General features: G+C 39.6%; 1 protein-coding gene and 2 long non-coding RNA genes across 4 annotated transcripts; 1 reads left to right on the top strand and 2 right to left on the bottom strand.

Moving 5' to 3' along the window:
* Positions 1-15,610: 15,610 nt before the first annotated feature.
* On the bottom strand, positions 15,611-27,171 carry LOC122212358. Of its 2 annotated transcripts, none has more exons than XR_006199117.1 (3): positions 27,085-27,171; positions 26,424-26,558; positions 15,611-15,802 (listed from the first exon to the last, which is right to left on the bottom strand). It is a non-coding gene; the product is annotated as an uncharacterized LOC122212358 (long non-coding RNA). The 2 variants fall into 2 exon arrangements; XR_006199116.1 differs by lacking the exon at positions 27,085-27,171 and adding an exon at positions 26,824-26,901.
* Positions 26,531-48,457, top strand: LOC122212357. The gene is made up of 3 exons (XR_006199115.1): positions 26,531-26,554; positions 44,772-45,056; positions 48,207-48,457. It is a non-coding gene; the product is annotated as an uncharacterized LOC122212357 (long non-coding RNA).
* A 13,891-nt stretch (positions 48,458-62,348) lies between these two features.
* On the bottom strand, positions 62,349-67,267 carry ZNF648 (zinc finger protein 648). Its single transcript, XM_042926452.1, has 2 exons — positions 67,227-67,267; positions 62,349-64,142 (listed from the first exon to the last, which is right to left on the bottom strand). Exon 2 carries the CDS (start codon positions 64,079-64,081, stop codon positions 62,375-62,377), a length of 1,707 nt encoding a protein of 568 aa, XP_042782386.1. The 5' UTR covers positions 64,082-64,142; positions 67,227-67,267; the 3' UTR covers positions 62,349-62,374.
* Between the last annotated feature and the right edge of the window lie 4,822 nt (positions 67,268-72,089).

Raw genomic sequence — 72,089 nt, 5'->3', positions numbered from 1 at the left:
TGATGGAGGTGTTAGCTAACACGATGGTGGAAATCATTTTGCAATATATAAGTGCATCAAATCAACACATTGCTCCCCTTACACTTACAAAACTATAGGTCAATCCTATCTGAATAAAACTGGGGTAAATGTACATTTTAAATATATGGTTTTTAATATGTCAAAGATCTCACTGAAGTTTTTAAAAAAATTAAACAACTGCTTTTGGTCCACCCAAAACAGTCTCCTTATGGCTTCAATCCCCCTGGTGTCAGTCATCACAAGAAGCCTCAGACTCCCAGGTCACCTCTCATTTCCCATCTTTCATCCCTATATGATTCTGTAACTCCAGTTCTTTTCCCAGATCCCACTTTTTCCAAATTCCCCAAACTATCTGCTGTGCACTCTTAAACTCATGGCCTATCATCAGCGAAAAACCCCTATGTCCCCATCCTCTTCTCTAAGCAGTCCTATCACATGCTTCCTCTAAAGAAAGCTTGGCTCCCCCCCCCCCACCCCGCCCAACAAGGACAAACAAGTCCAGGAAAGGAGGGGCTGTGTTTCCTCCCACAGCCCTCAGACATCTGGACTTGAATGCGGGATAAGGTCCTCCTTGTTCTTCACTGCTACTTTCAGACCATTTTCCCCCTCTCCTCCCAAAATATTCCAGCTTGGAATCACATGTCATCAGACTAGATCACCCACTACCCCTCACGATAGCTATAACTTAATGACGTTGGGCTCCTTGTCATTTTCTACAGCGTTACTTTGGTCTTAATTTTTGCTGAGTTTAACACGCAAGAAAATGAAACTTCATGCATCCTGGCCACTCAGTTCACTAAATGCTTCTATTTTGATCATCTTGTCCTCCACCCTCCCTCAAGATCTCACTCCCATGTTATGTGTCAGTCACATAGCCTTGTCATAACAAATCATTGCAACAATTCCACCATACCAACCCCATGCCACCCTCTCCTTCAGCTAGCTCCCTCTAGAGCCCCAGATGCAAAAGCTCCTGTGATCCCACCTGGACCTGTAATCCGTGATTCTGCTATCTTTTAACTGCCCTCGTCCCTTCATGTCCCCACCCCCTTTCCTCCTTAGCCAGCTAGCATTCTATAGTCAATCCTTAGTAATTTCTGTGTGTGTGTGTGTGTGTGACTTCCTATACCCCTCATCTCATTGCACTTACTTGGCTAAACTCAAATTTGGTTATTTTGAAATGCCACACTGGCCTATGAACTCAGTGCAGCTGGAAGTGGCTAGAAACACACACACAAGGGTGTTGATTTATCTACATTAGATTTGTGCCCCTAACCGGGGGTCCTTCAGGCTTCCCAGCAGCCATCCTGGACTCCCCCAGTATGTTCCCCCTCCCACCCTATGAGAGGATTCAGTTCATACCTTCCCCTTTCTCCTCACATGTCCAACACCTCTGCCCCCATACTCACTCTCAAGAGAGGACCTTGCTTCTTACTTTCCTGACAAAATTTGGAGCAAATTAGAAGAGTTTCCACAAACTCACACTACCTCATCTACCCACCTTCAACCATCTGTACCCATACATGCTGCCTTCTTCCTGTTATGAAAGATGAACTCTCTGTGCTCTTCTCTACAGCTGGCCTCTTCCTTGTGTCTTGAAGAGTATCTGACTGGGGAAGGTGTGGGGGGAGGAGCTGTGCATGGGTGGGTGTGGGTGTATTGTGGGTGGAGGCAGGGGCTATTTTCACTTTCTTGTTGTTACAAATAAGACTGTCATGCAGCTCTTAATGATTCTTAAATTTTGGATTTTTCCTGAGGATGGATTCTCAAGAAGTGTAAGATGGAGACAGACTTTATATTTTTACAGTGATATACTATAGGGGGAAGGGAGGGAGGATGAATCAGGGAAATAAGCAGCTGATAGCTCACTGTTGGAAATGAGGAGGAAAACTAACCTGATGAAACAGGAACTTTAAAAGAACCAACAAAACATACAATAAAAACATGAGCAACACTTATGAAATATGTCTGAGGTTATACAGTCAATCCAAATAACTTTTATATCCATTTCCTTCTCCAAAAAAAAGTCCATTTTTTCATGTTTGCAGTTTCGCTTAGAGAAATAAGCAAAGAATAAAGCAATAAAAAGCTAAAATATTAATTTCTGCTTGTACTATTTGTGCCAATTTCCAGGAAACACTTCTGGAAAAAGGTTTCAGTGTAGTTTTTTTCATCAATAAATTTTTGTGAAATTGAATTACGAAACCTTAACATTCCAAGAACTGTACAAGCACCTACATAACCCTGAGATCTTGGAAGATATTGGAGGGAGAGAGGGAGTGTTGGCATTTCCCTTTCATTATTTCAGATTCTTCTGTTATAAAAGCAATATATCTCCATCTACTTAAACAAAAACTCTTCTGTCCCTTAACACAATAAAGTCATAGTGAAGGAATAAAAATATATAAATCCACAAGGAACAAGAGAACTTAGAAGGAAACTATAGATAATATGATTTGGCAGTTTTGGAAGAGATCATTTCTCCTGAGTCCAAATACCAGATGGAGTTGCAGCGACAGACTTTGCAGAGTGGAGTAAGTGCCAGCCCACATGCCTGCAGAGCAAAAGGTAACCTGCCTAGTAGGTTCCTAGAAAGGCTTAGCATTTGGAGACCCAGGCGTTACTAAAGATGAAGGTGAGGCAGAGGACTGAAAATAAGGGGCTGGGTTGGAAGCTATAGAAGGAGCAGTTGGATCCTCCCAGGTCCCCTTTCCAAAACTAGATAGCCAGATAACCAACCTCTGAGAGAGATCAGAAGTTGATGCTCTAGCAAAACTGAATAGGAGGGATTCCAAACATGGAAACCCCAGTCACTGAAAACAGGAAAATTTGGAGAAAGTTTGCATTTGAACAACGGGAGTCTCAATTTCCTTTCCTGGTCTTGCTTATAGAACACACACATGTGTACCATCCCACTTTCCAGACAAAATACTGGAAGATACTTCTATTGGGATATTGAATAGCCCCAAAGACTTTCATATATGGACACATGTGGTTCTCTCAATGCAGAGTTAGCTCCTAATTCTATCATGGTGAAATCCAACAGCCTATAAGACCTATACATGCATATAAAACTTCTTACCAAATTTTTAGTACCTTGTTTTAATTAATTTGTTTTTAAAATTTACATCCAAGTTAGTTAGCATATAGGGCAACAATGATTTCAGGAGTAGATTCCTTAATGCCTCTTACCCATTTAGCCCATTGCCCCTTCCGTAACCCCTCCAGCAACCCTCTGTTTGAATGGTCAAAAAATGATAAGGCATTTAAGAGAACTTCTAACATCAAAAAGAGGAACAACAAATGAGAAAAATGAGTCAGAAAAGGAAAAAACACTACAAAGAACAGAAGAATTATTTACAGTATCCTGAGAGAGGAGAAAAAAAGAGCACCCCTGCATTCATGAAACAAGACAGAGTACTGTGGGAAGGGAACTGTACTCGTTAAAATGCAGTAAGCTCTACTGTAGCAACACATGCTCAGTTTTCAAGGACTTAGGACAACCAAGTTTATCACTCACTTATTATACCAAGTCCAAAGCACTTAGAAGTTGTTGTTCTTTATCTGCAACTCAGAGATCCAGTCTCCCTTCATTTTATGGCACCACCATCATCGCATGTAGCTTATAAGAACACCACATCAGGAGGAGAGGGATAGACTGAGGCACAGTAGCTTTTAACTGCCTCAGTCTGGGAATGACCTATGATACCCTGCTCACACACCATTAGCCAGAACACTAGTTCAAGTCTAAGTGAAGCTGGGAAAGAGAAGCACGTGGAATATTTGTTGAGCCTAATATCCCTGCAACAGGAACTATCAAGAAAGAGCTTTTCAGAATAGGGTAGCTGAAATGAAAAATTCTAGATAATTTAGAGGATAAAGTTGAGGAACTCTATCATGAAATTATTTTTTTAAAGACCTAGATAAGCAGCACTTTCAACAATAGCCAAATTATGGAAAGAGCCTAAATGTCTATCAACGGACAAATGGATTCCATTATATATACAATGGAATACAACTTGGCAATGAGAAAGAATGAAATCTGGCCATTTGAAGCAACATGGATGGAACTGGAGAGTATTATGCTAAGTGAAATAAGTCAGGCAGAGAAAGACAGATACCATATGTTTTCACTCATATGTGGATCCTGAGAAACTTAGCAGAAGACCATGGGGGAGGGGAAGGGGGAAAAATTACAGACAGGGAAGGAGGCAAACCATAAGAGACTCTTAAATACTGAGAACAAACAGGGTTGATGGGGGTTGGGGAGAGGGGAAAGTGGGTGATGAGCATTGAGGAGGGCACCTGTTGGGATGAATTTAGAGAAAGTTGGGTGTTGTATGGAAACCAATTTGACAACAAATTATATATAATAAATTACGTACATACATAAATAAATAATAAAAGACATAGATAAAAAGTTTAAAATGTCCAAAACACTTATCCAATTATTATCCAACATACATCCAATTATTAGGAATGCCTTAAAAGGTACAAAGAAAAGCAATGGAATTTTTCTGTGAAGTAATAACAGAAATCATCCACAAACTAAAACCTGCTACTCTCCAGATTAAAAGAGCCCACTGACATGGGCATTTATCCTTTGTGCAAAAAGTTGTGGTCAGGAGTGCTGTAATATTCAACAATTTGCGGGCAAAATAAAAGCCCAAGGAGGCATGGCTGGCATTTGGTTTGACAGAAAGGAACAATATGACTGGCAAGCCCCTCAAAGAGCCTGCTTGGTTCATTATGCAATAACTCTATTTCCATGACACTGGATTATCTTCACAGCTACTACACTGAATGGTTACAAATATTCTACAGAACAGATACCATATCTTACTTAACTCTTTTACTATTGACTTTAATGTTGTTTCCAATCTTGTTATAAGACTCTTGTGAATATCTTAATGTCTAAATTTTAATTTAAATTTTGGATTATTTTCATAGGATGGATGTTTCCTTAAAATTATTTCCAAAACTGTAAAAATGGGACCAAACCTTAATTTATATGTTCAGGACTCTTAGTAGATTTTACAAAAACCGACTTCCACAATTACACCAATTTATATAATGCATCCAGATGTACATGCCCATACTTGTCTAGCCATAGTTCACTAGCATTACAGATTCCCATGGGTATTTTATTTTGCTAACTTAGAGGAAGTAAATGCCTTTGTATATAACTTTCCATATATTTGTTTACAATGATTTCATTTTAGTGAATTATCACTCCAAAAACCACTTATTTATCTAATGCTTAGTTCTTAATACTTTGCAGGACTTCTCTATATTAACCCTTTGATACTTGCCTTTTAGTTTATTTTTTAATATATCAAAGTTTAAAAAATCTTTATGCAATCAAATCTATTGACCTTTTCCTTATTAATCATAAGCACATCTTGATACAGAAAGTTGATAACCACCTAACTTCATGTTATTTTACTATGATTAATTTTTAGTAAGTCCATAATAAAATATGTTCAGTATTTATTTAACTAGTGCCTGTGTTGCAGCACTGGAGGGTCAAGATGTATAGAAGAGATCCCTGCCCTCCAACAGTTTAGTTGCTAATTCATCTCAGCACCCCTACCAATTGTTAGCCCATCTCAACACCACCACTATACAGAATGTGGTCTGCATATGGTCCACCAATGTCTCATATTTCACAAATTCTTATATGTAAATCTACCCTATCAAAATTCCAATGGAATTAGAACAATCCTAAAATTAGTATTGAACCCCAAAAGACCCCAAATAGATAAAGAAATCTTGAGAAAATAAAACAAAGCTGCAAGCATCATACTTTCTGATTTCAAGCTATATTACAAAACTACAGTAATCAAAACACTATGGTATTGTTAGCATAAAAACAGACACAGATCAATGGAATAAGGAACCCAGAAATAAACCCACACTTTCATGGTCAGTTAATTTACAACAAAGGAGCCAAGGATATACAAAGGGGTAATTAAAGACTCTTCAATAAAAGGTGATGAGAAAACTGGACAGCCACATGCACCACCATCTTACACTATACACAAAAATTAACTCAAAACGAAGACTTGAATGTAAGATCTAGAACCATAAAACTCCCAGAAGAAAACATAGGCAGTAAGTTCCTTGACCTCAGTCTTGCTGATGATTTTTTGGATTTGACACCCAAAGCAAAGGCAACAAAAGCAAAAATAGACAAGTGGGACTACGAAGTCAAAAGCTTCTGTACTGCAAAGGAAGCCATCAGCAAAATGAAAAGGCAACCTACAGAACTGGGGAAAATATTTTCAAATCACATAAACTATAAGAGGTTAATATAAAAACATGTATAGATAGTTTATATAATTCATAGCACAAGCAAAAAACAAAACTGAACAATCCAATTTTAAAAAATGGACAGAGAATATGTTTTTACTCATATGTGGATCCTGAAAAACTTAACAGAAGACCATGGGGGAGGGGAAGGGGGGAAAAGAAGTTACACAGAGGGAGGGAGGCAAACCATAAGAGACTCTTAAATACTGAGAATAAACGGAGGGTTGATGGGGGAGGGGAGAGGGGAAAGTAGGTGATGGGCACTGAGGAGGGCACCTGTTGGGATGAGCATGGGTGTTGTATGGAAACCAATTTGACAATACATTATATTTAATTAAAAAATGGGCAGAGGATCTCAATAGACATTTTTCTCATAAGGACATATAAATGGCCAACAGGTACATAGAAAGGTGCTCAACATCACTATTCATCAGGGAAATGCAAATCAAAATCACAATGAGATACCACTTCCCATCTGTTAGAATGGCTATCATCAAAAAGACAGAAGATAACAAGTGATGTTGAGGATGTAGAGAAAAAAGAATCCTTGTATACAGCAGATAAGAATGTATACTGGTGCGGCCACTATGATAAACAACAAAAGTTTCCTCAAAAATTAAAAATAAAACACCATCTTGATTCACCAATCCCTCTTCTGGATATATATTCAAAAGAAATGAAAGCAGGATATGAAAGATATTTGTACCCATGTTCATTTCAGCATTATTCACAATAGTCAAGGTATGGAAACAACCCAAGCATCCATTGGTAGATAAATTAATAAAGAAGATTCAGTGTGTGTATATACACACAACATACATACACAATGGAATATTATTCAGCCATGAGAAAGAAGGAAATCCTGCCACTTGAAACAATTATGTTTCCAACATAAATAGAACTTGAGGGTATTATGCTAAGTGAAATAAGGCAGAGAAAAAATGTCCAGTGGTATCAGTTAGGTATGGAGAAAAAAAAAAAAAAAGCAAACTCACTAAAACAGAGTAGAAAAGTTGTTGCTAGAAACTGGGGGGAAATAGGGAAAGGTTGGTAAAAGGGCACAAAATTTTAGCTATAAGACAAAGTCTAAGGATCTAATGTAAAACATGGTGACTATAGTTAATACCACTCTATTGCACAATTGGAAGGTGCAATTGTTTTATCTTCTTGATGAGTTGACCCCTTTATCATTATATAATGACCTTCTTTGCTTATTAGCATTTTTTACTTAAATTCTGTTTTTTCTGAAATAAGTACAGCCACCCCTTCTTTCTCTTAGTTTATACCTGCATGGAATATATTTTTCCATCCCTTCACTTTGAGCCTGCCTGTGTCCTTAAATCTGAAGTGAGTCTCTTATAGTCTCTGGCTACCATTGTGACCTTATGCTTATTATAGTCACCCTGGCTTCCAACAGTTAAGGGCTGCCATCTGGCCTCTGCTTTTTCCAGAATCTGATCCCATTGCTATGAGGGAGTCCAGATATGTGACCATCAGTTCTAACCTACAAAAGACAGCTACTACTGAGATTCTCAAATTTATTGACGTCCCCCTCACCAGTATATTCCTTATTGCCTCACTAAATGGAGTGACCTCTGGTCCCTCCTGAGAATTTGGGCAGCTAGGGGGTTTTCTGATCTTATATAGCAGATCCAAATCAACATACCCACCTTCTCTGAGCTTTCCAATTTTTCCTCCATCATTTGCTACAGCAGTTCTTACATTTTTACTACCCTTTGTGGAGGTCATTGCTTTTTCCAATCTTCTGAAAGATAACGCAACAATTTGGAGTCAACTTCTAGGCTCTTGATAGGGTATTGATTTATGGCTGTGATGAAGTGCTCCCATATCCACAAACTTTCCCTTAAGCAATTTTATATTCTGTTCCCCCTCGATCAAGCATCCTCAGGGTCCTCTCTTAGACACACTCTCCCAGCTTCTGCCAATAAATTTTCATTAGGTCCTGAGGCCCTTTCAATATATAATATCATCTCTCCCTTGGCTAGCCCAGCACTTTTCTGACCAAGCTATGCTGAGATTTGATGTTTGTTAGGAGTCTGATGTCCAGGAGGGTAATTGGGAGCATATCCTGAAAAGGACCCTGCACCATTTTATAAGGCCTTATTTGAAGTCTCTTTGTAGTCTTCAAGCAAAGTGGGGGTAGGAGGCTCTATCTTTGATAATGAGAAATAGGCCGCTTCTGCAGAATCAAAGTGTTTAGAAGAATCAAAGTTCAAAATCCATCTACGAGGACATCTCCCTCCCAAGTCTCAGGATTTCACTGTCTCCCCATTAAGTCCCCATTGTTGGCTTAAAAAACTTGCCGAGGCTGAAAACTCAGTCTTTTCAAAGTTTGCATTATTGCAATTAGGTCCTGTGCCCAATCTTCAGCTGTTTTTGCCCCAACTCCATCCCAACTACAGGAATTAAGGCCTTCTAACTCATGTTTTACTTTAAATTTTTGACCAATAAATCTGAGTCTGTAATTTCCTTTCTTCAACTACCCATCCAGTTCCAGAGACCTTATGGTCATTTTTTTCTCATGCCTCTCGAGGAGAGACATTGCACCAATTAGCACATCTCCTTCCACCTGAATCCCATCCCAGCTCATTACAGATGAAAATCTTAGCAATCACACTGTGTAGCATAACAGGGAAGATCAATTCTTCACCTACCTTCAGCTGTGGGGTGCTCATTGCCTTCCAGCCAGCAAGGGAGCCAACCCCAGAGTTCCATTCCTGGGGTTGGCTTCCTAAAACCATTTCTGATGTCACTTGTCTTCAGTTGGGTTCCCGAGTAGCCAGGACTGAGATGAAGTTTCTTTTAAGTGACTGGGAAAGTGCTCTCAGGATAAGAGGTGTAAAAGCATAGTAGGACAGAGGTAGAAAGCTTAAACAAGAGACTGGTACCTCTTGTTTGCTGAAGACTAGTTTCAGTTTAATTCTACAGAGGGACTGAAATTGCACCACAAAGTAATCCCACCTTGAGGCAAAGAGGCCAGCCTTTTATGCCATGAAGCCTGTTGCCATTGGCTGAGACCTGCCCTGGGCAGTAGGGGGTGTTGCCTCCTGGGCAAGAAGACTGCTGTTTGGCTGAGGAGGGCTATTTTCAGGAGTGGGGGCAGCTGTGAATTATTATCAGTCAACACAGGTGGCAGCTAGGGGGTGGGCACATTGCCTGTAAAGAGGATCCAGGTGGGGCACTAAAAGAATACATTACGCTGACATTTAATGAGTGTATATGGTATGCTAAGTCCTTTTTCATTTACAGTCTCATTTAAACTTCAGAATAACTGTAGAAAGGAGGTATTAAGATTGTCTCCATTTTACAGTTCGGAGAAATTCATCTTGAAAGGTTAAATGATTTTCTCATGGCCACAAAATGAGGGTCTGTGTTTTCAGGTGTAATAAACTTGTAGATAAAAAGGAATGCCACGGCTTACGTATTTCTAAAATGGATGCACACAGAACCCATTTATGTCCATATCTTTGGAAGTTTAAAGTAGGGTCTCTGGAGTTAGCCGATTGAATTCAAATTCTGCATTTTAAGTGCTTTGCAATACTGTTGCCTCTTGCATACAATTGTGAATCTTATTCCCTAAATATTCTAGGTCTTGTATGTTGAGTGTGTGTGTGTGTGTGTGTGTGTGTGTGTGTGTGCATCAACTCAGGTACTCATAATATTCAATCGCTTGAAACACCCCATTTTCCAACTCATTTGAGTAATAGGTGTTAAAAATTACGAAGAAATTCTCTGTTAAGTAATGGAAAAGCCAGAAAACAGTCTAGATATGTGATTGATAATCATATATTTAGCTTTTGGCTGTATGTTAAGCACTTTATAACCAATTTCTCATTATGAAGCAAGTACTGGTATCATATCCCATAATAAAGAAAGATAAGAAAACTGAGAATCTGGGAGATTTATTAACTTGCTTCAAATTATAGAAGTAGGAAGGGGTGGGTCTAGAACTGAACCAAAACCATCATCTGACTTCAAAACCACTATTGGATGTTAATGAGAAAATGGCACATCATAGATTCACATATAGAAAGACAATCAGTGATACAGACCTCAGTATGAGTAAAGGTAATTTTCCACCTTCTCAACTCTTTCACAAGAGCCAAATCTGAAAGCTATGAAGGAGACGGAAAATTTCAAAAAGCACTCATTCACCCAGCATATCACTGAGAAGAACACTTCTGAGACAAGAAAGAATAATCATTAATAATGACCTGCTAAAATAAAAAGTATTTTTCTAGAGGCAGTGCCCCGAGCTGACACAGGATTGAGTGGCTGACTCCACAGCTTGAGTGAAATCATCAAATCAGTTTCTCTGGCCAAGAGGAGATTGAGGTTTTGTGGCAGGGTTGGTACCTGTTACCATGGAAACCATGCCAGCCACTTGCCCTGCAAAGTGGCCTCTGCAGAATGCTTCTGAAGCTTTCTTTGTTTCCTCTCCCTATTCACACCTCCCACTTCCAATGAATAAATCACTTGCTGAGTCCCTCTATGCTCTGTTCCCTGGGATCACTCTAAAAAAAAAAAAAAAAAAAAAAAAAAAAAAAAAAAAAAAAAAAAAAACAAGAAAAACAAAGTTGTCCCACTGTGGGCAGAAGGCCATTTCTGTGGTCCTCTCACAAGTTACTTAGCTTTTCTAAGCATCAATTTCCTCATTTGTGAGATAAGAATGACCCCCTTCCTTGGATTGTTGTGTGGGGAAATATTCATTTTATAAATAAATACATTGTATGTGCACGTGTGTGGGGGTGGGGTGGGGATGTGTACCCATCAGCCTAGGATAAAAACATTTCTGAATAAGTTCAGGTACCTTCCCCACACCTCACCCTATTAAAATGATAAAGAACTGGGGTAAGTGAATATTACTTCCCTGTTCAAAACTCACACTGGCTTTCTAGGACCTGTGAGATGAAGAACAAACCCTGCCTTTTATTCAAAACCTTCCACAGTATGGCCCCAAAGTCCCTCTCAGCCACCTTTCCCATGATACTTCACCTCTCACTTGTCACTGAACATGATGTGTATTTGCTCACTTTTATGCTTTTCTCATGCTTCTGTCTCTATTCCTCCTGCTCCCTCTCAATTTTGCCAAAATCTCATCCATCACTTTAGTCTCAGAGAGCGTGCAAATTCTATGCAAAACAAATCTCAGGAAGTTACAGAAATTGTGTGTATTCCATTCCTTCAGTGTATCTTATCATTTGTTGTGGGTGGAACTCCAACTTAAAAATGTTCCTTAATGTTACAAACTATCTATTTTAAGTATACAACTTGATGGATTTTCATGAAGTACATACACCCAAGTAACTACTTCCCCAATCAAGAATTATTCTAGGAGTACCTGGGTGCCTCAGTTGGTTAAGTGTCACTTTGTTTCAGTTCATGTCATGAGCTCATGGTTTGTGGGTTCAAGCCCCACATCAGCTTCTGCACTGAAAGTGCAGAGCCTGGTTGGGATTCTCTCTCTCTCTCTCTCTCTCTCTCTCTCTCTCTCTCTCTCTCTCCCCGCACCCCCCTCGGTCCCTCCCCTGCTCATGTGCATTCTCTCCTCTCTCTCTCAAATAAACAACAAAAAAGATCCTTAAAAAGAAAGAAATATAATATTATAAATACTTAAGTAGCCTCCCTCACTCCCCTTCCTAATCTCTACCCTCTTCTTCAAAAGTAACTACTATCCTAATATCTAATATCATAAATGAACATTTTCCTTTTTCAAAACTTTATGAATGGAATCATACAGTATATATTCTTTTATATATATTCTTTTTGTATATGACTTCTGATCAATACCATGTTTGTAATGTTTATTCATATTGTCACATGCACAGTAGTTCATTCTTTGTCGTTAATAGAATTTAATCATGTATAGTTCACTATTTGTTTATCTACTCTATCCTTGATAGGTATTTGGGTAGTTTCTAGTGGGCTACACAGGATACATGCTGGAAAGGTATTCATCTGAGTCACATTCATCTCATCAATCTTTGGCCCAGACACCATGCAAGGTGACTGCAGAGTTGGGTACAGTGTACTGAGATGTGGGCATATACTCGTTTTTCTCCTTCACCCCCACTTTTCAGTGTTAACACAGCACAGTATGAGAACTTTCTTGAACTTGGAGCTGCAGAATTATGAGAGTCAGTAACAAAATGTCTTATGAAGTTATGTTAATGGGCCCTTAAAATAGCCAGATGGGCCCGTTAGGTTTTTTCCCCTCTAATCTTTAATAAGATGTTCAGAAATTATGAGTGCGTCCCACAAGGAGGAGAGACCTATTTCCTTATGTTTTTCTTAAACCATTGTGATTCACAAATTACATAATTCTAGAATGTTAGACCTGAAAGGGACTTTGAGCTTATCTATTTTAATGCCCAATTTTCAAATGATTAAAAAAAAAAAGAAGAAAAGAAAAGGCAGCGAGTTATCAGTGTGTTTTCTAAGGAAAAGTATGTTAGGGTCAGAATGAGGTCTAACACCCAACTAGAAGAGTCCTGTTCTCCACAAGATACCATCCCGAGCCACTCAGAAGATTTTATAACAATAACATGCCAACCTCACTTCTCTAGAAACATGCAAATCTCCCCACTGATCAGTGGACGAGTATCTACTTTCCTTCTAGGCTGAGGCGGGAGTTCCACTTTGGGTTCACTTCACATATCCCTTCACCAAACACCAGTGCCTCTTTACAGAAAAGCCACCAATAGAAAATCTGAATGTACTATGCTCCAAAACCTCAGTAGAGGATATCTCATGGGGATGTGGGAGCAGACACCATCCACCACTTTCTTGAGAAGTGTTGACAGGAAAAGGGCCTGTGCAGTTTACCCTGAAGGAACAGGGCAACAACAGCTAACCTAGACTGAGTGCTCATTATGTGCCAGCTACATCCTAATCTTTGTACGTCCATTAGGTCACTTAATTCTCACAGTTCTCAAGTAGGTACTCTTATCTCCCTTATACTGATGAAGAATCTATGGCTTAGGGAGGCTAAGTCACTTAGGTATGTTCCCACTAACTCTTATGAGGAAGACAACTTAATTTTCCCAGGGGAAAGTTGAGGGCACAAGAAACCTTCTGGAAGCTCACATGCTGTAGTTGTGAAGGGCAACAGCCACAGCTTCAGAAAGTATGTCCTCTGGTAGGGACAAAGGCTCTTGGCATAAACTCTGTATGTAGCTTTGCTATGTGTATATATATATAATGTATGTGTAGGTATATAATATACATATGTATATATGTATATAATATATGTAAGTGTATAATACATATAATAAATTTTATAAATATATGTATTTTTTGCATGTCAAGTAGCTTTTCCATATATATACATATATATATATATATATATATATATATATATATATTTTTTTTTTTTTTTTTTTTTAGAAATATACTTTTTTTTCTTTTTTGTCTGTGTGGCAAGTCTTCCATTGCCCAGACCAACTTCCTAAGAAGTGGCACACTTATTTGGTACACCCAGAGAGAAAGTGGCATGGTGAGTAAAAGTCCATGAAGCTTATAGGTAATGTTAACATTCCTTCATATCTTTTGGTAATTGAACCAATGGTGTGGGGTGTTGCTTCTGAAATACTCTGTTTTTTCATAGTATCCTATTTTCTGTAAACTGAAAGTAGGACATATGAATGACTAAGTTCATCTTGCTATAGAACCAGGGAGAGTCCCTCATAGGTATAGATTTTAGACAAAATGTTGGCTTTCTCACCCCAGCTCCTGAATGTCAGTATAGCCAACTGAATGGCTGTGGCCAGATGAGATTCCTCAAGACTGAGCCTAGAGTGGGCATTTCCTGTGGGAGGCAAAGGGGGAAGCTGGGAGCCAAAGGGATGAACTAGAAATTCAGAGTCAAGCTAGGACCAAATTATAAGATAGGATATATATACAGACAGGCCTACAGAGATAAAATAGAGGTCAAGGTGATTAAGTTGGGGTTGGACCTGGTGAAGAGTGCCAGAGGTCAGGAAATGCAAGGGCTGAGAATTCTCAGGCAATTCTCTTGAATTCAGGCTGGAATCTGCGGCTGACCCATATAAACTGACATGTGCATACTTAGGGTATGTACTGCAGCCTTCTAAGTGTTGACAATTACTACCCCACACTGCACCTGAGCATACTTCACACATTCCTCAAGCCTTGAAAGAGCCACAGAGATCCACCCTAATTCTTTACTTTCTGTCAGTGAAGAAGAACCAGTTAGGGGAAGGAGCCTACTCCTGGGAAGTCTCTTCTGTTCCCTGTGCTTCCTTGAGTAATGTAATGGGCGATCACATAAGACATTCCAGCTCTGGTCCCCCTTCCATCAAGCAGAATAATAATAATAATAAGAGCTTGAATAGATAAAATTGTTATATGCCAGGCTCATTCTGGGTGAACAAAAACATCTTCCTAGAAGCCTTCTGGACTCAGATCTTCAAACGTACTATAACTTCTGTGCTTGGGCATTGATTGAATTGATCATTCTACATCTTAGCTTCTAAGCCCTAACTTCCTGTTCATTTATTTCAGCAGTGACTGACCCTTGGGCTTTGTATTTACCTTGCTCTGTTGGGATCTCTCTCCTAGTGGTATTTGGTATTTATGACAGCTCTCCACCCCATTGCTTGCTTCATGAAATACAGTTTCAGCCATTTCTTTCTTAAGATCTCCTTTGTCCCGCACTCTCTCTTCTCTTTTTCCTCAGAATTCTTCCTGATATTTTACCTTTGTATTTCTATCTTGGTGCCAACAGAAGTAATCAGTGCAGAAAGAGCACAATTACAGTACCTGTAAGTATTTGGCACTGTGGTGAACTCAGAAGCAAATAAAGATGCCTCAAAGAACTGGCACCTAATGGAAGACGTAAGAAATGTGAAGTATATTATATCCCTGTGGTTGAAAAAATACAATCTAAGATGAGTGGTCATTGCTGGTAATGTTCTAAAACTCCACAAGATGAGGGGCACTGGGAGGCTTAGTCAGTTGAGTATCTAATTCTTGATTTCAGCTCAGGTCATGATCCCAGGGTCATGGGATCAAGCCTGGTGTTGGGCTCCACACTGAGCATGAAGCCTGCTTAAGATTCTCTCTACTCCCTCTGCCCCTCTCCCCTGCTCATGCTCTCCTCTCTCTCTCTCTCTCTAAAATAAAAAAATAATAAATATTAACATCCACAAGATGAAAGTAGCTTCTCAGAAAGTAGTGTCTCATTCCAAATTAAATTAAATTTAGCAAGCACATTTATTGATTATTTACTACATGAAAAGTATTCTTTCATGTAATACCTTTACATCAAAGTAATGTACAGGAAGCAAATGATCAGCAATCTGTGGATTCCATCCTCCAAGAGCTGGCCAATCATGGAAGGGACAGTCATCCATTCACACACTTCACATTCTAGACCAGTGCTTCCAGTAGGAGTTTAATGCAATCCACATATGAAACTTTAAATTTTCTAGTAGTCAGATCAAAAAAAGTAAAAAGAGGTATAAATTAATTTCAATAATGCTTTATTTATCTAATATATTTCTAATATTATCATTTCAATATGCAATCAATATGAAATTATTGAGTATTTTCCATTCCTTTTGTCATACTAAGTTTTTGAAATCTGATGTGTATTCTGCAGGTATACCACATCTCAATGCAGATGCAAAATTTTCCTCAGAAATAACTTGATCTGTGGTTGAGTTTCATAAAATTTACAATGGAAAAAGCAGATTTATATACCCAAGTTGTTCTATCCAGACATGTTGAAGAGTTTTGCAATAACTGAGTCAACTGTCAAAACATCAAATCCCTTTAATATCTCCATTCACATTTCTAAAACTGGTTCATCTTTTATAGAAGAATTTCTTTGACTTTAAAACAAATATATTTCAGGTTCAGAATCATGTTTGTCCAAGTTAAATAAACTCACTAACTCTTGTACGATTAGTATCAAATTCCAAAGGATTTTATATAAATTGAAAGTAACTCTAAATTTATAAATATTAAACTGTTATTCAAAATTTTCTTGCAGTTTATCCAGCTAATTTATGTAATACTGCCAATCATGAATAAAACCTTATACAATTTTGGTCCATATTAGAGAAAGTATACAAGTTTTAGGATTGATTTATATCACGAAAATGTTCAATTTCAACATAAATGCTTGCAGATTTATAGGTCTCATATAACTTCTCTCCCCCCCTTAGAGCTTCAAATTTAGGTGTTCCTTGAGAAACATGATAGTGAGAAATCATAAGTCAGTAACACACTGACATTTTCATCTTTGATCACTAAATATTTAGCAAGCATTACTTCTGTTTCCAAAAAATTTAGTTAATCGCACAATAAATCTTTGTAAAACTCTTCTACTATTCAACCAAAATGAAAAGAACACAAAGTTATTAAATTTATTGTCTCCTACTTCTTTCACCATTTCATAAACCAACAATGATTCATGTTCATTTGCACATATATACTGAAAAATTTTAACTGTATCCATGATACTTCATACTGTGCTTCTGAAAACTAGGCACAAGTATTTTCAATATATATTAAAAAGGAACAAAAAAATGAGTTTCTCATTAGCAATTTTTAAAATTTGAATCAGTTGATCTTTGATGTTGTTAGAAAGTTCTCGTATGCTATGAAAAATTATTTGGTGGCTTTAACTAGAGATATTTCGCTTTTTGTAAAATACATGTTTTAGTCTTTTCTTCATAATTTTCTAACAAGATTTCTAAAACACATAACTTTTTATACCATCTCTCCATCTAAAAGTGTTCATGTGTGCAGGTGCACACAAGAATTCAAGTTGTTTTATAGCTGAACAATGTTACAAACTCAGATCTTGCTAAAAATCATTTAAGAATGTTTTGTTGGTCATTTAATCATGGTTTTCAGGCAATTAACTTCATTGATCTTCTTTTGACTATTGATCAAATTTACTATTTATTTGTTGACCATGTCCATTTTCTTATCTTTAAAATGCTTTTTATGTGACAAATAGTTTTTTGGTTTTTTTGGGTTTTGTAACAGCAAATTGCAATTCAGTGTGAAATTTGCAGCTTTCCTTCTTTCGATCTATCTTTTTTCTTTACTTTTCTGGGCATAGCACTAGCGTTTGCATTTTCATTTGACTCTACATCAGTATTACGCCCTTGTTTTAAATTTAAAAATCCATCCATCCTTATTTTTTTAATCTGGAAAAATAATTGAATTGTATTATAATTACAATAATGTGTTTCAATTTAGTTACCAGTTATAATTTACATAGGTACCACTATAACCCAAACTGCCTGCATAAAATATTCAGATAAATGCATTACATTACATTGGTGCTTAGAAAAAATATCATTCAGGGGCGCCTGGGTGGCTCCGTCAGTTAATCATCTGACTTCGGCTCAGGTCACGATCTCGCGGTTCGTGGGTTCCAGCCTCGTGTCGGGCTCTGTGCTGACAGCTAGCTCAGAGCCTGGAACCTATCTTTGGATTCTGTGTCTCCCTCTCTCTCTCTCTCTCTGTCCCTCCTGTGCTTTCTCTCTCTCTTTCTCTCTCTCTCTCTCAAAAATAAATAAAACGTTAAAAAAAATTAGAAAAAATATCATTCAAATGGAATCAGTAGGTTGACACTGATTAGATCAGTGATGTGTTTATGTGTAATACTAGAAATGACACACAGGCCTAACACACACACTATACTATGGTAATAAAATCTGAGACAACACAGTGGTTAAAGTGAAATATGATCCTACCAAAACAATAAATCTGTGCTTAATGGAGAAATATTTTACACTACTGCAGTTTTAAAATTAAAATTAAGCAAGTTTAAAAATTCAATTCCTCAGTTGTATTAGCCACATCTCAAGTGCTTAACAGCCACATAACTAGGTGGAAGGCAACCTCCATCAGATTCTCTACCTTTGTCTCCTCTCTTCTATCACTTTTTTTTTTCCTTTCTCCCTTTCCCAGAGGAGAAAGAATTGTTAATCCAGTTGGGTTCCAAGTCATTGACTGAACCATATTTCCTAGTTGTTGTTTCTTCCATTTATTAGTGCCATGTAGATGGTTGGGTAAATTAAACCACAGTCAGCCTTCTGGTATCTCTAGTTCCTTCTTCTTTATAGCTAAGAATCTGCCTCTTCACAGCTGACTGGTCTTAACCTCTCTCTCTGTCTCTCTCTCTCCCCCTCCCTCCCTCCCACTCCTTCTATTCAACTAAGTGGGCACATTGACTGAAGGCTTCCCTATTGAAAATATGTCCTGTCATGTTGCATTATCTTCTGTCTTTGTCATTCATACTGATATAGACTGAATGTTCATGCTCCCTCCCCAAATACATATGTTGAAATCTAATTCCCAATGTAAGGGTATTTGGAAGTGAGGCCATTGGAAAGATCATGAGGGTGGACCCCTCATGAATGGGATTAGTGCTCTTAGAGACAACAGATAGCTCCCTTGTGACATGGGAGGACACAGTGAAAAAAGGCCATCTATAATCCAGGAAGCAGGTCTTCACCAGACATCAGATCTGCTGGCACCTTGATATTAGAACTTCCAACCTTCCCAAACTGTGAGAAATAAGTTTCTGCTGTCATTCAGTCTAGAGTATTCTGTTATAGCAGCCCCAAAACACTAAGACAGACATATTCCTAAGTGCATATCCTTGGCTTGGTGGCTTTGTCTCCAGCAACATGCCATTGACTAGAAGTTGGCAAGTCCCAAGATTTGGATTTAGGGAAAGGACAGATCTACAGTGGCCTTTAGGCTTGGCCACAGGACCCTACCTAGGTCATTAGGGCATGGCACTGGAGATAATTTTAGTCAGGACTCTCTGATGCAAATGAGCAAATCCAGTGGAAAGTAGCTTAGGGGAAGAAAAAGAATTTATTGCCTTATACAATCAAACTATGGAAGGGCAGGAATGTAGCTATTTTATCCTTGGGGGTGACTATAACTGGATAAATATGCCTTCTGGACTGTCTTTTGCCCCTGCTTTCCTCAGCAAATTGGCTTCTTTCTCTCAGACCAGCATCTTCTGTAAGCTAGAATCTGAACACCTGCATCTTTCAGCTTTCCCTCTGGAGAAAAAAAAAGAATCTCTTTCCTTAATTTGTATTAAAAAAAATCCCAAAAGGGCCCCAATGGCCTAATTTAGATAATCTGATCCCCTGGGAGAGTTGGAAGGGGAAGTAGTTCCCAAAAAAAACAGTAGGAGATGCTGTTAGGAGGAGAAGTGTGCCAGAGAGACAAAGAGATGTCTATTGCCAGGAATTACAAACACTAGCCCAATTTCTAATAAGTCCATTTGTATTTCTTCCCTCTGTTTAAATACTTTAGTAACTTTAGGAGGGCAATGTGATTGGGCAAAGTCAAGATCTTTTTTCTGGAATCTTGAAATTAATATCAATATTTCATCCATGCTTCTAGTACAGCTCAATAAATGAATTCAAACTTCAGAATGCTTATTTAGAATGCTTCAGGAATGTGTATTGATGCATATGATTTTTTAAAAAACACACTTTTTAAACACAATTAAAAAAAGGGGGGGGCGCCTGGGTGGCTCAGTTGGTTAGGTGACCAACTTTGGCTCAGGTCATGATCTCGTGGTCTGTGAGTTCGAGCCCCGTGTTGGACTCTGTGCTGACAGCTCAGAGCCTGGAGCCTGCTTTGGATTCTGTGTCTCCCCCTCTCTCTACCCCTCCCCTGCTCACACTCTGTGTCTTTCTGTCAATAATAAATAAACATTAAAAAAATTAATAAAAAAACATAAAATGAATATGATCTGATTATTAGTGATTGAAGTGATTGAAGCTCTTTGTGTTGTAAACTAAAAGACAAAAAAAATAAATCTGGCTTACAAAAAAAAAAAAAATTGTGAGCTCGTGTAATTGAAAAGTCCAGGAGTAGTTTTACATTAGACATGACTACCTCCAGAGGCTCAAACAATGTTCCCAGGCTTCAGTCTCCTTCTTCCATCTCATCTCTGCTTTGCTCTGTCTTGGCTCTTTTCACAGATGGATTCTACCCCCATGATGACAATAGTGCTGCCTGAAGCTCCAGACTTATATCCTATCTTCTTAGCAAGTCACAGTGGAAAGAACCTGCATCATTTCCAAAAGTTCCAATAAACTTCCTAGAATTGGCTCTAATTGCCTCTAATGACCTAATTGCCTCTAATGAGCCTGGCAGGGGGGGCATCAACCTCACTAAAACCACCTGAACTCAGAGAAGGAACTATCAATTCCCTAGGGAAAGTCAGGGCACTTTTACCAGAAAAGGGGCCAGTGGTTTCTGGGAAAACAAAAATGATCAATCTCTGATACATAGATAATTTGAAAACTAAAAATAGTAATCCTTAATTTCCCCATTCAAATATAACTATTGTTGCTATTTTGGCAAATTTACTCCCATTATTCCCATTATTTTTCATATATATATATATATATATATATATATATATATATATATATATTTCTATATAATTGTAATTATAATCTACTTAAAAATTTTTCTGCTTTTTCTCTCTTATCATTCTATAATACACATTTTCCATATCTTTCTATAATTTTCCTAACCATAATTTTAATGAATACATATAGATGAACTTGGATGTCAAGATTGCTTCCTTTGCTTCAAAAAATAAAAATAAACTTGCGATAAACATCATCATGCATATAGCTTTTTTCATGGTTGGATTATTTAGAACAGTTGAATTTCCAGAAGTTGGATTATTGGATCAAAAAGTATACATATATTTAAGTTCTTTGTAAATTTTGCCCGTTTCCCAAAAAGGAATGTAAGTATTCATAAAGCTATCAACAATGAATAAGTATTATACATATATAAAATGTTGTAAGTTCAAAGTACACTCCTAAAGATGCTGAAGGTAGCAGTTCCTTCAGGGGTAATAAAAATGCTTATGAAGAGGATTTTTTAACCTTTTATTCTATGTCAGTTTTTCATAAACCAGTCATATACTACTCAATTATGCAGTTGCACATTTGTTCTTTTTGGAAAAAAAAATTATGCTAATTGTACAAGAACACAAATTTAAAGGATATTATTTAAGAAAGTAATATCAGTAACATGGTATTGGATTATTAGACATTTGAACTACTTCTCATTTCACTAATACCTTCTGCACAATATAGTTAATTGAACATCTGGGCAAAAATTTGCCCACAAGAACATATATCACAATGTTGTTAATAACACCAACACAATGCAGAGTTTTAGGTGTCTTTTACGTGCCTCTTCTGAGTTTTAGGTGCCTTTCTCTACGAGTTTGCTAAACATCTCAAACCTGAATATTTTAAGGCATCTCAAACTTGTGCCCAAAATGGAAATCATTCAGGAAATATCTGTTTGGTGAGTGAATGAATGAATGTTGACCAGTAAATCTACTTCACTTCCTATCATCCATTATGCTGAATAGCTTCTCATCTACCCAGTTACCCAAACTAGAAACCCCGTCATCCTAGAGTCCATCTTCTTATGTACACTTTTACTTGATTAATCATGAAATTCTCTTGATTCTCTTCATCCTGTTGTCCCCACTCTCCAAGCCATTTCTATTGTCCTAGTTCACTCCATCATCATCTGTCACCTGGATTATTGATACAACCTCATCGGTCTCCTACCTCTAGTCTCAGCCTTTCTTCACCCTCCTAACGTAGTGAACTTTCTAGAATTCAGAGCCATCATGGTAGCCACTTTCCATGTCAAATTCCACAGTGGTGCACCATGCATACACAGGCTAAAACCTAATATCATCTGACCCTGGACTCTCTGCCTTTGGCCCACCACTTGCACTTCACACTGTAGCTCAACTAAACTGATTGCATCCCTCTCAATCGGCACTAATCTTTCATATCTTTTTATTTTTGCATATGATTTGCATCTGCCTGCTCAGAATACTCTCTCTCTCTACTTTGTGAGTCTGATAGCAAATTTTTCCTTTTTCTTCAAAACTCATGTTAAGAAAAAGTCCTTTGAAAATATTGAAGGGGAGGTCGGGTGAGGACAGGATCAGCTATATAATTCTGATGAACAGCTCTGAGTAAAGGTGTTGGTTGAAGCTATCGGAGTGGAAGAATTCTCAGGAAAGCATGAAATGAGAGACAAACAGTGCGGGCCGTGTTAGAAGGCAGAGGAAGAAGAAAATCAAGAGGAGCATAGGTGGATGCAATCTTCCATAAACCAAAAGAGGGAAGAGTTTTAAGCAGAATGAGATAGTAAAAACTTTAAATGCAGCAGAAAAATGGAGCAGGATAATGGCCTCAAAGCATGCATTGGCTTTGATATTTAAGAGGCTTTCATGTAGTCTTAGAGCACCTTCAGTGGAAGATGGGGGCAAAATATGACCAATGTGGGCTAGTTGAAGAAGAAATGGAGTCGAAACTGTAGACTACACATTCCTTTTAAGGGCTGGAAGAAATAGATTGAAAGAGAGCCATTTGGTGGTGACTTGAGGAGTGGACAGAATAAAGGAAGGACTTTTTTTTTTTAAGAATGACTATTAGTAAGCAGAGAGAAAGCAGCAGGGGAGGAGGGGGTGATTAAGATACAGATCTGAGACCCAGGAATATCCCTAAAGAGACTAAATGGGATGGGACCAATGGACCAGAGGGTGGGCCTCTCATACAGGAGAAAAGCACCTTAGTCTCTAAGAATGTAAGAGAAGAGAAAATGCTGGGTGTGTTTGTCAACTTCCAAGATACTGAACAAGGCCTTGCTAACGTTTGCCAAACAATCAAAAGATAAGGAGATCCCTGAGAGGATTTCTACATACTTCACAATATTAGTCCTGGCCAATTTAAGCAAGGAGCGACAAGGGTTTAGTGATATAAGTGAATATGGAAAATGAATCTTTGTGAAGGAAATGGGGAAAGGTAGTGTTAGTTTGGAAATAATGTCATGAAGATGGCGAGGGAAAGAGGGGAGAATAATACATGTGGCTAACATAAACTGAGGACAGTGTGGTCTTTGCAGCCTGCCAGACAGACCTGGGAGGAATGTTGGCTCTGCCACATACTAGCTTTGATCTGAAACTAGTTTCTTAACCTTCTCTGAGCCTGAATTTCTTCTTCCAAAAATAGAGTTAAAAATGCTTGCCTCTTGGGATTGGAATGGGGATTGGAGATAATATATTTTAGAAGGTGCAAAATATTTACTTTTTCTCACCTTCCATTTCCTCATTTCCCGGAAATATCACCTAGAGATATTTATTAACTATATAATAAAAATCTTCATTAAGGTATGTGCTGGAGAAGCTTTTTTAAAAGACATATACATAGATAAATTTCTTAAATGCACAAATAGATTAAGATGGTTTACTTAAACATAGTACAAAAAATTAATAGGGTGAGGCAAGAAGGGAGTGAAAAGTAGAACTTATAGCTTGTGATTATAAAAGTATTAGAAACATTCTTTTTAAAGATAGTGTTGGTAGAGAAATCAATCAGTAGATAGATGATGATGATAGATAGATAGATAGATAATGACAGACAGACAGATATCATCCAGAGGAAATAGTGTAGAGTGAGAAGAGAGAGCCACTGTTCTGGTGTATATCAACATTTTATGTTATATCATTTTATCATCATAAAGTAGGATCAAAAATTGATTCATCTCAGTATAAGCAAAAGAACATGGATTTGGGAAAAAGGCAACCATGGGTTTGAATATTCACTCTGTCTCAGACTATCTGGGTGATCTTGGACAAGTGAAAACTTCCTTAAAAGTCTCAGTATATTAGTTTCCTAGGCCATAAGAACGTACCAAAAATTGGCTGGCATAAAAAGAACAGAAATTTATTGTCTCATAATTCTGGAGGCTAGAAGTTCAAAACTAAGATTTCAGCAGGGTCAAGCTTTCCTGAAGGCCCCAAGGAAAGATCTGTTCCAAGCCTTCTTCTAACTTCTAGTAGCCCCAGGTGTCCCTTGGCTTGTAGAAGCATCATTCCAATTGTCTGTCTTCATGTGGCATTATCCTTGTCTCTGTGTCTTCACATAGTTGTCTTCTTATAAAGACATCAGTCATGTTGCATTAGGAGCCCACTCTACTCCAGTATGGCTTCAGCTTAACTTAAATCATTACAGCTGCAATAACCCTATTTCCAAATATAAAATTATATTCTAAGGTAACAAGGGTTAAGACTTCAACATATCATTGGGGGGGGGGGAGCATAATGCAAAGCATAGCATTTATTATCTTCATTCTTTAGGTGGGAATAAAAGTACCCTCCTTTCAAGGTTGTTATGATAATCCTGTGTGAATATATATATTAAAAAAACCTAGCACAATATCTGACACACAGTATATGAGAAAAATAAAGAAGAATAAAAGCCAGATATCAAAATGATAACTTTGGTTGTTACCATTTGATTCCTTGTTATTTGCCAAGAGCTTTTGGTGGAGAGGTCTTACCAGGTTCTGTGATTCTTTAATATTGCATTCGCAGGTGACCTTGATTCAATATTTACTAGACACTTACTATATATTTGGCATTGTACCAGGCACAAAGATACTTAGGGGGAGGGGACTTGAGGCCACTTCTGTGATTTTCTAAGGTTGTTTGTACTACAAAGCCAACTCCTTATCCCAAAGCAGCACTCAAATCTACAAATTATGATGTAGAAAAGGGGTCAGCAAACTATGAGCCATGGGCCCGAAATTTGAGCCCATGTGTTTGTAAATAAAGTTTTATTGAAAGACAGCCATGTCTATTTGTTTATGTATGGTCAATGGCTACTTTTGTGTTACTTAGGAGAGTTGAGTAGCTGTGACAGAGTTAGGCCCACAAAGCCTAAAATATTTAGTAATCTAATCCTTTATGTAAATGGTATATTTCTCAAAGTTCAGGCCTTGGCTGATACTCTTCTTGGTCCACAAGCCTATTAATTTTCAGAGCTTCAAGTTCATCTATAGTTTGGGCCCTGGCAACTTTGATTTTTCTGGTTTTGAGGCTCAAAACATTGAGTTCATTCATTCATTTGATCATTCAAATGGATCCTTTGTGATGCAGTCTAAGCAAAAGAAAACCTGAAAAAGATGGTGTCCATATCCTCAAGGAATTTATAATCTGGGAAGGCAATCAAGTCTCTACACAAATGAGAATCACTAAAGGGAGTAGATAATAGCTATAGATAATGGCTTTAAAAGCGGTGAAGGCATGGAGAAGAGAGAAAGAGATAACTTTTATGATCACTATCCATCTAGTTGCTGATGCCAGAAATCAGTCATCCTGGACTCTTCATCTTCAATTACCTGCCACTCCATCCAAGTTTTGTTAATTCTATGTCCAAAGTATCTCTCAAATCCATCTGTATCTCTTCATCCCCACTGCTACCATCCTAGTTCACATTACTGGATCAACACCAACCTACCAACTGATTTCCTTCCTTTAGTCTTGCCTTTCAATACATTCTCCACACCATCATCAGAGTGATCTTGGTAAATTTTAGATCTAATCATGACACTTTGCTACTTCAAAAACCTCTGATAGCTTTTTGTTAGGATAAAGTGTAGTCCGTGTCTTATAGAGTTCTCCAGAAACTGATTTCTGGTTTCCTGTCCACCTCCATTTTTTTCTTGCTGGACTATCCCATGTTCCACCCAAACTGGTGTTTGAGTGTTTGGAACTTATTGTGATCTCTCTCAACAGAAGCATTCCCTCATACTGTTTCTCTTACTGGAGCTCTGTCCCCTCTTCTCTCTCCTCAGTTCCTTACCTCCTTTTGCCCAGCTAGCTTCTTCATTCTTCAGGTCTCACATCAAATGATGGTTCCTACAGGAACCTTCCCTAACTTACTAGTCTAGCAAGATTGTAGTAGTCCCTCCTTATCTCTGCAGGATACGTTCCAAAACTCCTGGTGGATTCCTGAAGCCATAGGTAGTACTGGACCCTGTATATACTGTTTCCCCCCCCCCCATACATGCATACCTATTGTAAAGTTCAATTTATAAATTAGTCACAGTAAGAATTTAACAACTCATAATAAATTAGAATAATTATAATAATACACCGTAATAAAATATATGAATATTATTCTCACTCTCAAAATATTTTTTTGCACTCTACTCACCCTTCTTCCTGTGGTGATGCACAAAGTGAGGTGAATGAGGTAGGCATTGTGACCTAGCATTAAGCTACTATGCCCTTCTGATGATAGGTCAGAAAATGGATCATCTGCCTCTGGACTGTGGTTGAGAGCAGGTAACTGAAACCAAAAGTAAGGGGGGACTATTGTACTTGATATTTACTGAGAGCCTCCAGCACTTTCCTTATGTAACAGCTACTCCCTTGTTTACTTCTCTCCTCTTGCGCTAAGTACTGAAGTTGGGAAAAACATGTTCCCTCTACTCCTCACCCCATCTCCCCACACCCAACTCACACCCAACCCCCTCCCCTCTCAGACTTGGCATCAACAGGCGCTCAATAAATGTTCCTTGGATGAAAGGGCAGGTAACTTTCCACTAGCTCACTTTTCTCTGTTGCAGACTGTAGGTGGGTCTCAGTGCTGGGGCAAGAAGGGGAACGAGAGAGTGGGCGTGCCTTAGAGGAAGAAGATTCGAAGCCTGGTTGGCTGGGAGGCTTATCTGTCAGGACCAGGGGCGGGGCCAAGAACACTGTTTATTGGCTCCGTGGGGATGGGCGGAGTAGAAATGGCTGTCCTTGCTGGGCAGAGAGAGCCAGTGAGCTGGAATGAGAGAGGCACGGCCTGCAGGGGTGGGCAGGGGCTGCACCTGGAGCGTAGCTAAGTGACATCCTCCTTGGGTGGCTCAGGTGTCAGGTGCAGAATAAGTTGTTAATTGGGAAGCCGAATTCGTGGAGTCAATGCAGGGACAGGAGGGAGCAGGGAGCTCTTTCATGAGCAGGGAGAAAGAAACCTTTCAGAAGCCAGGACTCCATTATTACACTTAACTTTTCTTTCTCTGTTCCCTCATCCCACCCTGCCACATCATCTAGTCCTTGATTTATTCAGGAAACCTCCTGAACAACTTAGAAGCAGTCCACTGATGCCAAAGAATGATACACCACAGCTTGGATGTTAATGCTACCAGTTAGAGATGTATAGTTGATTATAATTTCTTCAAGTATTAGTTCGAACTAGGGTGATTTTTTTCACCCTTGCAGATGCACGAATACTGTTATTAATAAATACAAAGTATATAGAAGCAAAAGTTGTGGAAGAGGAAGAATTAGATGAGTATCTAACAATTACCCAGCATTTTATTTTCTTTGAAAGAACTAATGATACCTGCCTCCTCTTGCATTAGTTAGGTTGCTGTTTAAGATGCTTTTAAAATTGTCAAAATACATCTGAGATGAGGTCTCCACATCCTCAGTTGAAAATTGGGGAAACTAGAATAGTGTACCTTTGAAAAAAAGCACACCTAACCAAGATAATAAAATATGTAGGTGGATAGAAATCCAGCAGCTTTCTTCATAAGATTCTAAACCAGAACTGAAGAAAGACCATCTGCCATCTCATCTGTGTCCACCTTTTTAGAGTCATCTCTGATTTATTCATTCTGCATTCTAGCCAGGCCAAACTATACAGTTTCTCCAGACTCATCTCATTTTCTTCTATTTCCTATACTGCTTCTTCACTATTTTTGCCTCAAAATTCAGCAAATATATCACCTCACCTAGAAAATTCCAGTATCTCTTTTCTCCAAGTACGGGAGTTTCCTCTACCACCATAGTGCTCTGTGATACTTATGTCTGATGGTGCTTGTCACATTGTGATGTAATTTTTCTTACCAGTTTCTGTACCGGATTGCTAGGGCAGTATCTTTATCTTGGTATTCCTATGTCTGGCTCAGTATCAGTGGATATTGTGTAGATATTGGATGGACGAGTGGATGGACAGATGATGGATGGACGTACAGGTGAAGGGATAGCTAGAAGGATGGACATACATGTGGGAGTGAAGGGATAGATAAACAAATGAATAGATTGATGTTTGTACTAAGAGATATATAGGTGAGTAGATAGAAATAAAACTGGTTTAGAGACTGAATCTTGATGGATGCTCTGGTTGGGAAAGACTGAAAGGATCTTGATACCAGCTCAAGTAGATTGATGAAAAGGAAAGGGGAGGTAGTTGAGAATGGTTCAGTGAAATCATTCTTTCTATTGGAAAAAATATTGATAAAACATGTACTAAAGTTAATAAATGCCACATTGTAAGGAGCAGATAATACCAGTTTGATATCCTTAGTGTTTAAAATGCAAAATTCTAACATTTCCCTTCCCCTTTCATCTCCATTTCTTTTTTAATCTCTAGTGTAAATATTATTAAACAGTCAATTGGAATATCCAGTAAGGAAACCCACATTAGTGTGATTATTTTTGAAAGATATCTAAAGTCTTTTTTTTTTTTGTTGCTGTTGTTAACTAAACCAATTGACTTCTGTGCCTCTAATCCCTGAAAGCAATCATTTTAATAGCAACAACCCTTTTTCTCTAATAATGCCTGACACGCATAGAGCTTTATAAAATTTAGAAATATTTGTATGTACAATGTCATATCAATAACTCTGTGTGGTTACTTGAAATTGTTCATATTTTATAGATGAAGAAACTGAGACTCAAAGAAATTAGGTCTTATAGCCACATGGGCTAGTGTAATAGATGGAACTAACGTTCACAATTCTTTACTCCCTTCTGATTTTCCACTACAAAGTAACTTTGCAGTGTCTCCCAGAAAAATCAGTACAGTATTCATCTCTGACATACTGGCTTTGGTCTTGGCCATGTATTTGTTAGCCAATGGATTGTTAATGATCATGACATGAGCAGAGACCTTAAGTCTGTGTGGCTTACCTTGACCTCTTATGTTTCCGCTGTTGCCATAATAACATATTCTGGATAGCTGTTAATCCCAGAAAAAGATATCTGGAGGGGACCAATCCTATCCTAGCTTGGACCCAAACCTAACTGGACCCAGGTGAGTCCAGCTTGGCCCAACCACATACATGTAAGATCAACTAAACCCAAGCCAACCTGCAGATTTATGAGAAAAGAAAATAAATACTTAAACACAATCTTACCATATGATCCAGCGATCATTCTCATAGGTATTTACCCAAATGAGTTGAAAACTCATGTCTACAGAAATGTTTATAGCAGATTTATTCATAATTACCCCCAAACCAGCATCAAGCAAAATGTCCTTCAGTAAGTTAATTGATTAACAAACTCTGGTAATCAGTACAATGGAATATTATTCAGTGATAAAAGGAAATGAGCTATCAAGCCAAGAAAAGACATGGAGGAGCCTTAAAGACATACTGCTAGGGGCGCCTGGGTGGCTAGGTCGGTTAAGTGTCCGACTTCAGCTCAGGTCATGATGTCGAGGCTCCTGAGTTCCAGCCCCGCCTTGGGCTCTGTGCTGACAGCTCAGAGCCTGGAGCCGGATTCGGATGCTGTGTCTCCGTCTCTCTGTCCCTCCCCAGTTCGTGCTCTGTCTCTTTCTCTCTCTCAAAAATAAACAAACATTTAAAAAAATAAAAAAATGCATATTGCTAAGTGGAATAAGCCAATTTGAAAAAGCTACATAGATACTGTATGATTCCAACTGTATGATGTCTAGAAAAGGCAAAACTATAGAGACAGTAAAAATATTAGTGGTTGCCAGAGATTCAGGGGGAGGCGTCAGGGATGAATATATTGAGCCTGAGATTTTCAAGTCAATGAAACTATTCTGTATGATACTAAAGCCCTGGGTATACTATGACATTATGCATTTGTTAAAACCCATGAGACTGTACAACACAAAAAAATGAATGCTAATGTAACTATGGACCTCAGTTAATAATAATGTATCAATATTAGCTCAACACTTGTAACCAATGTGCCATGCTAGAATGCAAGATGATAATAATAATAAAGCATGTACTCCAGGCCCTGCTATCTTAGTCATTTACATTTTTTTCCTGGACCCTATAGAATGATTTGTGATTCTTTCATAAATTTTGAAAGACACAATACAGAAAAATTCATTCCTCAGCAAACATTTTTTGAACATGTTTCCTTAATTATAGAAGTGCTAGCACACAGAAGTTCAATAAATTTCTGATGAAACTTTAAACTTACATTACTTTGCAATAGACTGTATTTTTGCTCAAAATATTCATTGCCTCTTCCATGGGCCCCTGCCTATGGGAGGATGAAATGTCTGTGCTCATTGTAGCAGGTATGGCCATGTGACTTTCTTTGATCATTGAAATATAACTGGAAATGATAGTCCTGCTTCTGAATGGAAACTTTAATAGCCATTCCATAGTCAGTCACCACCAGTTTCTTTTTCCTTCTGACATGAGACTATTATGTTTCAAATGAGGGCTGCTTTTTCATCATGGGTTCTACATTGAAGAAGATATTGAATCAATCCTGACCCCACTATAGATGAAAAACAAACCTTTGTTATAAGCCACTAAGATTTTGAGATCATTATTGCCACATAGTCCGAACCAAGGGAAGAACCACTAATTATAGTTTCTTCACATTTTTTAGATTAAAAAACACTTAAAAGTTATTTTTCCTTTTTTTAATGTTTTTTATTTTTGAGACAGAGAGATAGAGTGTGAGCAGGGGAGGGGAAGAGGGAGAGGGAGACAATCTGAAGCAGGCTCCAGGCTCTGAGCTGTCAGCACAGAGCCCGATGTGGGGCTCGAACCCGCGAACCGCGAGATCATGACCTGAGCCAAAGTTGGACGCTCAACCAACTGAGCCACCCAGGCACCTCTTAAAAGTTATTTTTCTAACTTTAATATTATGGGCAGCATTTTACAAGTTAAGAGATAATCAAATTAGGGTCTATAAATAAATGTCATTTGTGCACTAAACAGTAAAGAAGTGTCCAAACTTCTAGTTGACAACTTAATATGTATTGTGTGGTTAATAAAATACTATTTGATTTAAACTGATGTGTACTATATGTTTTAACATTTTACAATACTTGCTTTTTAAATTTTTTTTAAATGTTTATTTTTGAGAAAGAGAGAGAGAGACAGAGCATGAGCAAGGGGAAGAAGAGGCAGAAAGAGAGGAATACACAGAATCTGAAGTAGCTACAGGCTCTGAACTGTCAGCACAGAGCTTGACACAGGGCTCAAACCTACAGACTGTGAGATCATGACCTGAGCCAAAGTCGGACACTCAACCTATGAGCCACCCAGACACCCCTACAATACTTGCTTTATTCATATATCTTAACCATGTATTCACCCAACAATCCACATGACTTTTTAAAGTATTTTAAAGTAAGCGGCAGGCATCAGTGCACTTCACCCCTAAACACTGCAGCATGTATATCACTAACTGGGGTTATATCTTCTTAAGATTTTTTTCTTTTGAAGTAAAATTTATATGTAATGTATAAATTGAAGTGTATCACTCAGTGATTTTTGTGAAACACATATTCCTATGCAATCCAAATATCAATCAAGACATAGAGCATGGCCATCACCCAACAAAGGTTTCACTGTTTATTTTCAGCCCACAGATTTGGTGTGTGTATGTGCTTTTGAATGTTGCATATATTTTTATTCTCAAGTATATGAACTTTATATATTTCAGGAGAGATTTAAACATATTCCTAGAACTCAAACCGATACGTCATGTTTACATAGCTCTTTAGGTCTTAGGAATGATATACTTTAAAAGGAACTGAGTTCTGAAACATAAAACTTTAAGCATCTGATAACTTGAGGATTTTTTTCTGGGCCCTTATTATTCTTTCTCTGCCTTTGCTTTCTGGATAATTTTGTTTCTGTAATGATCATCCGTCAGAGGGAATGTCCCTATCACATCAAGTAGTATCATCATCATTTGTACACAATTGAAACTTTGGCAATCTATGTTCTACAAAAGACATTGGTGGTGCTGGGATATATTTTTCTGATGCTAATCACAACACAGTTAGGTGGGTTTAGAGTGGCCGGGACTGAGACTGGTTAGTAAAAGAAGGATAACCACAAATAAGAGAGAAATATAATGGTTTATACTACATGCTTTGTGGCTGTACACACGTGACAGACTAAAATAATGAGCAGAAACAGCATCAGTAGATAAGCTGAGCCAGCATCAAAAGACAAGGGAAATATAAGAAAAAATATAGGGGTTTTTTTTTATTAAAAAAATTATTCTGGGGGGGGAGAGGAGCATAGGGAGAGAGAGAATCCTTTTTTTTTTTATTAAAAAAAGTTTTTAATGTTTATTTATTTTTGAGAGACAGAGAGATAGAGCACGAGCAGGTGAGGAGCAGAGAGGGAGACACAGAATCCGAAGCAGGCTCCAGGCCCCGAGCTGTCAGCACAGAGCCTGACGTGGGGCTCGAACTCATGGACTGCGAGATCATGACCCAAGCTGAAGTCGGACGCTTAACCAACTGAGCCATCCAGGCATCCCAGATAATCTTTCTTTTTTCTTTTTTTAATGTTTACTTATTTTTGAGAGAGAGGGAGCACAGAGCTCAAACTCATGAACCATGAGATCATGACCTGAGCTGAAGTAAGATGCTTAACCCCCTGAGCCACCCAGGCACCCCAAGAGAGAAAAATCTTAGGCAGGCTCCACACTCAGCAGCGAGCCCAACTTGGAGCTTTATCCCATGACTCTGGATCATGACCTGAGCCAAAACCAAGAGTTGGTCACTAAACTGATTGAGCCACCCAGGCATCCCAAATATAGGGTTATTTTTATGTGACCTGAAATGTGGCCTTAATTTCCTTCTACTGTTTCCCTGTCCCCATCCTTTATGTGGCCTTAGTAGCCTAAGATAACATATGCCCATGATGCAAAAATAAACATAGTGGAATAGTAGTCTGGTTATATCTTTATTATATAATATGGATGTAAAATGTTCATTCCTAAAATCTGGAGATTTGAGAGATTATTAATACTGTGTGCATACAAAGAGAGGTTGCTATTAATGGAAATTAGAACAGTGAAAAATGATTTCTACTTATTAAATTCACATAGAAATATCATTCCAGTTATCATTGTCAAGGCATTTATCTTTCAGGAATAGGCACCAAAATTTAAAATATTGAAATATTATTTTATAGAAATTATTAATTAATTGAACTAATACACATCCTTTTATCCAGGGGATTCTTTTAAAAGAATTTTTTTCTTAATGTTTTTATTTATTTTTGAAACAGAGAGAGACAGAGCATGAGCAGGGGAGGGGCAGAGAGAGAGGGAGACACAGAATCTGAAGCAGGCTCCAGGCTCTGAGCCATCAGCACAGAGCCCGATGCGGGGCTCGAACTCACAGAGTGTGAGATCATGACCTGAGCCAAAGTCGGACGCTCAACCGACTGAGCCACCCAGGCACCCCATCCAGGGGATTCTTAATAAAACCAAGTTTGGGTAGAATGGAATTGATAGGCAATGTATAAATCCTGCTTACCACAGAGAGAAGGAATTCATGACTGAATGAAGGTATCTCACCACATTTTATTCTTAATTACTTAATAACGATCTTCCTTACCTATAATTTAAAAGGTCAGAAATAGAAGAATTATGAACGAGGTTACAGGCAACATGGACAATTTATAAAATCATCTAATGGAGATTTAATGTATAGCATAGTGAATATAGTTAATACTGTATTGTATGCTTGAAAGTTGCTAAGAGAACAAATGTTAAAAGTTCTTACCACACACACCAAAAAAGGTAACTATTTGAGGTAATAGGTGGGTTAGTTAACCTTATTGTGGTAATAATTTGGCAATATATACATATATCAAATCATCACATCGTACACCGTAAACTTACTCAAAGTTATATGTCAACTATTTCTCAAATCTTGAAAATAATATGAAGAAGAATAAAAAAACAGAATCTGGGAAAACAAAGAAACAAATTATCTAAGACCTTTTTACTATATGTTCTCTGAAGCTTCCTTTCATCCCAACTGACTCTCTGTGTGCCTTGTTGCTGAAATATTCCTTGGACTTGGCATGTGAAGCTTAGCTTAGACACAAGTTACTAGAGGTTATAACTATAATAAAATTATTCTCTCCAGCCCCTACTTATCTCCAACCCCATCACTGAAAATTAACTGTATCCCTGGCATTTATTGAAATATAGAAATATGTTTGTTTTATAATTAGAAATGGATTTAGTGGAAACATGATTGTTCTCTTTAGATATCTGAAGAGTTGTCATTTCTAAGATGAATTTCTTATATCTCCTTGAGACAAAATTAAGAGTAGACATAACTGTAGGCCAATTTGGGGCTCACTCTAGGGAAAGCGTTTCTAATAACTAGAACAATCAGATGGTAGGATAGACTATCTAATGAATATGTGATATTTCTATCACTCAAACCATTTGAAATGTCTAGGAAGAAATTAGGTGAGCATGTATATGAGTTTCCTTCATTAAGTTGATTAAAGATGACTTCCAAGAGTTTTTTCTTTCATTTCTAAGAATCTATATACTAAAAAACAGTAGAATGACCCTTCATTAAAATTTTGACTTGAAAATACTTAAACCTAAGTACTTTAAGTCATATTTCATTGATCTAGCCAATTATCTACATATCTATTATATCAGCTTGGGTATCATCATCAAGAGTTTGCAGATGGTAGGTATATTTCTTACTGTGAATAAGCTTGCTCTGGGTTTATGAGATCAGATAATGATGGAATGAAATTACACTCTTTATCTCATTTATCAGTTGAATATCCATCAATGTATATCCCAGGCACTGATCTGAACATATGAGACAAGAGCCTCAAAATACTCACAATATCAGAGCAGGATGCTTTTGAGAATTAGAGAGACCACCACATTGCTAACAAGAAAACTTGTGTATGTGATGGCAAAATTCTACAAGTGGCCTTTAAGAAGTTCTCTCTTGGGCCATATTCATATTCTATGCTTTATTCAGTTTCATATTTCCTCTCTAGCAGGGTACTATAAAGAGCTTATAGGAAGACATTGTTATCCTTGCTGATATTATTTTAGGACAGCCAAGGGCATACGTTATCACACCCCTCTCTTTCCAATAATAAATAACTTCAAAAATAACATGGCTTAAGATCTCTGTTAAGAAAATTAAACTTTAAACTTTGAATTTCAGGAAAGTTTAATATACCTGCACTATATTTGTAATTCATGATGTTCCTAAGTTGAATTTGTGATTATTCCACTGAGTCTATATTACAATAATTCCCTGGTTGAATCTATTACGCTCATGAGATTTGGTGGCTTGTTATTAAACCTGTTAGAGTTAATTATATTTATTGCACTGATCTTCCCTGAAGGAAACTTGAGAATTGTCTTTCTCATCCTTAATTAGGAAATCATAAAATGCAATTCTGAGGACAGGGGAATTGTTTTCTTTGGCTCAATAAGACTGACCTACCAAAATCTCTCTTGATATCAGGTAAAAAAATTAACTTTACTACTAAGCTACAAAAGGATATTCTATTAAATAAAAGATTAGTTTGTTCATTTTACCTTTTTAAGGGAAGAAAGGTTTTCATCCTCTGCTTAAATCATACCTTTCATTTTAAATGACAAAATTGCCTTGTAAGTTATAATGTTCCATTAGTTTGCTAGGGCTGCCATAAGAAAATACCACAAATTGAGTGACTTAAATAACAGAAATTTATTTACCTAAAGTTCTGGAAGCTAGAAATCTATGATCAAAGTATCTGCAAGTTTCGTCCTTCTGAGAAATGTGAAAGAGAATCTGTTCCAGGTCTCTCTCAGTGGCTTGTAGATGGCCACCTTCTCCCTATACATGTATGACTCTGTGTTCAGATTTCCCCTTTTTATAAGGACAAATTTATGCCCAAATTTCCCCTTTTTATAAGGACAGCAATAGTATTGGATTAGGACCCATCCTAATAACTTCATTTTAACTTGGTTGACTATGTAAAGACCCTATCTCCAAGTAAGTTTATATTCTGCAGTACAGGGGATAGGAATCCAACATCATCTCTTTTGGGGAGACAAAACACAACCCACAATAAATGTCAGCAAGGAAAATGTCCTACAATGTGAATTATTTTTCCAGCAACATTTCTGATTTATTAAAAAGAACTGGAGTTACCTTTGCAGCAATTTTTCTTCTTTTATCCCCCCACCACATTTTAACTGGAGAAGATAATGTGGTCTAAAAATAGATAAAGTAAAAATGGTCAAAACCACAGAGAGGTAGACAAGTTCATAATTGTAGTGAGAGCTTTTTATATATACCTCTTTTAGTAATTTATAGAATAAGCAAACAAAAACTTAATGAGGATATAATACCAGAAAAGTATACTCAAGATATTTGACCAAATGAATAAATATAGGACACTCTACTCAAGCACTTAAGAATATACTTTCTTTTCAAGCACACATAAAATATCTACAAAAATTGACTACAAGCTGGACCAACAAAGCAATTCTCATCAAAGTTCAAATGAATGAAATTATACAGACTAGATAGAATACATTATTGACCCCAATATAGTTAAGCTATAAATCAGTAATAAAAGATAACCAGAAAATTCTCATATATTTGTAAATTTACTATATATCCTCATAACCCATAAACAAAGAAGAAATCCTAACAGAGTTAGAATATATTTGGAGTTGAACCATATGAAAATGTTAATTTCAAAATTTATACAATTTAGCCAAAGAAATCCTTACAATTTATAGCCTTGAAGGCATACAGTAGAAAAGAAGAAAGACCAAATATTAAATGAGAAAGCATTCCATTCATCTAGAGAAATTAGAAAAGGACTAGAAAATACAAGAAAAGTAGAAGAAATAAAATAACAAAAATAAGAGCAGAAACTAGTGAGAAAACACAAATCAACCAAACAAAAAAAATTAAGGACTAGTAAAACTGAGAAGACACTAGTGAGAGTTTTTAAGGAAAAAAAAAAGAGAGAGAGAGAGAAAACAAATGTCCAGTATAAGAAATGAAAAAAGAGACAACACTACAGATCCAGCATGCATTAAAAATATGGTAAAAGGAGAACCTAAGCAACTCCTTCAGATAGAAATTCTTAATGCCTTATTCTCTCTACACTCCAGCTTTTAGAGCTGCCAAAATTACTGCTTAAAATAAGTGGATCATTGGGTAGACCTTGGACACTTTTATCCTACAGGCTTTTTGGCAGTAGTAATATGGTAGCTATCTCCTTGTTATTAATGCAGATGAAGGCCACAGGAAGTTCCTACAATTAAATTTGGGGGGTAACCTCAAGTGCCTTTTAAATCAAAAGTGCTAGAGGCGCCTGGGTGGCTCAGTCAATTAGGCATCTGACTTTGGCTCAGGTCATGATCTCGCTGGTGGGTTTGAGCCCCGCATCGGGCTCTGTGCTGACAGCTCAGAGCCTGGAGCCTGCTTTGGATTCTGTGTCTCCTCCTCTCTCTGCCCCTCCCATGCTCATGCTTTGTCTCTCTCTGTCTCTTAATAATAAACGTTAAAAAAGATTTTAAAAATAAAAAAATTTAAATCAATAGTGCCAGTTTTTTTCTCACTCAAATATAACTAATGACCCAGACAAATAGTAAAATTTAAGACCAATTTTAAGCTTTATCATCTTTCTCTCTAGTGAAGGTGGAGTAGCATACAAAGTGCAAAACAAAAATGCCATTAGGAAGCCAAATGTTAGAGAAATCTGAATCAGTAAGTTCCTGAATAATTAAAGTTCTTTTATTATCTAACACAACTTAAAATATTAAACTAAGGGAGCCATTAGCAAGAACTTGGTAATTTTATGTAGAAGTTGTAATGGACTTTAACGTATGTAACTCGGCAATATGCAAATTTTGTGTTGTTAAAATACTTTTTAAACTTTGAGAGAATCTTCAGTTTTATCTCTGCATAAATCAAGATAATAACCGATGACTTATCACTGCAGAATATTTGGGTTCAAGAAGACATCACTTGTAGTTCTACATGCTCCTTACCATACTGACATTTCCATAAAATTAAGAGCATATATTATGAAAATAGGAAACATGAGTTTTCCATTGAGAAGTATTTCATTTAAGGGGCTCCAATTTAGAGTTGCTTTGGCATGAGTTGAAGAAATGAGTCTCATCTGTCAAAATCTTCATGTATGGGAATTGTAATCCACCAGAAAAATTAAAAACTTCAGGTTTGTTTTGCTTCTTTGAAAAAAACAAAAGATACAGAAAAGTTTAAAGAATAATAGACCAAAGACCTATGTATCTGCCACACAGAATTAACCAATATTAACAGTAATATTTTCTTTAGATTTCTTTATCTCATCTCTATGGGGGGGGTGGGAGATAAAGAAATAAAACTTTACAAATTACATTTTAACTCCATATAATCTCTTTTCTGATGCTGATGTCCTCTATTCTTTATTCCTCCCCAGAGGTAAGCGCTCCCTGAATTTGTTGTCTGGTCAGTGCTTTTGTTTTTCAAGGATAGATTTAAATACCTACGAACAGTACATAGTGTTTACAGTGTTACTTCCTTATTGCTCTGCAACTTGCTATTTTCACCCAACATTTTCTAAACTTATCCATGTTAATATTTAAAACTCTAGGGGCGCCTGGGTGGCTCAGTCGGTTAAGCGTCCGACTTCGGCTCAGGTCATGATCTCTCAGTCTGTGAGTTCAAGCCCCGCGTCAGGCTCTGTGCTGACAGCTCAGAGCCTGGAGCCTGTTTCAGATTCTGTGTCTCCCTCTCTCTGACCCTCCCCCGTTCATGCTCTGTCTCTGTCTCAAAAATAAATAAACGTTAAAAAAAAATAATAAATTTAAAAAAATAAAAATAAAAAAAACTCTTTCATTTATTTTTATCTGCTATTTAGTATCCCATCATATTATTAAACACAATTAATCTATCTTTTTTCTTACTGATGGGTATTTAGGATGTTTCCATATTTTTGCTATTACAAATCATGTAGCAGTTAATATTCTTTTTTAAAAAATATAGTTTTCTGTTTTTATTTTAGAGAGAGTGAGAGCAGGGAAGAGGGGCAGAGAGAGAGAAAGAAAATCTAAAGCAGGCTCTACGCTCAGTGCAGAGCCCAACCTGGGGCTGAATCCCATGACCCTGGGCTCATGACCTGAGCAGAAATCAACAGTCAGACACTCAACCAACTGAGCCACCCAGGTGCCCCAATATTCATACATATACACATATATATGTATATACGTACACACACATATATATGTGTATATATACATGTGTATATATACACATATGTATGTATATATATGTGTGTGTGTGTGTGTATATGCATATATATCCTCATTTATGTTAGGATTTCTTGAATGCAGTGGTCTCCCACTTTGCTGATCAGACTGCCCTACCAATAAGAATTTAACTGCCTAACCCCAGTATTTCTATATTATTTATAAATTATATAAATGCTCTATTACACAAATATATAACATCCATTATCAAATGTAAAATTTTTCTTAAAAGATGAAATGAATAAATACAAACTTCTATTATTTTCTTCCCACATTCCATTTGAATTGCTAGATTATAGGATATAGATATGTATAGTTTACTTACACTAGTATCATATTATCATATTATATTATCATATATCAATATAATGCCACATTATTATTGGTAGTAGTAGTATCCCAACAACTATACTAATTTGCATTTCTTCAGAATATGAAAATTTCCATTTTCCTACATCCTTACTAACACTTGATATAAACATATGTGTCAAACATTTTATTTTGATAAGATTTCAAACCAGCAGATAAGTTGCTAGAACGGTTTAACGACCTCCTATGTAAATTCCACATAGATTCACCAACTATTAATACTTTTGCTACATTTGCTTTCTTTCTCCATCCTTCTCTGCTTTCCTCTTTCCTTTCCTTTCCTTCGTATATATTTGTATTTTATTTACATATTTTTTTCCTGAATCATTTGAATATTGTAGATATTATGACTTGTCAGTCTTAAGTATTCCCATATGTAACTCCCCAAAACAAAGGCATTTTCTTTTGTAACCATGGTACAATTATCAAATTCAGGAAACTTAACATTGGTATAGAATTATAAAATTTCACCAATTTTCCCATCAAATCCTCTCTAGCAATTTTTTCTGATCCAGGACACGTGTTGAATTTAGTTGCCTTGTCCAAGTCTCCTTTAATCTGAAAAAGCTTCTGAGACTTTTTTTTCTTTTTCATGACATTGACGAATTTGAAGAGTATAGGCCAGTTATTTTGTTTCCTGTTCTAAATTTAGATTTGCCTAATGGTTTGTGCATGATGAGATTCGGTTATACATTTTTGGCGAGAATATGACATAAGTGAAGCTTTGTCCTCAGTGAATCACATCAGGAGATTGTCAATTCTTTTAAGTTTTCCAATCTAATGGACATGAAATGGAATTGCATTTTATTTTGCATTTTCTTGATGGATCATGACACTGAGCATATTTTCCTATGTTTACTGGCCATTTGAGTTTCTTCTTTTAGAATTGGTTTTTCATAATCTTTTGTCTATTTTTCTTTGATTCAGATGTTATTTGAGAGTAATGTGTCATAGATGTCCTTCCAAACTGTCATTTGTCTTTTATATTTAGTTATGCTTTGCTTTGCAGATCTTTAAAATTTTAATGTAGTCTAATTCTACCATGTTTTCCTTTACGATTCCTTTGGTGTCTTGTTAAAATAAATTCTCTCCTATTTTGTAAAGATCTCTTATGGTTACTTCTTATAGTTTTTAACATTTTATTAACATTTATGTCAAATATAATACAATATAATATAATAAATATATAATGACTTTATTACTCCAAAATTACTTATTGTATCACATGTCTTACTAACTAGTTAGGCTGCCCCTTTCTGTTTTTTTGTCCACCCCCCCAAAATTATTTTGATTGTTTGTGGGCCTTTAAAGTCTATAACATTCATATTGGGGTTTTAACTGGGAACCCATTGACTTTGTGAATTAAGTTACAGAGAATGCAATCTTTATGATATTGAGTTCTTCCAACTATGAACATGAATCTGATATATCTTGTTTTCAGTCAGGTTCTACATTATGTTGCTTGATAACATTTTATAATTTTCCCCATGAGTCCTGCTAATCTTTCATTGGATTTTATTCCTAGAGATCACAGTGGTTTTATTACTAATGTGAATGTTACCTATTTTTTGTTACATTTTAAATTGATTATTGCTTGTGTATAAAAATCTATTGATTTTGGAGGCGCCTGAGTGGTGCAATTGGGTAAGTGTCCCAACTTCAGCTCAGGTTATGATCTCACAGTTTATGAATTCAAACCCCTCCTTTGGGCTCTCTGCTCTCAGTGCAGATCCCATTTTGAATTTTCTGTCTCCCTTAAGTATTCTCTCTGCCCCTCCCCCACTCATTCACTCACACTCTGTCTCTAAAATAAATAAGCATTTAAAAAAAATTATTGATTTTTATAGGTTAATCTTGTGTTTAGTTCCAATGGTTTGTCAATTTTTTAGACTTTTTTGTAGACAGATATATCATCTGCAAATAAAGACAATTTGTCCCTTCTTTTCAAATTTTTGTACTTCTTTTTTTCTTTTTCTTTGACAGGATCAGATAGGGTCTTTGAAAGGATCAGATAGGTCCCAAGTACAGTGTTAAATAGTAGTAGTCATAGGAAGAGGCCTCCTTGTCTTGTTCCTGACTTTAGAGAGTTTCACCATTGTGATGTCAGTTGCAGGTTTTTGTTAGGTAGCTGTAGCAGACATTTTTGGTCTAGTATCACATCCCCTCCATCTCTAATTTTAGCTGCATCTATAATGAACATAGTTGACTTATTCTAACAGCATCTCACTTCAAGTGTACGCTGTGTGTCTCTGGTGACTTTTTTCCCCTTTATGGCCTCTCTGCAGGCCTTTCCAGAAACCACAGGAGCCCACTCAGTCCTTGTGGGCTGTACATTCTAGAAGTGCTGGGCTAGGAGTGTTAATGCTCCTAGGGTCGCCCCTCAATCAATTGTGAATGGGAGCTCATAGATAGATGCCCCAGCTCCTAGCCTTTCCTTTGTCTGATGGACCACTCCTTTCATGCTCCTCAGGGCCTCAGTGATATAAATATTGAGACCTTGCTGCTTATAACAGCAGTCTTTAAAACACACCCTTATATTGACTTACTTTCCTTGCTTGTGTCATTCTCCTGAAACCTCACCGCTGCTTCCTGGGGTCATCTCCCAAATAAAGCACTTAGTACTATGGTCCTTGTGTTAAGCTATTTTCAGGGAATTTCAAAGTATCTTTTTATTTCATAGTTTCTAAGAGCTTCTATCGTGAATTTCTAGTGTATTTTATTGAATATGCTTTCCATCATATCTGTTAAGATGATCCTACATTTCTTTCAGTTTAATCAGTTAATGTGGCTAATTACTTCAATAAAATGTCTTGATGTTGAAACATCTTTTTTGGGGGAGGGGTGGGTTAAGCCCTTCTCGGTCATGATGTGTTTTTTATTTTTTGGGTTTGGTTTCTGTGTGTGTGCGTGTGTGATTTTGTTGTATTTTTTTAAGTTTTATTTTAATTCCAGTTAGTTAACATACAGTGTTATACTAGTTTCGGGTGCACAATATAGTGATGTCACACTTCCATTCAACACTCTGAGCTGGTCACAACAAGTGCATCATCACTTGCCATCAGGGAAATACAAATCAAAACTACAATGAGATACCACCTAATACCTGTCAGAATGGCTAAAATCAAAAACACAAGAAACAACAGGCGTTGGCAAGGATGTGGAGAAAAAGGAAACTACGTGAACTATTGGTGGAAATGCAAACTGGTGCAGTCATTCTGGAAAACAGTGTGGAGATTCCTCAAAAAGCTAGAAATAGAACTACCCTGTGACCTAGCAATTGCACTATTTGGCATTTACCTAGAGAATACAAAAACACTCATTCAAAGGGATAAGTTCACCCCTATGTATATAGCAGCATTATTTACAATAGCCACGATACAGAAGCATCTCAGGTGTCCATCAACTGATGAATGGATAAAGAAGATATATAGATAGATAGATAGATAGATAGATATAATGAAATATTTTCAGCCATAAAAAAATAATGAAGTCATGCCACTTGCATGATGTATTTGGTTTTGATTGTTCATTTGTTGACTTTTGGATTTTCATTTTTCATGCTGGATTTGATATGCTAATATTTACTTGGGATTTTTGTATTTACATTTATAAGTGAGATATGGCCATAATTTTCTTTTTGTTGTCCTAATCCAGTCTTGTTATAAAGTTCCCTTCTCTCTTTGTTCTTCTCTAGGGTGGCTTATATTAGAAAAGGATTGTGTTCTTTGAAGATTCAGTGAATTTTGTTTATTTTTTAAATTTTTTAAAATATAATTTATTGTCAAGCTGGCTAACCTACAGTGTATACAGTGTGCTCTTGGTTTTGGGGGTAGATTCCCGTGATTCATCGCTTACATACAACACCCAGTGCTCATCCCAAGTGCCCTCCTTAATGCCCATCAGTGAATTTAGTTTAAAACCACATAAGCCTAAGGTTTGTGGTTTTTTGGTTTTTGGTTTTTTTTTAGGTTTAGAGGAAAAGAAGATTTTCAACAATAGATTTTTTTTTTTTACTGGTTATTGCCTTATTTAAACTTTTAGCTTTTTGATGCCACTTTGATGATGTATATATAGTCTTATGGAAAGTTTTCCATTTCATTTAAGTTTTTAAATTTGTGGGCAAATTTAATTTATTGAAATGTTTATCCTATTCTAGTTTTCAAGTTTTCTACTGTAAATACAATTTTGTCCTTTTAATTTCTAGTATTTTTGTGTTCTCCCTCCTTTTCCCTTTATCAGTTACTAGTGTTTTCTTTTTTTAATTAGTGTATTCAAAGGACCAGCTTCTGGTTGTGATTCTTTAGTCGTTTGTTTTCTATATTATTTATTTATTTCTATCTTGACTACATCCTTGTTGAGAGGCTGTATCTGGTTCTATCTGCTATTCTAGGTACGAAGCTTTAGATAAGCCATCTCACAGGTTGGGATCACATTTTCTTCCAGCCCGACTCCACTATTTACTTCACTTACACATAAGTTGAGAATTAGACTCCCAGCCACATCAGCCAATTCTCTGACCCAGAACCCAACAAGTGTACATTATTAGCCCCAATTTCTGCATTGTTTCTATTCAGTTATGGTCCATGCGGATTTTAATCTAGCTTCTGAGCACAGCTGTATTTTAATTGTTCTTCCTTTCTTATATTTTATTTATCATTGCGTTGCCATGTATTTTGGGAGTGGTGGTTAAATTGTAAATTCACAGAACCATCTTGACTGAAAGTCAGGCAATCATTTTTCTAATTCTTTGTAGAATTAGAAACTATTTTAACTGTTTAGAAAAACAGTAATAATTTTATAGTTCCAAGAGTAAATTTTAACTATTTCTGTGAATAAAAGTTATCCTTTTTTGCCTTAGAATTTTTAAAAGATAAAATGAAGCTCTATCAAATCTGTTCAGAAAGTATGTAAGACCAGAGGACCAGAATTTCAATAAAAAGCCAAGAATAGCTGCCCAGTGGCCCCAGGATGGGTATGGAGGTAGCATGGCAGTTAAGAGATGCCCAGGACACAGAGAAATCATATTCAGAGGAATACATCCTGAGCCAGCAGAAGATGCACCAGAAATCCAGCCTCCATCTGGAAGTTCAAGCAGAGTCTTTGCCACTTTCCAAGATTGGCTGTCTCTCTGTGGATCCCTCAGGTAGGCAAGGGCTTCTGGTGGAACTCAGGAAACTGATGAAACTGACTACCACTCACAAAGGGAAACCACTGTAGGAGCCTCTGTCACTTCTAGTTCCCAGTCTGACTTATAGCATGGGACATAGAACCACCATCCTCTGGGCACTCGGAAGAACTTCAGAAAATCCTGCGGAGGATGAAAATATTATCCATATTGATTCATCTGATGAAAACCTAGAACCAATCTCTGGAAAATATTGCTCTTAGCAACATAAGAACTGCAGGAAATCTTTTCAGGACTTTGGGAGCACATAAAGAATCATGTAGTAGAACATTCCTATTGCTGCCCCCTCTTGTAGCCAGGAACCCTCACGGGCTGCCAACCTACACCTGCACAAGTTGATTCATTCTAGGGACCAGCCTATAAGTGCCCTGAAGGTGATAAAGGTTTCATCTTCACAGCAGATGTGTGGAGGCAATGGTGTAATGTACACAACATGGCGTGTGCTAATATGGCTGTGGGAAATGGTGTCTTGAAAAAGTCCTGCTACACTGCATCAGAACCATCACAGTTCAGATGGGTGAAATACAGGAAAAGAGCACTCCAAATTATACATTTGTCCTGTTTGTTGCTGTGATTTTGCAAACCAAACCCTCTATCTAAACATATCTAAACCCTCTATCCAAACATGATCCATCGACAGGTCAAGCCATACAAGTGCCAAGAATGGCCTTTGTTCATTTGGTCAGGTTGAAAAGTCACCAACAGGAGCACCTGGGCAGCTCAGTCAGTTAAGTGTCCAACTCTTGATTTTGGTTCAGGTCATAATCTGACAGTTGAGATCAAGCCCCACGTCAGGCTCTGCACCGACAGTGTGGAGTCTGCTTGGGATTCTCTCTCTCCCTCTCTCTCTCTCTCTCCAAAAATCAATGAATAAACATTAAAAAAAAAAAAAAGGACACCAGCAAACACACTCTGGAGAGCACTCCCTCTACTGTGATGAGTGTGGAGGGACCTTCACGAGGCTGGCATACCTTCGGCCCCATCAGCGGATTCCTACTGGAGAGAAACCATATTCCTGTGCTTGTTGTGGCCGTTCTTTCACTGAGTCAGTGCTCTGAAGAGGCAGGAACAGCTTCCTAAGGTGGAGGAATCCTGGTGGCAGGGACAGATAAGTTTATTATCACCTTTTGTTTTTATCTCCATTAAGATCTATTAACTAAATCAAGGTTTCTAATATGGTCGCTAACTTAGGCCAGATTTTTTCCCCAGACTCTGTCCCTTCATGGATGGCTCAAAATAAATCTAAGAATGTGGTTTATTTTCCCCTTGGAAATGCTATGGTCATTTCTAGCAGGAGTAAAGTAGGTATTTTCAGGTGCAGAGAACACTGTTATTAATGACTGAGAATTGAGTTTTTACAGTTAGCAGACTCCTTATCAAGAAGCCTGGCCCTTTTCATAATTTGGTGTCTTGCTTGGTACTTTCAGGACTAGTCTTTATTGGAGTTTTCCATTATAGTAATCTCTCTGCTGTTTGCATGCTGTTTGGGATGCAAATGTAGTCTCTTTCCTTGAGTATCTTGGTAATTTGGTTTATTTTTGCCATTAATTGTTGCATTTTTTTTCCAAAATAAAATATTTTCTTAAAATTTTTGACAGCATTTATTTGGATGAACTTCAAACTACAGGTACAAATTTTATGTATTCCAGGAGTAATGTTACCTTTTGAGAGAGAATATGACCCATATTAGTAGTGAACTTCCCATATTAGTAAGTAGTGAATTCACTTATGTATTTTAAGAAATCCATTCACCCCTTAGGAGTATGTGTTGTCTTAAGTCATCTTCTGGTTTTTTTTTTTTTTTCCTTTTTAAAAATCATCAAAAAGAGAATATTTGGTTGAGCTTACTTTGTAAGTCTGTTATGGTCCTTTCCTATTGTAACTGACTTAAGCTCCTGGGTTAGGGTGCTGGGCACACATTTGGAAATGGAATCAATCTAATAAAGATTCTTAAATTCAAGCCAATTGTTGGGCTTTACAAAGTCTATGGTCTCCTGAAGTCCAAAGGAAAACATCAGTGATATGGATTATTTTGATAGGATTCATATCTTATTGGATTCTCAAGGAGCCTGTGATTCAAGAAAAGGTTCAGAACTACTTTACAAAATTTATGGAGTGACTTTCAGCCTCATTCACTCTGATTTCATCGTTGTCTTTTGTTCTTTATGAATTCTCTCAGAACTAATGTATCATTACGAAAGCACCATCTTTAATATTCCTCTAATGAATGTCTTCTTTTACATTTATGATTGTATTGACATTAACTTCTTTTGCATGATGTATGTTTTAAGATTTTTTGAAATTATGATGAAACTTGCATGCTAAAATTGCAAACTTGTTTTTGCTTTACATCTTTACACAGTTAATAACTGGTGATGGTAGAAAACAAGCTAAAATAAGCAATATGGTGATGGAACAACTTGAAAGCATAGGTAAATAGTTTCATTGAAATGGAAAGGGGAATTATGAATGGCTCTTAGAAGACAGAAATGGCTCTGAGTTGAGAATTTTAAATGTACTCTTAAAGCCATTTTATCAGGATAAAAAGAAAATATAAACATTTCCATTGTAATATCTGTTCTAAGCATTGTTTAAGTCTACCATAATTTCTGAAATTAATAGATCCCATTAAAGTGATGATCTTTAGTAAGTGTAACAGATAGAAATCAAATCACATAAAAATGAAAAAGAAGATCTAGTAGAATGGAAAGAGCTCTGGGCTGCCATTAGGGGCTGTGCAATTTCCAGCTTCCTCGCTTGCAAAATAGTGATTTCTAAGGTCCAGTGCAGTTCCAAAATTTCTTTGCTTAAGTCACAGGATGAATTCTATTTCCACTGTGCTTTCAGCTACCTGAAGTGACATAAGTGATTATCATTTAATATTCATGGTTGCAAGAGGGTCCAGATACTATTTGTTTCGCAGTAGTACGGTAAACTGAACAACAGCCACCGGCAGTGTCTGTAGATTGTACTCGCCGATGCTAATCCTTGGAACCTGTAAATGTTACCTGTTAAAAAAGGGGGCAGGTGGGTTGGCAGATGCAATAAAGGATTTTGAGATGGAGAGATTTCCCGGATTGTGTGGGTGAACTCTAAATGCCATCATAGTGTCCTTACAGGAGACAGGCACAGAGAGATTTGACACAGACAGAAAAGAAGACAGTACGAACATGGAGACAAGAGACTGGAGTGATACAGCCACAAGACAAGAGATGCTGGCAGCCACCAGAAGCCGGAAGAGAGAAGGAACCGAGTCTCCCCTAGAGCTTCTGGAGGGAGCTTGGCCCTGCCCACATCTTGATTTTAGCCCAGTGATACTGATTGCAGACTTCTGGCTTCCAAAACACTGAGAAAATAAATTTCTGTTGTTGTGAGATACTTAGGTTGTAGTACTTTGTTACATGGCCAGAGGAAACTAATACAAGTGGCTCACACACACATATGCAGACATCCAGGCGTTATGATTGTGGACCTAATTATATGGGGGAGGATAGATGCATACCGACTGCATTTCTGTGTTGTCTGTTTAGAGTTATACAAACCCCAGGCTGATGGAGAATTATTAAACATATGTCTCCAGATGTACGTCTTATGATTGCAGAAGTATCAGGGACGCGCCTCTCCCAACTATCCCCCTCCATTGATGCCTAAAGTCCCTTTTTTAGGATACACCTTTTGCAGTCTCAAAATGGAAAAACTAGGTATCTATGTATTTATTTCCTACCACTTTCCTTTCAGGAACGTGAATTGAGGAGGACCAAATAGGGGCTTCAGTTGCCTCACATATGCATCTACATTACCCTCTCATTCAACTCCTCTCCCTCATTGGCCCCCTTGGTCCTTAAAGACAGGAATTCAAAGGTGAGAGTCAAAAGGAGAAATGGGGAACTGCCAACTGCAGAAGGCTGAGGGCAGGGCGGTGGGAACAAACGGGGTTTAGGCGAAGAGACAGTATTTATAGCAGAAGGAGCACTAACTTCCCAGTGAGCCAAGGGAGGAAGCTGGGTTTGGCCTTAGTTCCACACTCTGCCCCCACTTTGAGGTGGAGGCAGTACAGCTAGGCAGATCTGAACAGATGTTCTGCTTCTATGCTTACTAGCTAGGGAATCTTGGATACATTGCTTATGCTTTCCACAACTTTGTTTTCTTATCTGAAAAGTGGGGATAACAACACTACTTTCCTAGGACTGTGTTGTAGATGCTACAGAATTAGAGATTTCTCCACTTACTAGGGAAGACCATGTTTTAGTTCATTTTTCTCCATGGATTAGGAATTGCAGTATTCCCCCAAAAAAGGTAATCAAAAGGGTTTCATTGTTTTGTGTGTCTCGCATCCATGAAATACAGCCAGACCAACACTAAACCATCCTACACACCTAGAAAACTGATTGGAGGATTAACACAACAATCTGCACAACCTGAACCACAGAATTCAGCAGGTAAACGGTGCGGAGAAGTGAACTTGGGGAATGAAAAGGAGCAGGAAGGGAGGTGTTTTTGCGAGCGGAGAGAGGACAGAGACTGGGGGCGGGGGAGAATACGGGAAAAACGCCCCTCCCCAAAAGCAACTGGAGAGAAAGTGGAAAATTGGAAACAGCCACAGGGACTAAGCTAAAAAGGGAGAAAGGAGAAAGGAGAGGGTTTAAATTCCAATAAGACTGTCAACAAGGGGAGCACAAAGTCTGCAGCTCGATACCTGGCGGTGCTCTGGTGGGAAGGGCGAATCCCCAGAAGCAGAGTGGGGTCCGGGAGGTTCTCAGGCCACACGGGGAAAAGCGGTTCCACTGCTGGAAGGACATTTGGTAGAGACTGTTGAAGCCACCTGGTCCCAGCAGACCCCAGAAAATGGCCACTTTCGTTGGTGCTGGAACAAGGTCATTAAGAGTGAACTCTGATGCCAGATGTGTGTTGTGATTTTCCATAATCCCTGAAACGCTGCTGCTACACTATCTTGTGAACGTTTTCTGGGGCGGGTGGCACCCGGCCGCAGTCTTGAGGCAGCAGCAGCAGCAGGGTCCAGCAAGCGTTCCTGGGTGCAGCCAGCATTTGGCCATTGCTCCGTGAGACCCTCCCGCAGAGGGGCGGAACAGGTCAAAGCCACAGTCCTTCAGAAGTAAGGGGCCGGGGAAAACAGCCGCATCTGAGACAGAATTCGGCAGAGAGGTGCTGCCTGGGGCCTGGTCACGGAGAGTGAAGAAACGGGGAATGGACGAGAGCTGAAGACCCAGGATGGGTGCGTGACTGCTGATCCGGGAGAACAGACTGGGTAACTGGCTGGTGCCATTTTCACCTCTCCTGCACAGGCGCATGTGCACTTACGAGTGCCACAACGATCCACCCCAGTAGGCTAGTAGTGCCATCTAGTGGGGAGCTGAGCTGTTACACTGAGCCCCGCCCAACTGGGCCAACCTCGTTCTTCAAAAACACAAGTCTCACCGCCTGCTTAGTTTATGGACCAAAAAGCCCTCCATAGTCTGACTTCTAGGGGAAAATGAAGTAATTTCAGTCCTACTTCAATCTGTTAGCAGGTCCATCTATTCAATTTTCTTTCTTTTTTTCCTTTTACACTTCTTTTCTTTTTCTTGAATACAGAAGGAGAAAAAATTCATTTTTATTTTCAATTTTTATTAAAAATATTTTCTTTAATTTGTATTACTGTATTCTTTACTTTTGTGTAAATTTTTTCAAATTCTATTTTACTTCCATCATTTTATTTTAGCCTACTTCAGCGTATTCCCCTTTTCAAATTTTCAAACGATTTCCTTTTTTTCTTTTTCTTTTTCTCTCTTTTTTGTTTCTTTTCTTTTTCTTGAATGCAGAAAGAGAAAAACTTCACTTTTACTTTCAACTATTAAAAACATTTTTCTTTATTTTTTTAGTATTTTTTTTTGCTTTTATGTAAATTTTTTCAAATTCTATTTTACTTCCATCATTTTATTTTAGTCTACTACAGTGTATTCACTTTTTAAAATTTTCAACCGATTTCCTTTTTTTCTTTTTTCTTTTTCTTTTTTCTCTTTTTCATTTCTTTTTTTCTTGAATACATAAAGAGAAAAAATTCATTTTTATTTTTAATTTTTATTAAAGATATTTTTCTTTAATTTTTTTCTACTATATTCTTTACTTTTGTGTATATTTTTTCAAATTCTATTTTACTCCCATCATCTCATTTTAGTCTGCTTCAGTGTATTCATTTTTTCAAATTCTCAAATGATTTCCTTTTTTTTTCTTTTCTCCCCCCCCCCCTTTTTTTTCTCTAATCTGTCAAACCACTTTCAACGCCCAGACCAAAACACAGCTAGGATTTAGCATCATTTATTTGATTTGTGTGTGTGTGTGTGTGTGTTTAATTTTTTTATTTTAATATTTTTTAATTTTATTTTTTTAATTTTAATTTTTCTGCCTCATTAATTCCTTTTCTCCCTTCAAAATGACAAAATGAAGGAATTCACCCCAAAAGAAAGAGCATGAAGAAACGACAGCCAGGGATTTAACCGACACAGATACAGCAAGATGTCTGAACCAGAATTTAGAACCACGATAATAAGAATACTAGCTGGAGTCAAAAATAGATTAGAATCCCTTTCTGCAGAGACAAAAGAAGTAAAAAATAGAATAAAATTAAAAATGCCATAACTAAGCTGCAATCACGGATGGATGCAGCAGGGGCAAGGATGGATGAGGCAGAACAGAGAATCAGCGATATAGAGGACAAACTTATAGAGAATAATGAAGCAGGAAAAAAGAGGGAGATTAAGGCAAAAGAGTACAATTTAAGAATTAGAGAAATCAGTGACTCATTAAAAAGGAAGAACATCAGAATCATAGGAGTCCCATAAGAGGAAGAGAGAGAAATAGGGGTAGAAGGGTTATGTGAGCAAATCATAGCGGAAAACTTTCCTAACCTGGGAAAGACACAGACATCAAAATCCAAGAAGCACAGAGGACCCCCATTTGATTCAACAAAAACTGACCGTCAACAAGGCATATCATAGTCAAATTCACAAAATACTCAGGCAAGGAGAGAATCATGAAAGCAGCAAGGGAAAAAAAGTCCCTAACTTACAAGGGAAGACAGATCAGGTTTGCAGCAGTTCTATCCACAGAAACTTGGCAGGCCAGAAAGGAGTGGCAGGATATATTCAGTGTGCTGAATCAGAAAAATATGCAGCCAAGAATTCTTTATCTAGCAAGGCTGTCATTCAAAATAGAAGGAGAGATAAAAAGTTTCCCAGACAAACAAAAGTTAAAGGAGTTTGTGACCACTAAACCAGCCCTGCAAGAAATTTTAAGGGGGACTCTCTGAGGGGAGAAAAGATGGAAAAATATATATATATTAAATATATATATTATATAAATTATATATATATTATATAAATTATATATATAAATTATATATTATAAATGATATATATATCAAAAGCAACAAAGATTAGAAAGGACCAGAGAATACCACCAGAAACTCCAACTCTACAAGCATCATAATGGCAATAAATTCATATCTTTCAGTACTCACTCTAAATGTCAATGGATTCAATGCTCCAATCAAAAGACATAGGGTAACTGAATGGATAAGAAAACAAGATCCATCTATATGCTGTTTACAAGAGACCCACTTTAGACCTAAAGACACCTTCAGATTGAAAATAAGGGGATGGGGAACCATCTATCATGCTAATGGTCAGCAAAAGAAAGCCGGAGTAGCCATACTTATATCAGACAGTTTAGACTTTAAAATAAAGACTGTATCAAGAGATACAGAAGGGCATTATATCATAGTCAAGGGGTCTATCCACCAAGAAGACCTAACAATTGTAAACATTCATGCACCAAATGTGACAGCACCCAAATATATAAATCAATTAATCACAAACATAAAGAAACTCATCGATAGTAATACCATAATAGTAGGAGACTTCAACACCCCGCTCACAGCAATGGACAGATCATCTAATCAAAAAATCAACAAGGAAACAATGGCTCTGAATGACACACTGGACCAGATGGACTTAAGAGATATATTCAGAACATTTTATCCTAAAGCAGCAGAATATACATTCTTCTCCAGTGCACATGGAACGTTCTCCAGAATAGACCATATACTGGGACACAAATCAGCCCTAAGTAAGTACAAAAGGATTGAGATCATACCATGCATATTTTCAGACCACAATGCCATGAAACTCAAAATCAACCACAAGAAAAAATTTGGAAAGGTAACAAACACTTGGAGACTGAAGAACATCCTACCAAAGAATGAATGGGATAACCAAGCAGTTAAAGAGGAAATTAAAAAGCGTATGGAAATCAGTAAAAATGATAACACCACAACCCAAAATCTCTGGGACGCAGCAAAGGCGGTCATAAGAGGAAAGTATATAGCAATCCAGGCCTTCCTAAAGAAGGAAGAAAAATCTCAGATACACAACCTAACCTCATGCCTTAAGGAGCTGGAAAAAGAACAGCAAATAAAACCCCAAACCAGCAGAAGAAAGGAAATAATAAAGATTAGAGCAGAAATTAATGCTATCAAAACCAAAAAAAAGTAGAACAGATCAATGAAACCAGAAGCTGGTTCTTTGAAATAATTAACAAAATTGATAAACCACTAGCCAGTTTGATCAAAAAGAAAAAGTAAAGGACCCACCTAAATAAAATCAAGAATGAAAGAGGAGAGATCACAGCCAACACAGCAGAAATAAAAACAACAATAAGAGATTATTATGAGCAATTAGCAATTATATGCCAATAAAATGGGCAATCTGGAAGAAATGGACAAATTCCTAGAAACATATACACTACCAAAACTGAAACAGGAAGGAATAGAAAGGTTGAACAGACCAATAACCAGTAAGGAAAACAAATTAGTAATCAAAAATCTGCCAAAAAAACAAGAGTCCAGAGCTAGATGGCTTTCCAGGGGAATTCTACCAAACATTTAAGGAAGAGTTAACACCTATTCTCTTGAAGCTGTCCCAAAAAATAGAAATGGAAGGAAAACTTCCAAACTGTTTCTATGAAGCCAGCATTACCTTGATTCCAAAACCAGACAGAGACCACATTAAAAGGAGAACTATAGACCAATTTCCCTGATGAACATGGATGCAAAAATCCTCAACAAGATATTAGCCAACTGGCTCTAACAATACATTAAAAAATTTATTCACCATGACCAAGTGGGATTTATACCTGGGATGCAGAGCTGGTTCAATATCCGCCAAACAATTAACATGATCCATCACATCAATAAAAGAAAGGACAAGAACCATATGATCCTCTCAATAGATGCAGAGAAAGCATTTGACAAAATACAGCATCCTTTCTTAATAAAAACCCTCAAGGAAGTAGGGATAGAAGGAGCATACCTTGAGATCATAAAAGCCATATATGAACGACCCAACGCTAATATCATCCTCAACGACGAAAAACTGAGAGCTTTCCCTCTAGGGTCAGGAAAAAGACAGGGATGTCCACTCTCGCCACTGTTATTCAGAATAGTATTGGAAGTCTTAGCCTCTGCAATCAGACAACACAAAAAAATAAAAGGCATCCAAATCAGCCAGGAGGAGGTCAAACATTCACTCCTCACAGATGACATGATACTCTATATGGAAAACCCAAAAGATTCCACCAAAAAAACTTCTAGAATTGATTCATGAATTCAGCAAAGTTGCAGGATATAAAATCAACGCACAGAAATCGGTCGCCTTCCTATACACCGACAATGAAGCAACAAAAAGAGAAATCAAGGAATCGATCCCATTTACAGTTGCACAAAAAAACATAAAATACCTAGGAATAAATCTAACCAAAGATGGGAAAATCTATATGCTGAAAACTATAGAAAGCTTATGAAAGAAATTGAAGAAGACACAAAAAAATAGAAAAAGATTCCATGCTGCTGGATAGGAAGAACAAATATTGTTAAAATGTCAATACTACCCAAAGCAATCTACATATTCAATGCAATCCCTATCAAAATAACACCAGGGTTCTTCACAGAGCTAGAACAATAATCTGAAAATTTGTATGGAATCAGAAAAGACCCTGAATAGCCAAAGCAATCTTGAAAATGAAAACCAAAGCAGGAGGCATCACAATCCCAGACTTCAAGTTATACTACAAAGCTATAATCATCAAGACAGTATGGTACCGGCACAAGAACAGACACTCAGATCAATGCAACAGAATAGAGAACCCAGAAATGGACCCAAAAATGTATGGCCAACTAATCTTTGACAAAGCAGGAAAGATATCCAATGGAATAAAGACAGTCTTTTCAGCAAGTGGTGCTGGGGAAACTGGACAGCGACTTGGAGAAGAATGAACCTGGACCACTTTCTTACACCATACACAAAAATAAACTCAAAATGGATGAAAGACCTCAATGTAAGACAGGAAGCCATCAAAATCCTCGAGGAGAAAGCAGGCAAAAGCCTCTTTGATCTTGGCCGCAACTTCTTACTCAACACGTCTCCAGAGGCAAGGGAAACAAAAGCAAAAATGAACTACTGGGACCTCATCAAAATAAAAAGCTTCTGCACAGCGAAGGAAACAATCAGCAAAACTAAAAGGCAACCGACAGAATGGGAGAAGATATTTGCAAATGACATATTAGATAAAGGGTTAGTACCCAAAATCTATAAAGAACTTATCAAACTCAACACCCAAAAAACAAATAATCCAGTGAAGACATGAGCAAAAGACATGAATAGACACTTCTCCAAAGAAGATATCCAGATGGCCAACCGACACATGAAAAAATGCTCCACATCACTCGTCATCAGGGAAATCCAAATCAAAACCACAATGAGATACCACCTTACACCTGTCAGAATGGCTAACATTAACAACTCAAGCAACAACAGATGTTGGCGAGGATGTGGAGAAAGAGGAAGTGGAGAAAGAAGCATTGTTGGTAGGAATGCAAGCTAGTGTAGCCACTCTGGGAAACAGTATGGTGGTTCCTCCAAAAACTAAAAATAGAACTAAAAACACCTACAACCCAGCAATTGCACTACTAGGCATTTATCCATGGGATACAAGGGTACTGTTTCAAAGGGACACATGCACCCCCATGTTTATAGCAGCACTATCAACAGTAGCCAAAATATGGAAAGAGCCCAAATGTCCATCAATGGATGAATGGATAAAGAAGATGTGGTATATATATACAATGGAGTATTACTCAGCAATCCAAAAGAATGAAATCTTGCCATTTGCAATTACGTGGTTGGAACTGGAGGGTATTATGCTAAGTGAAATTAGTCAGTCAGAGAAAGACAAAAATCATATGACTTCACTCATATGAGGACTTTAAGAAACAAAACAGATGAACATAAGGGAAGGGAAACAAAAATAATATAAAAACAGGGAGGGGGACAAAACAGAAGAGACTCATAAATATGGAGAACAAACTGAGGGTTACTGGAGGGGCTGTGAGAGGGGAGATGGGCTAAATGGATAAGGGGCACTAAGGAATCTACTCCTGAAATCATTGTTGCAGTATATGCTAAGTAATTTGGATGTAAATTTTAAAAAATAAGAAATAATTTTTAAAAAAGGGTTTGATTCTTATCATTCCATATCAAATGTGGTGCTGGTGTCTAGATATTACCCGCAGTATTTCTGCCCATTTCCCAGAGGTTCCCTTTTGCTGGGTCCTAGAGTTAGGATGGCTCATTTGGCAATGGGGCAAATGACACAGGGGTTTCCTGAATACCAGCTGGGCCTCTGCCAGCCTCAATAGTAACCACCGACTAGGGGTGGGCATGGGGAATGTGGTGACAGGAAGTGGAGAAGTGTTCCAACCCATCTGTCAATTTTCCTAGGGCAGAAATCAGGGCTCATGATGACATCTAGTGACTGCTCTCCTACTCATTAGGAGTGAATTATTCTCTGTATTATGGTTTGTTAGTTATTGCTGCATTAACAAATTACCAACCAAACTTAGCAGCTTAAAATAACAAGCACTTATTATTTCACAGTGTTTCCAAGGGTCAGGAATTTGGGAGCCGCTTAGATAAATAGTTCTGGCTTCAGGTCTCTTAGGAGGTCTTAGTCAAGTAGTCAGCCAGGTCTGTAGTCATCTGAACTCTTGACTGGGGCTAAACAGTCCCCTCTAGGCTCACTAATGTGGCTGCTCCAGATGTCTTCACCACCAAGCCCTCTTTATAAGGCTGCTCATGACATGGTAGCTGGCTTCCCTCGGAGCAAGTAATAGTGGGGGCGGAGGGCAAGGCGGGGAGAGAGAGAGAGAGAGAGAGAGCTATGGAAGCCACAATGCTTTTTATGATCTAGCCTCAGAAGTTGTGCACCAACACTTCCACCTTATTCCATTGATTAGAACCAAGTCACTGAGTTCAGCCCACACAAAAAAGAAGAGAGATTAAGCTCACTGCTTAAAAGGAAGGGTATCAAAGAATCTGTGGGTATATTTTTTATTTTTATTTAATTTTTTAATTTTTTGGGTTTTATTTCAGCTTTATTGAGGTATGTTGACATATAAAACTCTACGATAAAGTATGCCTTGTGGTGATTTGATATACATATACACTGTGAAAGGGTTCTCTCTTTCTAGTTAACACATCCATCATGTCACATATTCATCTTTTCTTATTTTTAGTGAAAATACTTAAGTTCTACTCTCTTAAAATATTTCAGTTATATGGTACAATGTTATCAACTACAGTCACCATGTTTTACATTAGGTCCTCACGCCTCGTTCATCTTATAGCTGAAAGCATGTACCCTTTGACCAACATCTCCTCAATTCCCCCACCCCCAGCATCTGGCAACCACTATTCTATCTGCTTCTATATGTTTGACTTTTTTAGATTCCACATATAAGTGATATCATATAGCATTTGTCTTTCTCTCTGACTTATCTCACTTACCATATATAATGTCCATGTCTACCTGTATTGTCACAAATGGGAGACGTCCTTCTTTCTCATGGCTAAATAGTTTTCCATTGTGTGTATGTATGTGTCCACCATATCTTCTTTACCCAATCATTCCGTGATGGACACTTATGTGGGTACATTTTTTGAGCCACCACAATGGTAGAAAATAAAAATGTAAGCAAGCATGTTTCTAAACCAAAAATGGGGGATTTACAGCACATTCTCCTGGTGGCAGATATGCAACCTATTTCTGAGAAGGAGCACATAAACCTTAGTGACCCTTGCTTAACCATACTGATAGGCAATAGCCAAGACCTATTAGTCTTACCTGCTTTCCTAGAAAAGGACACTGTTATTTACCTCATGTGGGAATATTTTTCAAGGCTCTCACATAACAGATTGTTGTAAGGGCTAATTGGGATAATGGATGTAGTGTCAGACCCCTAAAAAGTGTCACTGAATGGTAGCTGTTATTTTCCTGTCACCAAACCTTATTGATTCCATCTCTGAAATCTTGGGCATCTCTTCATCTTATTTACTAGCCCCCACTTGTCCTAACTTCACCTAAACTACCACAGAAGATCCTTGCTTCCCTCCTTGTCCTCAGCCTCCTCTACATCCTCTTTACTTTACAGAAGAAATGTTTTGCTTTACATCTTAATTATAGCTTGGGTTTTACAGAGGCTCCATTTATTCACTGAACCATTCTACTGAGTGCCTGACACTCCTAAGACATTGAAACTGTGAGCCAACTCTGACTGAGGATGCGGGAATTGGCTAAGAAGAAAACATAAGAAATTATTATTGTACCATGGTGGAAAATTTTTAACTGTTCTGGCAAAATTTTATGCAAAATGGAGAGAGGGCAACTTATGTTAAAGATGAGCTTCCCTCTCAACTTTAAAAAGATACCATTTTTCTGGCTTGATGAAACATTGCTGTTCCATCTTTGGCAATATTTTCATGGATCCTTGAATTTGTGGTTCACAGCCTATTTCTGGGTTTAACAGTGACATCTGCTCAAGTATTCTATCAATTAAACAATGATTTTCTTCCCTGCAAGAATTGTCAAGGCCTAGCTGGAACTCCCGTGTGATTTGTTGGCTTCATATCAGAGATAATATAGCTTTTTGATGTGTATGCATTTAGGTTATAAAATTTTGAGTAAATGCTGTGTCAAGATTCATTGCTGGTGTATTTTTCTGTGAATGGCATAGACACAGAATGTTTTGTTAGTCAGTGAGGTAAAACATTGGTGGGCCTTCCAGGAACCATCACTCCTTTAACTCAAATTCCTTTCTCCTGGCCAGGTTATTGACACCTTTTCTAAGGAAATAATGATTACTAGCTGCCAACCCAGGTTCTCCCAAATCCATTCTTAAGTAAACCATAGGTCTTCCTTCTTCCAACTGCCTCCACTTTGGAAGGACAGACTCTAGTGGGAAGAATTTGTGCCAAGCCACTTTGCATCTGGTTGGCCTCTCTTCTGTACTGGCTTCTCCACTGCCTGTATCGCTGCCTTCCACTTGTGTGCCACTGCCCAGCCCAGTGACCTGTGGCTACAGTAGTGGGCCTGCTTTCCCCTGCAATCCCTATTCAGCATGACCCTTGCAGCTGGTGCGAGAAAACACTGGTTGGGAGACTTTTCCTTAAATTGTGAATTGATTATATGATAGCACTGAAGGATTAGTGAACTTCTCTTCAGTCTGTTCAGTATATTATATTCCCTTATATTCCAGAAACACAGGATGTAGCTCTAAAGATACCCAGCACAAGCTAATCTAGCTTTTCTCTGCATATTAACAAAAAAAGGAAGTTCACCATCTCCCAAAAGATGTGCCCATCCAGAAGCCTATACCTAGATACTGCCTCTCATCTGCAGAAATGAGATTAGGGGACCATATCAAAACCTGCTTGCTAATTTGAGTTTTCCATATCCAAGTCAGGAGGAGTTCTAGCAGTTGGAACCTATTTTTAGTTTCATTCTGTTGTGATCTCATCCTGATTGCCTGTTTATTTTCATATTGTCCGCTTACTAGATGATAAACTTTAATTATTACCAACACATTAATTATACCAGTGGTCCCAACTTGGCTGTGCATCAGGACACACAGGAAGCTTAAAAGATTAGAATCCAAGATGCGCTACAGACCTGTTCCAATATTCCAAGCTAGGATTTAGGAAGTTCTATGGTTAACAAACAGCCCAGGTGATTTCTATACAGCCTTTCTATGAACTGGTCTGGGGAACAATGCCTTAAAAATTTATAGAAGCAAACTAAAACTTTTAACTATTAAAACTGTACTGACAATTATCTTTAAAAAAATACAAAGAAAAGCAATAACTTCAACCTTCAAAGATTTCATTGATTACCCAGGAAAAATATACTAGCCTTTACTTTGTTCATAATCACGAGGTTATGGTTGATTTTTATGACTTATCTACCAATTTAATACCTGTGACTTCAACCTAATTTCCTTTCCTGGCAGGATAACTCCAACTTTCATTACCCCACTATTGTCCTTCCTAATTAGCCAGATACAGAAGTTGAAGCCAAGGTCATATCACTGGTAAATAATGGGAATGGACTAATAACCACTGGCTGTCATGTCAGCCCCAGAACCAGGCCAACTCTGTTGTTTGAACATGCAGATGTATCTAAGGGAACTGAGACACAAAACCTCCAGACATGCAGTCAGAACTCTTATACCAAGGTTACCTTTGTCAAACAAGGCATGACAACATGTACCCCTTCTCTTTGGCTCCCATGTGTCAAGATGGAATCCAAGAGAAATTCAGATTTGGCACCCTTTGGTGGCAATTAAAAAAAAAAAACGCTAATGATAGCTACAAAAGGAATATACTATACATTCTTATGGAATAGCTTATTTAACTTTGGTAAGATTAGAAGCGCTCTTTTCCCATAGGCATCAAGGGAACTCTGTGAGGTCATGGATTCTTCACAGTTGAGGTCCAGAACTAAGAACCACTGACCTTAAACTATAGAAAATTGGGCACCTGGGTGGCTCAGTTGGTTAAGCCTCTGACTTCAGCTCAGGTCATGATCTTGCAGGTTGCGGGTTTGAGCCCCACATCGGGCTCTGTGCTGACAGCTCAGAGCCCGAAATCTGCTTCAGATTCTGTGTCTCCTCCTCCCTCTGTCCCTCCCTCACTCTCTCTCTCTCTCCCAAAAATAAATCATACATTTTAAAATGTTTTAAAAATAAAAATAAACTACAGAAAATCAATACATTATGGAGAATGGCTGTTCGTAATACAAATTGCAAATAACCTCATTACAGAGTAATTGTGAGTCATGTTGGTTTCCAAACCTGGTCTTAATGACTTTGAAACACAGACACTTGGCACTTGGGCAAGAGGTATTTTATTTTTTTACTTCAAATTGGAGCTAATGATACTCAAAGATTTCAATGAATCTAAAAGGTTTCTTGAATTATGGTCAGGCCCATATGGAGAAATTTTATATATCTGTCTGTAAATGGGCATATTACTCTCTATTACATAGGAGGTAAGGTCCCAGGGTGGGAACAGGAAAAGAGGTGGCCAGACAGGAGGCACATGTGAATTCTGTGGGTGAGACTCAGTTACTGAGTTTGACCGAAAAGAGGAATGGACGTTTTTCAGATGCTAAGGTTGTTCTGGAACCAGAATAACTGGTTCCAAAACACAGAACATAAGCTCCTGTCTCTTTAAGATAGAGACCTTCTCTACTTCAAAGCCAAGACTCATTGCCCACGGGTAAAGTAATTTGGGAGGAAAGTGAAATAATGTGCCGTCTGGCTGGGTCTGAGCTAGCACCAGGGAGGCTTTGCTGCTTGAGAAGAGTTGCTCACAGAGACCACATCTGGGGATTCCTTTATTCATGTAAAAACTGAAAAGTACCTTTTTCCCCAAGAGGCCCAGACCCTCATGCCTTCTTAGTATTTGCATATGGCTTCCAGGGCAGGACACGACAGTCTTTTTCTTTACTTATCTCTGGAGCCTTGCACAGTGCCCACGATTGAATTCTATAATTCCCAATCCATCGAGATCCCTCAGCCAAGGAACTCAACTCTTGACCAGCTCTTGCCACTTTTTCTTATCCTTTTCCAATGGAATATGACCTCTGAGATTCAGAAGACTGACATGAAGCCACACACAGGGATGCCAGCCCTCCTGTTCGTTTTTACACAAAGAGACCAAACATACAAATCAAATGGATCACCCCATGGCCGGCGACCCGCTGGGAGAAAAGGCTGACCAGTGGGGCGAGGTGACAATACCATGTGAACGGGCTTGCCCACGGAGGAGGGTTCAAGGTACTGAGGTCGACAGTGTCTTCACCGTCCTGAGAGTTAGCTGACAGAGCCCTCACTCATCAGAGGAGGAGGGGATGGGCTCCTTCTTGCCGGCACTGTGCTTAGCTCGGTGCCGCTGGAGATGATTGGACCTGGTGAAGGCCTGGCCGCAGTCCTCACACTGATAGGGCCTCTCCCCGTTGTGCACCCGAATGTGCTGGGCCAGCTCGGAGGCAATGCGGAAGGCCCTGCCGCACTCGGCGCAGAGGAAGCCCTTCTCCCCAGAGTGAATCTGCTGGTGCCGCTTCAGGGTGGAGGAGCGGGCAAAGGCCTGGCCACACTGGGCGCAAGGAAAGGGCCTCTCGCCGGTGTGGATGCGCTGGTGGCGCACGAGGCGCGAAGGCTGCGCGAAGGCCACGCCGCAATCCGCGCACTTGAAGGGCCTCTGGCCGGTGTGCAGGGTCTGGTGCTCGATCAGGTTGGAGGATTTGGTGAAGCACTTGCCGCAGGTGGGGCAGGGGAAGGGCCGCTCGCCCGAATGCACGCGCTGGTGCTCCATCATTCGGCTGGCCACCGCAAACTCCCTGTCGCAAGCCGGGCAGCGGAAGGGCTTCTCGCCCAGGTGCGTGCGTTGGTGGCGCAGCAGCGACAGCGGCTTGTTGAAGGTCAGGCCGCACTCCGCGCACGGGAAGGGCTTGTTGTTGCTGTGCATGTTGCGCTGGTGTTTGCGCAGGTCAGAGGAGCGCACGAAGGCCTTCCCGCAGTCCGGGCAGGGGTAGGGTTTCTCGCCTGTGTGGGTGCGGATGTGCTTGCGGTGGTCCGAGGACCAGGTGTAGGCCTTGTCGCAGAAGGGGCACCGGTAGGGTCGCTCGCCCGTGTGCAGGCGCCGGTGCTGCTGGAGCGTGCCCCGGTGGGAGTAGGCCTTCCCGCACAGCTCACAGGCGTAAGGCTTCGTGCCTCGGGGCTGCGATGGGCTCAGCAGGCTGCCGGACTTCTGGAAGGCCCTTCCTCCTCGCAGACACTTGTAGGGGTGCGCCTCCCTTTGCCCGCCCTCACACGTGCCCTCGGGATTCTGGCCCTTCCTGCCCATCCGCGCTTTGGCCTTCAGCGCTGCTGCCAGGCCGGCTGGGGAGGCCGATCCCCGCGCTGGTGTGCGAGTCTCCTGCGTGGGTAGGTCCCAGCTGCCACCGGGCTTGGGGAAACGCATGAGGGAGGAGTGGTCTGGGGTATCTACACCCCTCTGTGCACAGAAATACCTTCCAGTATCAGGGAAGCTGGATGGGACACCCAAGGCAGTGTCCAGGTTTTCCGTGGAGTCTCCGTCAGCACCTGAAGGTAGTGAGTCCCTAAGCGGTTGCGCTGGACCTAACAACTTGTGTGACGGGTCACTGGGGACGGTCCCCGGAGCTATGCCTGCCCCAGAGGAGTCCTGGGTCCGGGTGATCTTTGACTCATCTCTCCCCCAGCTGGCCTTCTTCCGAGGCACCCCCATATGTTCCTTCCCCGGGCTCCCAGAACTAAAGGAGCCAGAGAATCTCTCTTCCTCACTGGATGGATGATCCCATGGCAAGTCAGGATTGTCTTGAGTCACTTGGGGGCTGCTTCTTGGACAGGCCTGGTGATCATGGCCCCTAGGGCTCCCTTTGTCTCCTGCCTCCCCACCGTCCTCATCCTCACTCTCTAAGCTCATGCTCAGCATCCGGGGGTCATGAGCCTCCTCCTGCAGGCTACAAAGAGGAGACACCTTGCCCCACCTGTCCTGGGGGTCCACCTGTGTCATGATGTTCAGGCACTTCTATTCCTGCTCCTCCTAGACAGAACCTTTGCTTGGCTCAGGATACCTGCAAAAAAGGGAGGTATGAAGAGAAATCACAAAGAATGTACTTCATCACCTTCATGGCCACGGGGACTGAGGTTCTCCCTACAGGTCTCTTTCCAGCTGGCAGCTGTGCTTGGCATATTGTTGCTCCTCACTGGCAAGGGGGAGCTGGGCCCTCCCGAAAAACCCACACGGCCATCCTTAATCACTTTAATGGTCCACTTGCCAGAAGCCCCAGGAGAGCAGGTTGTCAGGGGTGGCAAGGGCAGGATATTTGCCCAGTGCCAGCTGGGCCCTGCCCTGTCCAGGGGGCTCAAACCCCAGCTGCTGGCCAGGTGGCTTCTCTATGAGCATGGGGGAAGACTAGAAGACAGGGCAGGACGCAAGGTCTTGGCCTCCTCAGGCTTCTTAAACTGTTGGCCCACCTGGGAAGCTGAAAACCAGGCTGGCTCCTGATGTCCCTGCCACGTGTCCAAGTCTGCCATTTCTCGGTGGCGTCAGCTGGGACTACCTCCCAGGCTCCGGGGTGTGAGGCCATGTCCTCCAAAGATAAGGAGCAGCCACTGGGAGAATGCAGGTGGGTCAGGAAGGGGGGTCAGGACGTACCCAAGAAGACACCCAGTCGCCCCTCCCTGCTTAAACAGAGCTTCTCAGGCCTTTGCAATAAAGAGCCCCTAGCTGCTGGGGAGACAGTGAACATATGCACCCTGAGTGGGGGGTTGCTTGTAGAAACTTGAACTATCCTTAAAATGTCTTAGCCCTGAGTGTTGTATGTAAGCGACGAACCACGGGAATCTACTCCCAACACCAAGAGCACACTGTATACAATGTATGTTAGCTAACTTGATGATAAATTATATTTAAAAAAATACATTGCTTCATCTTAAACAGTCATGAGAATTTACATTCTATGTCATGTTGATTTTTTTGTTTAACATATCTCATTTTTATGTATTCTTACAGAAATAGTTTTATTGAAGTGTAATTGACATACAATGTTATATTTATGTATTTCTAATTTAAGTAAATCATATACACATGTATATATGTATTTATACACACATTTACCCTGTGTTTCTTTTTCTTTTCCACTAAATACTGTCTTTTTTTTCCCCAAAGATCGTGTTTTAAGTTACCTTCGGTTTAAATGTTTAACTTTTCCCCCTTAAGCATGCAATATTTATCCCATGGCCTCATGTGTTTCTGGCAAACCCCATATGCCCCCAGGGATGCATGTACCCCGATTTGAGAAGCATAGACTTAAGGTTTTGAGAGCAAGGCATGAGACAAGGAAGCCATTGAGTTTTGTTTTCTGAGTGATTTTATTTTAGCTTGAAGACACAGAGAAAGCCTGCCGGGGTTGGCTTACTAAGGATTGTTTGTGTGAGTGACACATTTTACAGGAGCCGCTGGAGTGAGAAACGGGCTCCTGCAGGCCCGGGGGCAAGGAGCAATTTCAGACCAGAGGGCTGAGTTTGCTTTTGTCTGGAGGCAACCTTCTGGGACTCTCAGAGGGGATAATGCTAGCAGTTCCACTTTCTGGGCAGACATTATGAGCCAGACAGAATGCTGAGCACCTCATAAGCATGATTTCATTTATTCTTTCCAGCAGCCTTTAAGAGGAATGCTGTTACTGTTAATCTTTCCATTTTACAGACCAGGAAAGTGAGGGTTCATGAGGTTTCCTACCTGCCCAAGACCACACTGCTCATAGACAACAGCCCTGAGGCTTCTCTTTAACTTGAGGCCATCATGTTACACCCTGAGCCTTAGGGCCTACCTCCCAGATGTGGCCTCCAGACTGAGGCCTGCCCTAGGGCAGGGCCCTGCCCAAGAGCAGCCACAGCATCCTGGGGGAGAGCCACTGCTTTCTGTAGGCATCAAAGCGCCTTGTGTTTTCCAGGCCAAGGAACCTTGGCTCCGGGGCCCCACCACTGGGCTCCTCCCTGCTCGTGTTGACCCAAATTGCCCTCGCAGAGAGAGGCCAGGACACATGCTGTGGAGACTGTTGCCTAGGGTGGTCAAGAGTATTAGTCACTGAGTATTTACTTTCAGAAAGCTCCTTCTTTCCTCCTCCGCCCACCTCCCACCTCCCACCTCCCACCTTCCACGTCTAGGGCAGGATAAGAGGAGTGATCTGTGCACTTGGTGTGGTTCCAGTGTGCTCCCCGTATGGCAGGAGGCATTCTGTTACCCCAGCAAAGAGTAGTCATTCATTCAGCAGATGTGTATCAAACTCAAAAGCATATGCTTGTGCATCAATTAGGGTCTCAGAGCCTTGTTTTTCTTCCTCTGAAAGATGGAAGGTAATACCCCTACTGTGTAGTCTGTGGGAAGCTCCTGCACGCAGCTGGCATTCAATGACTAGCGCATTGTCCCTTGTACCATGAGCTCCTCTGCACCCAAGCGGGACTTCTGGGAGGTGTCTAGATGGACAGTCATAGTTTGGTGGTCAAGGTTCACACAATAAAGTCATGTCCTAGCCCCAGCTCATCAAACTGTCCTTCCCCCAGCTCCTGCCTGATCATAATCCCAGTTATTGTGTGTGTGTGTGTGTGTGTGTGTGTGTGTGTGTGCTTATAGGAGGGGAGCAAACCGGGGGAACCCTCACCTTGTACCTGGAAACAGAAGCCGCAGACGGAGGGAGCACATGGTGCAATGGTGGCTGGGGTTCAGCATCTAATGTCCCTTTGTGACCTGAAGCCCAGGGACCACTCCCTCCCTCAGACCTCGCTGCTCTATTCCCATTACCATGTCAGAGCATTACTATTTCATGGCTAGCATATCCCTCGAAAGGAAACCAGGCTGGATGTATTTTCAGCACACTGGTTCTTAGAAGAGTGTGTATGTGTGTGTGTGTGTGTGTGTGTGTGTGTGTGTGTCTAGTCAATAGAAGGGTCACAGCACAGGCCAGCATGCCCGATCAGGGACGGTGGTCCACCAGCAGGGACAGCAAAGGGATGCTGGATTTGATTGAGATAGACTTCTTAAGCTTCTTTCTTTCTCTGGGACAACACTCTGTGCACGTTCATACGGAACTGCTTGCAGACCACTTACTTTGCCCGCCCCCAACCCCCCTCCAGCACACAGACCCTGTTTTACATACGTGTCTCGTTCCCCTTCTTCTGGGCCACAGGTGAGCCTCCTCAGGGCACGCTCCGCCAGCTCACAGCTTCTCAGAAGCCTGACAGGAGATTGTCTTTTCAGGTGGGAAGTCCCTCCCCTGTCTGAAGCCACAGCCCTAGGGAATATATCCTGTTTTCTTCCTTCTGTAGCTTCCAGAGGTTCTCTCTTGACCACCAAGAAGACCGACAGGAAGGCAGGGGCCCAGGGGAGGGCTTTCTGGCAAAGCCTACACAAACATTCCTGGTCTGGAAGAACACTGATGCCATGGTGTGGCGGGTCCCTCTGCTCTCCAGATCTGCTGACCCCCAGAGGCTGTCAGAGCACAGCCCTGCCCTGGAACTCCCACCACACTTGCCGGCCAGAAGTGGCCCAAATGTAAGCCTTACTTACCTCAGACAGGGACACCTTGTAGAAGCCTGGCCTGAGGGCTTGTTCTGGCGCTGGCCCCTGCCCCTCTTCCTACTTTCCTTCTATAGATTAGTTAGGTAATCTTATAGATAGTAACTTATCAATAAGGTAACTTATCGATAGTTCTAGGTCCAACCCCGGGCAGCCACCTCCCGCCTTCTCCTCTGCCTTCAGGCCTTGCTCTCTACCTCTGGCTCTGACACAAATAGTTGCTTACCTGGGAAATGCACACAGCTGCGTGGGTCCCCCACCCTGACTTCTGTCACATGTGGCCTCTCAGCCACTGGAACCAGAGTTTGGTACAAATCAGCAGAGGTGGTGTCTCTGTCCCTCACTCTTTTGTGTCCAGTCCAGCAGCTGCAGAGAGAGCTTCAGGAGGTGGGGCCAGTGTAATACACTCGACCTTCCTGCCTGCATCCCAGAGAGCAGCCTGGGAAATACAGTGGGGCTGCCCTCTCTCGCTGCCTGAAAGGTCCTGCCTTCCCTCTGCTCCCGCCTCCCCTCCTGCCAGAGCCTCCCTCCCTCTCCCCTCCTCCCTCAGAAAGGTTGCTCAGTCCTCCTGCAGGTGGCCTTTCCTTCCTGCTCACTCCCATTCCTTCTCCCCAGCAGAGCAAGAAATCCATCCTTCAGTCCTGCCCTGATATGTCCATAGGCCACTGTCACATGCAACCTTCCTGGGGAAAGCATGCTTTTTCCTTCCCCGGCAGGCAGGACAGGGTGTACAACCTCCCCTATTCTGGTGCGTGCCTTTTGTAGAGCTGTGGTTTGACAAAGGGGTGTTCCCAGAATTTTTTGAAGTACTCATCAGCTCAAACATGCCCATGACAATTTCATGGCGGGGTGGGATGCAGGGAGATTGTTTTCTCTCCTTATTCTCATGGATACCAGGCCCGCCTAGGACCTCTCTCCATCCTTCAGCATTGGCTCCCATGCAGGTTCATTTTGAAGAAAAAGGTTGGCCCAGGATATGAGAGTCACTCTTTCCAGAACTTGCACCCACTCACATCTAATGTGTCTTTACTAGGGTGAAAGCTCAGGACATTAAAACAGGAGATGGGAGTATGGTACCTGTGATGTCTCTGAGTAGCCAAAAAGTATACTGGTTGACAGGAGGGTTGTGGGACTGGCCTACCTTACCACTCACTAGCTGTGTGACTTTGGGTGGGTTACTTAATCACTCTGTGCCTTAGCTTCTCATCTGTAAAATGAGAATCCCCATTTGATGGCATCAGATAATGGCATCCTCATCATGGGGGTCTTGGAGAATCAAATATGCTAATGCATGTAAAGAGTTTAGCTCAGTATCTCACACATAGCTGTGCCCAGAAAAGTCAGCTGCCTTCATTGTTACTACTGATGCTGTTGTTTCTAGGGAAGACATGGCTCAAGGGGCTCCTTTTGATCCCAGTGGCCTCGTTAGGGCTGCAACTCTGACGGCAATACTGACACCTCATCCATTTTTCTGAACAGCAATTTTCAGAGTATGATCCAGAAAAGCAGGTCTATCTGCACCTTGGAGTTGTATAGTTGTGGCTTCAGAGGGAGTAGGCAGACAGCAGAGATGCCTCGAGGTCTTTGAGTCTCAAAGTCTAGAACAGGATTCAAACCTTCATATCCATAGAACCCCTGAAATAAACTGAAGAATGCTACAGCTATGTGGATATGCACTGTTTAAGCAAGAAGATCCTTAGCGATCACATATTTCTCGAAGGGGCCATGGTCCCAAAAAGGTTGAGAACCATTGGTGTTGGCAGGGATGGTGTAGGATGGGGGAAAATAGACCCTTAGAGTAAAATGTCTCCCACAGCAACTTAGCAGATTCTGTTACCACCAACCTGCATCCCAACACTGTTGCTCAAAATTTCTCAGGCGGCCATATTGTATAGTGTTGGGCTTTGGACACCTTTGACAAGGAAATGGCTCAATTCCTCAGGAGGGGCCTGTGGTGGTGAGAGCTGGGGCTGGGGTCAGCCTGCATGTGTCCCTCCCCACGGCAGCTTCACAGCGATGATGTACATTCACTGAGCTTTCCTTGTGCTAACGCTATGCTAACATACCACATGCAGTGTCTCCATTAATCTTTACCACATTTTGATGGAGTGGCTCCTGTCGATGGTATTCCCATTTACAGATTGAGGATACTGAGGCACAGATAGCTTAGTGCATTATCTAAGGTCGCAGTGGGGCTGTGATCGATTCTGAGCTGTTAGGGTCACATTCTTAACCACTACAGGACAAGTGACCCACATACTGACCCCTTAGAGTCTGCATGGTTGGCCTTTGCCTGGCTCCACCCTCATTTCCTCCTGAAAACTTAGTGCCTCCACCCTGAGGCCATGTGACCTGTGTATGTGAGGTCACTGCAGTCACTCTCCTAGAAGATCTCTTTCCTCAGTACAGCTGCCTAAGGAGACAATGGTTCCATTGAATGCCTACCTGTTAGTGTCCATCCTGAACAGCGTTCCTCATCATGCTTTATTTCTAGCAACTGTAACAAATAATTAATTACCATATACCATGGGACTTCCTTCCATGTTAACTTGCCCACTTTGTCTCCTCCTTGGTTTTCAAGGCACATTGGTGTTATCATCTCACTAGTATGTAGGCCACCTAGCAATGAAAGGGGTAAGGAGTGGCCCAGATGCTACCTACATAGAAAAATAACGTGTGCCTTATATCTCCCTGAATCACCTACCCTGAGATGTCCCCTTAGCCATCTTAAAAATCCTGCTTTGAATTGGAGCACACTTTTCGCCATCCTGATGAGTTGTGCACAGGGCACTGATCAGGTCTCAGAACTGTACTCTGGGTCCTACTTAGACCACTGGTCAACCTGCTGCTCAGATCCCTTTTGTTTCCTGGATGCCTCCACTTCTGATAGCACAAGCATATTCACTGTCTCATCCAGTCTTCCCAACAGTCTCTGTAAGGACCACAGGCATTGGAATGAAAGGACTTTCCCCTAGGACCACATCTTTCCCCACCTTTTAAAGAAATTTTGGAATTTATATCATTCTGCTCAATCCTATGTTGTGGAAACAAGGGAGACATTGTTTTTACTTATTTGTTATTATTAACAAGTCTGCCTTAAACATCTGGTATTGTCCCAGAGCTGCCCTGACTGGCAGTGTTGAAAATAGGGGCCCCACTTCCTGCTTATCTGGGAAGGGAATAAAGCAGAGATGAAGAGAAAAGCACAAGGCAGGAAGAGAAAGGAAGGCATCTGGCCCCCACTAGGCACTGTGTAGGGGCCCAGCAGTGTCTGAACTACATGGATGGCTGAAGGGAACTGAGTGACATGGGTAGAAAATGGACGAGATTGACCCTCTACCTGGAGGGTGCTTGGCACCTTGCTGAGCTGGTGAACCATGGCTGAGTCTGGACACTGGGTCAGACAGTAATTCTGAGAGGACCCGAGAGTCTTCCCAAGTTCTGCAGATGAGACTCTGAAGCCTGGACCCTCTCCCCTGCGGGTTTCCCCATGCTCTGCCACCAGCTGTCACCAATCTGCTTTCTTGTACCAGCCCTGCGTCATCCTTGAGGAAGATTAATGGAACCACTTAAGTGTCCCAAGCACAGTAGTGTTGTTTTTCTCTCAGGCATGAAACTTTGTTGAGTAAAAGTATATAAGCGAGAAGCAGAATTGTGGGTGGGATAGGAACTGGGTACATGATCTTAGATTAGACACATCTGGCTTCGAATCCCAATTCTATTTGTTAGATGACCTTGATCAGTTTCCTTACCTTCTTTGAGTCTTGGGTTCTCTGTAGAATGAGAATAAGAATACCTTCATTGACAGGCTTGTTGTGAAAATACCTTAAAACAATATTTTTAAAGAATTTAGTCCAATGTCAACCATAGAGTGGTTTTTTAATAAGATGTATTATTATTTTTATCCTACAGCTGGTGGGAGCTTGATGTCTTTAACCATCCCTGCTCCTCTAAAATGCTTTTCCTTCTTTACCTGCCACCAGAAAGCTACCATTTTTCTGGCTCACTTTGGTCTCCTTGTCCCAAGCATCCCCACTGACAGGCTAGTCAAACAGGCTTTCAACGACATCTCCAGAGCAGTGAGCCTGGGCATAAGAGCATAAGCCTGGGCTCTTCATTATGTGCTACACTCAATACATGTAATCAATGACGGGGTGGGAGGTGCGTGCTCCAGACAGGATGACAAGACGTGGTGATGACTCTGAATGCCAGTACTTGCCAGCACCTCCTGCAGAGGAGCACCAGGTGGACACCACCACCCTTGGCTGACAACTCCACCTGCCCCTGGTGAAGGCTGCACAGTGTAGTGACCGAGCATGCAGGCTTTGGAGTCAGGCTGTGTGGGTTAGTTAATCCTGCCTCTACCACTTGCTGCATGAGTGTGGGCCGGTTACTTACCCTTTCTGTGTCTCAGCCTCTTGATCTGTAAATTAAGGCTAATAAT

The sequence above is a fragment of the Panthera leo genome, chromosome F3 (genome assembly GCF_018350215.1).
Source record: "Panthera leo isolate Ple1 chromosome F3, P.leo_Ple1_pat1.1, whole genome shotgun sequence".
NCBI classification, from domain to species: domain Eukaryota; kingdom Metazoa; phylum Chordata; class Mammalia; order Carnivora; family Felidae; genus Panthera; species Panthera leo.
Note: the sequence above shows the minus strand (reverse complement) of the source record. Positions and strands in the feature narration are given on the sequence as shown.

Excerpts from the sequence above, each read along its gene's own strand:
- ZNF648 (XM_042926452.1), bottom strand. The coding sequence starts at position 64,081 with ATGACACAGGTGGACCCCCAGGACAGGTGGGGCAAGGTGTCTCCTCTT.